Source organism: Tachypleus tridentatus, chromosome 2, assembly GCF_004210375.1.
Source record: "Tachypleus tridentatus isolate NWPU-2018 chromosome 2, ASM421037v1, whole genome shotgun sequence".
Classification (NCBI taxonomy): Eukaryota; Metazoa; Arthropoda; class Merostomata; order Xiphosura; family Limulidae; genus Tachypleus; species Tachypleus tridentatus.
The window spans coordinates 34,908,416-34,963,344 of NC_134826.1; the positions used below are offsets into that span (position 1 = coordinate 34,908,416).

Consider the following 54,929-nt stretch of genomic DNA (forward strand, 5'->3'; position numbering starts at 1 on the left):
ATAAAATAATATTGACAGTATAAAATTGGAAGGGGGGAATGTACATAGTATCCCCATGGCAAAAAAACTAGAAGGGTATGCCCCCCACTAAATGATGCCCATGATTATGCCAAGAAATTTGGGAGAGATGGTAATATTCTTTTAGGCTGCACAGTATATAGGCTGTTTCAAAATTCGTATAGGTAAAGACATCTGATGTAATTTATTCATAATATTTTGTGATATTTATTATCATGAGAAGTTTGGAGGTGAAACTAATTGCATTTATTTTTAAGAGGAGAGTGAAAGAGTTTATGATAGGTTTTTGCTGTTATCCTACCTCCCAAGCGTATGGTTTATGGGACTATACTTGTGACAGCCTCTTAATTAAATTACCATTTGAAAGAGGACATTGTCATTTATTTCTTTGGTGGCTGTTGAGACTTCCTTCAAGTTGAATCATTATTTTTACATTCATTCTGTTCCCTTATATAGATCTGTAGTAATGAAGTTTAGACTTGCTACATACAAAGAAGTTTTCAAATGGGTTGCATGGTTTTGAGCCAAATTTACTTTAGAAAATTGTGTTTTAATGATTATGTGAACTTACAAGTAAATACTATTAATTTTATATGCATTTTACAGATTTCAACTAGTTGCAAGTAAACATATGAACTACAAAATAACACACAACAAAACAAAGAACTTGGCTGAAGCAGACAACTGCAATGCATATTTTTTCAAGCAAAGCAACATTATATTATTTAATGTAGGTAGGCAACAGTGAGAAAATTTTCAACTCTATTACACTTATCACTCTTTGTTTGCAAGTTGTTTAAAATCATCTTATTACAGTATCACTTTTGTATGCAAATTGTTTAAAATCATCAGAAGTGTAATATTAATATTTTAAAACAAATTAATGATTTCTGTAAAATTGCATGGAAAAAATAAAGTGGTTACAGTCACAGGCCACCTGGATCTGTCATCTAGGAATGCTAACTATAACACCAGATGGTTAAGTGGGTGTATTTAATATAAGCATTTCATATTCTTAAAAAAATAACAGGCAAACATATTGTTCATATTGTTTCAAGCTTGTTGTAATGACTAAGATTTTAGTAAAATAGTAAGAATACATAAGCAGACAAATAAAATAATGCAGAATACAGCAAGCTTTCCTAGAGTTTGGCACACGCACCATTATAGGAGCGCATACTATTAGTCTACTTAGTTTCATTTATAAAATTTCAAGTCTATTAACATAATTTATGCATTCATGTCCCCAAAAAAATTTGAAGAAATCCAAATACGGTTTTTGAATGAGGTTCTTGATTGTAGGTTATAAAAATGCTAACATACTAAATTTGATTTCATAAACACTATTTGACACCTTGAATTTCAGTATGGTAATGCAATTTATGGGGTGCACACTGGTATTTTACCAAGACTGGAAGAAATCTGAAGTTTCCAGTAGTATAGCTTAACCATTAAAGGGTGGGAGTACATGACCTGTCATAGATTAACATTTGCCATGAGAACTCTTCCCACAATATTACATCATCTCCAACATCTTACAGGCCCCCTATTTTAGCTCAGTATGAAATACAAGGCTTGTCACAAACACATATAGTTACATTGTGAGTATAGTCTAATTGCCCCCATTATTTACTTAAGTTAGCAGTGTTCACAATTTGGTAGTTTGCAGAAGTTATAGCTTTCTGGTAGAATTAGAAATGCATACTTTCTTTCGTAATGTATGTAAGCTGTCTTCTCTGCTTTCTTGTACATGACTTTAGTATGAACATAACCTCCATTCAAAGAAAGAATGACCAAATATTCATTCATTTAATATATTCTGAGTTTTCAAGTTGAAGCATCTGCACCAGTTTTTATTAAATTGGACTTTTTGTAATAGTTACTATTAGTATATGCTTTGAAATAGCTACAAATGTTTCTCGGGTGGGGTGGCAAACTCTTGTAAAATTTCTCAAATCTTTACATTGTAGTAGTTAATGTTAGCACAATCATGTATAATTAGTTCATTTACTAAACGATGATTTTATTATTTATTTACTATTGCATTAAACTATGACTTAGTGGAATTCATAGAACTTTATGTCAATTTTGACATGTACAACAGAATCAATAATAATTACTTCAGAACTACCTTGTGTTTTTACATTTTTGCAAATATGTCCATGCCTTTATCAAATTTTATCAACTGCTTAGTGTTTGTTTTTCAATGCTGATCAAAGTCAACCCTGAAAGTCTTTCTTGTGATGTGCTTTATCTCAAATATAATTTGATCAGTTTCATTCTATTGAATATCTCTTGGGTAACACACTTTTAAGCAGGAATCTTCAAATATATATGTATTAGTATAACAAGGTTTGGGAATAATCAGTGATGTCGAGAAAACCCACTTGTAGAGATATATATATGTAAAAATGGCTCATTTGGGTTGAGAAAATATTTTACATAGAGGAGCGCTCCTCTACGTAAAATATTTTCTCAACCCAAACGAGCTGTTTTTACATATATAAAGTTTGGGAATGCATGCAGGTGTTGCTTTTTTAGACAGAAATTGCAACATATTCTGCACTGAATTTGGGAGGTCAACTCAAAGATCCTTTTCCCAAGTCTGCTACATGCTCTGTAATAGCTTGTAATCCTTAAATGTCCCTTCTTCATCACATATATCCTTTTCATATTTTTGCAGTATGAACCTTAATGTTTGTGCTTAACTCTCAGATGCAAAATGTGATGCAGTCAAGCATGAAAACGTAACAACATTTTCTTGAAAGTATTTAAATTCTTTCTGTAGCTCCAACTTGAGTGTCCAAAGTTTTGTTATAAACATCTGTTCTGAAGCTTTCGTTTCTAGGAATCTTATAGTTTCATCTTCTGCTTCTTCACCAGGAAGTTTGGATACATTATTAGTAGCATACTCAACAGCCAGATTATTGGAACATTCAGTGTTCTCAGATATTCCTCATCTTTCAGTTTTGATAAATTTTCTTTAGTGACTGTGATTAGTTCAGATGCTCTACAAAGGCCCATATCTGTAGATTGAAGATACTTAGACAGTATGTTAATCTTTTTTAGACTTTCCTGCAATAGATAAAGAATCAGCAGAAATTCAAAGTCAGTCATTGCTGAAGCTCATGACTTCCCATCTTCATATAATTTCTTGTATTGTATATAGCATCTGGAAAGGTTTTTAGAACCATTGTGATAGATTGCTGACAGCAGCTCCAGTGTACTGACTGTAATCTTTTGTAATTTCTTGTATTGTGTATAGCATGTGTAACAATGCTGGAAAAGTTTTTAGAACCATTGTGATATATTGCTGACAGCAGCTCCAGTGTACTGATTGTAATATTTTGAAAAATCTTTATCAATATTGTATTCTTCATGAACATCATAACAAGCTTGTAATCAAATGTTGCTTCATGTGAATCAGTTAAACACAGGCTGAGGTTATATACATAACAAAGTTCTTTTCTTTCTTGTATATTTTATTTACACAGCTGTCATAAAAGTATCTATGGTAAAGGTGCACTGAGATACCTCATTCTTGGAATTATTTAATTATGAGCCTGTGTGTGCAATCACTGACAGTACTTCTAAGAAAGAGAATCCTCTACTTGGCAGCCCTCTTTGAACAAAGTGCATTGAAAATGATGAATGTTCCAAATGATAAAGATATCTAGTTTCATCTGCTATCAAAGCACAATACTTTCATCAAACTGGAGTCAAGAACTTGGTTCGATATACATTTTATCAAGTCATTCTTTATTTCTGAGTTCAGTTAGAAACAAACCTCTTCTTGTTTGATGCCAACACGATTTATAAGGACAGTGTCATTTCACACCAACAGTTTACACAATTCCAAAAAAATTGTCCTCATTCATAGAGGTGTTTTACAAGCAAGTATATTATCTGTGTCCATGAAAGGCTTTTGTTGCAGTAAGAACAATATTATGTGGATGATACATTTCAAAACTAGTCTGTTGTTTTTAACAGTTTGTAAATGTGTACTGAGCTATTCTCAGTTATTGCATGTTCACTAACAATATGCTGTTGTGTGATAGCCATCACACATGCTACTTTAATATGCTTTTTAACATGTTGGGTGCCTTTCTTCCAGTCACAGAAACCCTTGGTCACATCACATAATGTTGGCTCATAATTTGGATTGTGTTGTTCAGCAAACAAAATGCAAGGAGAACAAAAGGCTTCACATTGTTTATTAGTTTACCAGTTGTGCTTGATTTTCAAACCATTAGGTTGACTTTTATGATACCACGATGAATGAACTGAATGTCTTGATTCCTCGTTTTTGAAAATGTAATTCCTCATAATCCCTGGTTGGCAGGATTCCACTCAAATTAACTCAGGTACCATATTTTTGTGTGGGAGCACTCAATTATTCAGTAGCCTCTTCAGCCTGTTTATTTGAATCATTTAGGCTTACTGCATTTGAAGATACTCATACATTTATATGTCATCCATATTAATTACATTTTCACTTGTATCATACTCATCTTTCATAGCGGGGTTGTTTTGACATAACAGTTTTGTAGATAAACAGGCCTGCAAAGAAACAGAAAAAAGGAATGAAGGGTTAAATCATGTTGTACATTAATCAAATTATGTTCACCTTATATTACTGAGTTATTTAGAAATCCATAGATCTGTTGGTCTTGTTAATATTATACATTAGAGATAATTCTAGATGATAGAAATTATCAGAGAATTATGAACATACTATTATAACTTCAGTATACTTTATATAATATCTCAAATGGATTATTTGGTACTTCAGGAACTTTGTTCTGAACAAGCCAGTTATCTTTCACCACCTCTTGATAACATATCAGGTTATATTTTTGTGTATAATCACTGTTGACAACTTTCTTACATGTCAAACACTTAAGATTGTGACATTTAGGTTTTGGAGGCATGTTGAGTTGCTAGATCAGAATTTTACTTATAATAACATAATAGGATTTTGTTACACCAGATCTTTAAGTTCAGTCTTGAAACAGTGTCCTATACCTATATTATAATATATGCAGCATGCTAGTAAACAGATTATATTCAAACACATGAAGCATGCGCCATCTGGAATGAATTATACCATACAAGATTGAAGTTATAATTGTATACCTTTCCTTGGAAGACTTCCATGACTTTGGGGATGAAGGAGTGCATTTGCTGAATATCTTGCTCAGTGCACACTTTTGTTGTGTAGGAATATGAATATAGTTTATGTAGTGTAATAATAACTAGTGTGTAAACCATTGCTCCCAACTTCATAGTACCCTAACCTAATATTTCATAACTAAGTGAAATAAAATTTTGTGAAACCAACAAAAAAATAGAAAAGTGCTTTCAAGGCAATCAAACATTGGTAAATTTCTATGCAAGCCAATCAAAATTATCATCAATTACGAAATTAATTCAAGATGTATTTGTAGAACAATTATATATTGGTAAAAATGAGTTAGGTTAATAGTTTATAGAAAAGTCAGTGTGTTTTACTAACACTGCCTTCCAACAACATCTTTTATGTCATGTTGCTTTGCAACAAAAGTATAATCTAATTTGTTGTTAGTCTGTGCACTGAAAGTATGAAATGAAATGTATAGACAACAAAACTGGAAAAAAAATATTTGTTGATTTCTTAATTTAGAATTGCCATTGATTAAAAAGTTTGCTTTTTATCCAAAAGTTGATTATGTAACAGAAGAGACCTTAATTTAAAAAAAATTTAAATTGAATCAATATTTTTATTTTCATGGTAAATTGTATGCACTTAGCTGTAGGGTAGGTAATACCACACTACATCTTTATGCTTATTATACCAACACATATAAGATTTCTCAACCCCATCACTGAAATCAGAATGGGCAGACAGTTTGCATGCTATTTTATCTGGATAAACGCATTTTGGATTTTATGACTTTCCTATTTTGAGAAATTCAGTGTGACATGACATACACTGGTTTTTATATAGGTTAGATATAATGCTAATATGAGATTGGATATTAAGAAAGGAAGGGAGAATAATTCAAATTATTTGATATTTTGTAGTATATCAATTTTCAGATGCTGAAAATTCCAATAATCAATAAATTTTGACAAGGGAGGCTGTTGCCTCCTTATAGCTACACCAATACATAAGATTTAAGTGCATGTTATTTGATGTTCACATACAAGAGTACTCATGTCTCAGTCATGTCCTGAAATAGCTGTTTTAAATACAATGTGTTCATGGTAATGCTGTTGAGAAAACCTCTTTAACCAATGTTACATTGTCAGGATAATGTAAAAATAAAAATTCTATACAGAGAAAACAGTGCCATCACCAGTGTATACAATAATGGCCATGAACATTCATGTAATGATTGATTACACTGTTTCTGTTGTATTTGTCAAAAGACAGTAGCTTGTGATAATGTGGCGAATGGCAACTCTTGAAACATAGACAGAGAGATAAACACAAAGAACCTACTTTTCCTGAAGAGCCTGCCTCTCTTATGAGAACATGTTGGATTAGGTAACTTATATGTTTTTCTTTCAACCTTTACTCCTAATTTTATGTACAGTGAGAATATTTCTACAACACTAACACCACTTCCAGTAGCTTATGTTATGGGAACAACACAAGCAGGGTTGAGTGACTTACAAGGCTTTAAATCTGTACTCTTAGTTCATCCACACTGAAATTAGACTACCCTATATGCTTCCAGTCATTCATTATTCACAGTTTCACTTTAATCAATACTGAGACCACGTGTGTGTTTTTAATAATATCCTTTTTACTTTGTATCTTAGTATGGCTGAAAATGGTCACATAAAACAAAGTGTGATGTGTGTCACATGTTTCCAGTCTAGCCAGCTGTCTTTTGATTTGCTTCTCAAGTTAGTAAATAGCATCTTAGTCTGCCACTTAACATTGTTTCAGAGTTTATAGCATTTCTTTCACAGTTCATCATATTTAGGGGATGTGTATTTACCTGACACTATTTTTATATCATATGAAGTACTTTTCCAGAGTTATGCAATACTTGTTAATCACTTTTACAAGTATACAGCTTAAGAGATTTTTGTTTTACTTGGTAATGCATGTTTACTACATTATACCACATACTATGTCAGAGATTTATTTTTATTCTTTTTTGCATGTACATTAGAAATATCCTATTTTGACACATGCCCTTCAATTATATGTATAATTGTAAATAAAAAAGTAAAACATTTACATTTAATAACATATGACCTTCTAGGTATCTTTGACATCTTATTTTTAAGCTTGTTCATACAATGTGAATGCTATCAGTTGATGCTGAAATTATCAACTTTTTATATTATTCATTACCAGCAATGTGAATATTTGCATCATTTTGAACAGTTTTATATCGTTTCTGGTACAGTTAGGTTCCAATGAGAACGATATTAAAAATCAACCTGGTTGGTAGTAAGTATAGATAATTAAATAACTTTTTGTATTTCATACAAAGATCAGAATGAATTGTTGCATCAATTAGGTACTGTTTCTGTTGATGGTATTCTTGGCCATAAGCAATATTAATTTTCTGTGCAAGACACACAGTGAAAGCCAACATATAAAGTGAGTTGAAAAAAAATGCCAGTATGCCCATCGAGGGGTCAAGGAATAATGTTTATGAAGTATGAGGGTAGGGACCCAAGTATATATATGCTCTTGGTATAATTGCAAAGACAGTAAAGAGTTATGGATAGGGATTTTCACAGGCAGTAGTATAACAGCTGTTTTACCAGCTTGCCCTACAAGTATGAAATGAATTCATGATGTATTTGTATTTTACCAAAACTAAGGAAAAACAATGCTAATGAGGAAATCAATTGTAGTATTGATGGCATTTTGTTTTTTAAAAAAAAGTATGAAATGTGTTAAGGATCCTTTAAGATGTCATTGACCTGCAACTAATTGGTGTATAAAAAAGTTTGAAGTCATCTAATTTTAAGGTTAAGTGGAATAAACAGAATAACTAAAACTTATGTTTTCTTAGAATTACAAACTTTTTCTGGAAAAAATGAAACATTTATTAGTTTCTAATGTCAGACATGGCTCACAATACAGTTTTATCAAATGAAAATTGTATATCTTAACTATGTTACGAAATTGACCAGGAAAGCTTCACTTTTGTTTATGAAAATACCAAGAACGTGCTTGTCACATCTCAATACAAGTTCAAGCAGTATTACAGTTTTTGTAAAACTTATTTTATTACTGGTTAAACGTAACATGGGTTATAATATATATATATATATACTTTTCTACAAAAGTAAAAGAATGGAAAGATTTAGAATTACACAAACATCATACATACACATATATGTATATGCATATATATAAATAACAGTCAATCCAAAAGGGTAACTGTTCTTAAAGCATCATCTTCCAGTATATCCAGTGTAGCTACAGCACCATCATTAAATAAAAATGATAAACCACCATCAATAACTAGACATGCATCGAACATCCTAGATTTCACCTCAATTCTGGAAAGAAAAACAAATAATGAAATAACTAAGTGATAACTAGACGTTAGAAAAATATTTATACTTAGTAACTATGATACTGCATCATCATGGATGAAAAACAATCTTTTGATGTGGTGGACAGAACAAAATCATCAAGACATCATCAAATAATGACATTTTTGCACAGTAAATAATGAAACAAAGGCCAGAAATGTATTCTCAAGACAGCTGGTATGGGTATTAGAAGTTTAACTGAAATAAAGTACACAACAATGGTGCAACCATTTTAGGTCATATTCAGGCTAATAAAAAGACTTTGTAACTGACTGTTGCTAGTGTAACTACTGTACTATCAGGTGGATATTTGTTTTGCCAATCTTTTAATAATAATTTGGTTTTTCTATTGATCACTTCAGGCAAGCAGAAAAATGACTTTTACTTTATCCTTGTTACTTCTTGTTGAACAGTTTGCTACCACACACTAGGTAGGCATTACAATATTCTTAATACTGGTCTCGACTGACACGTTCTACAAGCTATTACTTATTACCTAAAATGGCAGAGAGAAAATTTCTAACAATATGTAAAATCCTCTATCACATGCATTTTCATTGACTCATTAGTGTGTACTTAAACAGTGCAAAAATTAAACATCTTGACAAAATTGATAAAGTTTTAGAAACTGTCATGCAATTCCTACATTATTCTAATAAAATTAAGTTTTTTTTCATAAAAAAATGCTTAAATGTGAATAATCAGATTGTAACTTATAAATGCTCCTGAAGATATATATTCAGGTATTTATCTCCTTCTTGTACCTTCAATTTGTCTCAAATGTTAATCATATTTTAAGAGCTGCTTAAAATTGTTTAATATGAAGTTCATTTAACAGAGATACATGAAACTGTCACTAGACATAATAAAAAAACATAATAGCATAAATTATTTTAAAAATATACTGTTTAATTAGTTAGTTTTAACTATGCTGTCTTATAAATAAATATGTTGTAAGAAGAGCATTTATTAACAGATGGAAAGATAAATAGTGGTAGTTAATTAAAAACATGTAGGAAGTTGTTGTTTTGAATTAAGCACAAAGCTACAAATGGACTATCTGTGCTCTGCCCACCATGGGTATTGAAACCAAGATTTTAGTGTTGTAAGTCTGCAGATATACTGCTGAGCCACTAGTGGGCTCTATGAAGTCAAAATTTCAGTATACACTGTATATTGTTGAAAGTTCTTGTACACTGCAGTGTATGACAATTTTATCCAGAAGTTGTCTCCAACAGACTATTGTTCTACTATATATATATACTGCTGCCTAGAATTCCAACATAAAAGTATCATGGTCATTAGAGAGACATATAGAAATTTTATGGAATTCGAACAAAAACTTAAATATAGGCTCAGTGCATTATGAAGTGTTTTAAGAAGTATACCTTAGCAGATTATTGTGTATTTACTAACTCACTTTATCAAATCTTGGTGTTGTACATCTATCTAATTTTCTTGCGTGATTTTGATAAATTCAACAAGTCTTACCTTTTAGCAAATCCTCGAGGCTTACTGCTGAACCCTGTGCCTGTAATAAAACAAAAAAAAAGTGTCAACTTTTCAAGGTAGGTGTGCAGCAACATGAGTTGAATTTGGTACCAAAATGAGAGGAGGGGAAATCCTCACAGGAAGCATTGTGAGGGGGCATCTGCTCCATTTTATAAAAGAAAACTATCTTTGACTTATTTTTGTCATAAAGAAAAGGATAATGTATGCTGGTTTAATTTTTTTGAGATGTGCAATACATAGTTCATTAAATTATCCTTATTTGTTCTCCATTTCATGAAGACTCTCAAATGTTTTAAAGATTAACTGCTAACACATGATAGAGAAATATTGAATACCAAAAATCTAAATCTCTCAAACTGCAACTAGAGAAAAAGTTAAGACAGAAAACTGCAAATCAGTTTTTTAAAAACTGTCTACAAGTTACACATATGCAATGAATAAAGATAAAACACAATGTTAGATACTTGTATTCTACAAACAGGCCATTAAAGGATATTAGACACAAAAACTCCATAAATGAGTAAATTACTATATGTGTATACTTTACATATCTAAAATCTCATTTTTTACAAATAAATCAAGTTTAAATAAAACCATATTGGCATTATTTTGTGTAAGAGTTGTAGCATATTCAATGATTCTTACAACTTGCGATGATAAGAAACCCACTTGAAGTAAAAATGTATTCTCAAGATGGCTTGTATGGGTATTGAAACTTTAATTTATTAAAGTAGAGAACAATGTTTTGACCTCCTTAGGTCATCTTTGGGTCAACCTGCCAATAAGTCAAGATGTTTCCAGACCATAAACTTCTAGAACCTTTATAGAACTTTAAGAGTTGTAGGAATTCTCAAAATGACTGGTTTGGTGTCCTGGTGCTTCTTTATTTTTAAATTACAATTTACTGATTAGTTAAAAAGCAAAATATTAACTGGTTAACTTTACATAATCCAATTAAATATACAAAAGTTCAACAGAGGACAAACTGTTCAGTGTACTTTCAGATATTCAAATTCTCAAAAACCCTACAACCAAAGTACTTTTTTTTTCCTATGATTATTCCACTGCCTACAGTAGTCAGATGGTGAGGATAAAAAATTTAGGGGTGGTGCAGTGATGTCATATCAAAAAAATAACTGCATAATCTTTTACACATTAATTTACATATCATAAACTACAGCTGGGGAATTAGTGAAAATGGCTAATCAATTAATCATCAGGCTCATTAACTGATTACATTCAAGATTTAAATAGCTGGTGTAACAAGAAACACTAAGTTCCATTAGTTTATTATTTTAAAAACGTTAATAGATTTCACCATGATTTTAATTAACTTATTTTCCATGGGAACCATTCAGTGTAATTGCTTCTTGGAGGTAAAGAAGTTAACTGCCAAGCTCTTATTGGGTTATACTATTTCATGTAGTTAGCTAGGATTGGAGAGAGAGTGAGTGAGTGTGTGGCTAGATCAAACTTTGTAAGTGCAGTTGCATCCCTATTAATGACATTCTAGGATAGAATGTAAACAGTTATTTTCATTACATACTTGATGTGAGAATGTATAAGGAGGACAAAGTTTTGTATGTTCACAAGGCAAAACCCTGCCTTTATTCAAAATTTCATATTTAGCAAAATGAGAATGCAGTGCTTTGGAATCACATCTTGCAGCACTTTCCTCAGCAATTAAAAAACTTGTTTAACAAAGCAGTATATCTAAATGAGTACAGCAGAATTAGAGCTTAATAAAAAAAACTAAACTGCTACTGTTCCATACTTTTGTCAAACATTCTATGTGCTGAAAAACAGTAGGAAAAGACAATTATTCTTTCAGGAAAAACTGTGCATACCAAACACTACAGGATCACGAATTGTATAGGCCAGCAAAGTTTCAGATGGGTCGAAAATCAAGGAGTTGTTAAATCTGGTTGTGATTCGTTCAACTAATTTACTGTCTTCCAGTGGCAGTGCTGACCCTGTTTCTTCATTTACTGTGAAGAAATTGTAATGGTTAGATATTTTCTGGAATAAAAGTAAAGAACCTCAACTCCAAATAACAGTATTAGATAAATTATTGTTTTCACAATCAGTGTTTTAGCTCATGGTGATAATTCATTCACTACCAAGATTATATTTATTAACTAGAACAATTAGTGTAAAAAAGCTGTGAGTTAGCATTGTCTGGGAATATTACTTTACTTTAATATATCCTATGTCTACAAATAATGATAACTGACTATTTGCTGACCATTAACATTTACAGATAGGCATAGAACAAAAAATCTTGAAGTTTGACTGTAGCTCATTGACAATGTTTCTCATAGAGTTTGTACTGATGTTTAAACTTGACAATGTTTCTCAGAGTTTGTACTGATGTTTAAACTTGACAATGTTTCTCGTAGTTTGTACTGATGTTTAAACTTGACAATGTTTCTCATAGAGTTTGTACTGATGTTTAAACTTGACAATGTTTCTCATAGAGTTTGTACTGATGTTTGAACTTGACAATGTTTCTCATAGAGTTTGTACTGATGTTTAAACTTGACAATGTTTCTCATAGAGTTTGTACTGATGTTTAAACTTGACAATGTTTCTCATAGAGTTTGTACTGATGTTTGAACTTGACAATGTTTCTCATAGAGTTTGTACTGATGTTTAAACTTGACAATGTTTCTCATAGTTTGTACTGATGTTTAAACTTGACAATGTTTCTCATAGAGTTTGTAGTGATGTTTGAGCTTGACAATGTTTCTCATAGAGTTTGTACTGATGTTTAAACTTGACAATGTTTCTCATAGAGTTTGTACTGATGTTTAAACTTGACAATGTTTCTCATAGAGTTTGTACTGATGTTTAAACTTGACAATGTTTCTCATAGTTTGTACTGATGTTTAAACTTGACAATGTTTCTCATAGAGTTTGTACTGATGTTTAAACTTATAAACACCAACTTTTAATGCACTTTCTGTATGTGAAATTGTTTTACAATTAAGTTTTATATTTTTTATAAATAAAGTTAACTTTTATTATATAGTTCTGATCCATATTGGGAGTTGATTTTGACCAGAATTTCTCAACAGTAATCATTTTAGAATTGTATTGTTTTGCCAGATTCAAAAAATAAAGCTAATAGTAAACTTTTATGCACAAGTTGTTTTTAACTTTTAGGCAATCACTGCATTTTTATACATTTTACCCATTTTATTTTTCTTGTTCCAAAAGAACTGTAAACATTTAATTTTTACTAATACAGTCAGAGCATATACACAGACCTGAATTTAACATCCCATGTTTCAAGTGAAATGTAAAAAAAATATAAATTCCATTATGTAATTCTAGTTTTATAACCATACTTTATTTTGAACTGATAATATATTTTCCTTTCCCTCATCTGTGAAATTCTATGAAACCACACTGTTAATGAAGCTTTGTGTTAACTAGTACATATAAATGTTTACTCACATCTTAATTGAGGTCTAATACACTATAGCCAATTTTATTAATGTGGCAACATATTTTTGTTTTGCTTTTATAATGCAATAAGCAGTGTATCATGATTGTTGTAGGTCAATAGAAGCAGTCAGTAATCAACCTTGGTAGAATTGGGACCACAAAGCAATTCTTGATGACGAGAAACCCACTTAAAATAAAAATGTATCTCAGAACAGCTGGTATGGGTATTAACACTTATTGATAAGCAGAGAAGAGCCATTCTGAGATACACTGGGACTACAAACATTTGATTTCAAGTTAAATTAACTGCTTTTGGTGTGAAAAGATAAAAATAAAATAAAAAGAACACATTAATTTAGTGTAGTTATTTCAAGTCAATTGTGATGGGTCAGCCAGGAGTAATTACATAATAAGGCTTCAAATAGAACAGGACTGATTAAAGGAAAAGAATGTTTGGTGTTTTATGGCACAAAGCAGCTAGGCTATCTGTGCCAAACATCCAGTACAAAGTTAAAATTAAAGTAAATTAAAAAAATTCATAAAAGGAAATTAAGGTAAAACAAAACAAAGTTAAAAAACCCACATAAATAGCATTAAAACCAATGTTTACATCTAGTCTACAGCAGTAAGAGAAAAATTACAGTAATACAGGTTGTAAATGACTTTCTGTAGCATAACTGTAATTATCATAACTCGCCAGGAAGACTAACAGGTAAGTTCAAAAACCACCACAAGTCACATGATGTTGGCCTTTCCAGTCCTGGTTCCAAGTTATTTGATGTTATGGCCATTTTCAGAAAGTAAAGTAATAAAAGTTTTAAAAGACTTGCAGCAAAATTTTAATTATAGCTCGCTAGGATGACTAATGGGTAGTTCAAACAGCAGCATTAGTCACCTGTAGTTGGCCTTTCTAGTCCTGGTTTTGAGTTATTTGATGTTACATCCATTTTATAATCGAACTAGATGGACTGTGATTCTTAAAAGGGAATCACATTAAGAAAGATCTAATGTATAAATTAAAAAACTTAAATGGCATTAAAAAGATTAATGTTCTTTAAAAAACTAAAAATATTTCCAAGGTGGACAGTGCCACCCATCACCAATAACACTAACGTTATGGACAAACCTTGGGACAGAACATGTTTAAGATGGTGCTGTTGTCGAGTCATAACGACGGCAATAAAGTAAAATGTGGCTTATTGTGACCCGAGTGTTACACAGACTACACATTGGTGCATCAGATCCAGATAAAAGAAAACAATGAGTTAAGAAATTGTGACCAATGTGTAGTCTAGTTAGAACAACTTCCTCTTTCCGATCCTTATGGAAGCAAGATGAGCAAAGTCCAGTATATGGTTTTATTTGGAAAAGCTTGTTTTAACGTTGCTCACTCTAAGTCAATTGCAAGCTGACATGGAGCCGAACCTTGAATACAGGACCATAGTCCATGTATGGAACAGGCACAGTGGTGATAGTGGCAGAGCAGATAGATTTAGCTGCAGTGTCAGCAAGCTCATTCCCATGAATACCAATGTGGCCCAGTATCCAGAAAAACTGGATAGAAGTAGGTGTGAACTAACATGAAGCGATTCTAGGGACAGTAGAGAACTAAGCGAGTCAGTATAAATAGTGAAGTTTGAGTACTGCTTAGCTTCTATGTGATCTAGGGCAAGATGATGTACAGTTCAGCAGTGAGCACAGAAACTATAGAAAAAATTATCTGCACAACCACCAAACCACAACAAACCATGGCAGAGCACACACAGTCACCTGATTTTGAATCATATGTATAAATAGTAATGGAAGAATGGTTCAAAAGATGTTCAATAAATAACAGATGGTATTTCCAATCAGGAGTGTCTGCCTTTCTTAGATAACTTAAAGATAGGTCACATTTTTGGACTGTAAGAAGCCATGGTGGGATGGGCTGACCAGTGGATACAGCAATGTTATCCAAGGACAGACCCAATTCATCCAACTGCACCTGGATACAAAGGCAAAAAGGAGCAATGGTAGGTCATCTGTTCTGAAAAAATATGGCCCACCGAGGAAGGAAAACAGAACCCCAGGTGGGATGCTTTGGTAAGGAAATGGCAGAAGTGCAAAGAAGGTTCATGAGACTCTGTGTACAAACTCTGAACTGGGAAAATGCAGAGCCAAAGTCCTTGATGATGAATGGGGTCCAGTATCTTTAAGGCCAAGGTCCTGGCAGAGCCACAGATCAGTGATCCATAGCCATGTTTCGATCAAATAAGAGCATGATATATCTTTAGCATAGAACAACGATCCACTTCCCAAGTGGTGGAAGAGAGGACATAGAGGATGTTCAGTGCTCTTGTACATTTGACCCATAGCTGCTTGATGTATGGTATAAAGATCAGCTTATGGTCAAAGATAAGCCCCAAGAACTTTGTCTTAGGGATCACAGGCAATGCAACTTCACCGATACAGAGTTCATGATCAGGGTGAATACCCCGTTGGCAGCAAAAGTGCATGCAAACAGTTTTAGAGAGAGAAGTTAAAACCGTTTGCTGTGGTCCACTTCAGTAAACGATTGAGAGCAGTCTGTAGCTGCTGCTCAATATACCTTATGTTCGACGACTGACATGTGATGTGAAAGTTGTTGACATAGAGTCTGTTTGCAACAGTAAGTAGGAGTTGTTCAGTGATGGCATTAATCTTTATACTGAAAAGTATGACACTCAAAACACAGCTCTAAAGGACTCCAAGTTCCTGTAGAAAAGAACAGGAAAGTGTCAAACCCACATGAACTTGGAATCTCCTGTCCATTAAAAAATTTTAATAAAAATGGGCAAATGGCCATGTGACCCATATATATGGAAGTCTTACAAATTGCCATACCTCCATGCTGTATCATAAGCCTTTTCAATGTGAAAGAATATTAATACAAGATGCCTAAGGCTTCTCTGATTGACATTTCAAGTCAAATCAGGTGGTCCACAGTGGAGAGCTGTCATCGGAACCCACACAGGGTGGGCAAGAGGAAGTTGTTTTATTCAAGGACCCAAACAAGATGAGCATTAGCCATCCTCTCTAAGGTCTTACAGACAGCTCGTCAAAGCAATTGGATGGTAGTTTGAAGGAATCTTAGGATCCTTCCCAGGCTTTGAGAAAGGTGGGACAATAGCCTAGTACCAGGCATCAGGATAAACATTCTCCTGCCAGATGTAGTTAAAAGCAATCAGAAGAATAGCAAGAGAAGCAGGAGATAGATGGCACAGTATTTCATAGTATACATCACCAGGTCCAACCGATGTATTGCCAGACTGATGAAGGGCCAACTTGAGTTCCACTAGTGTAAAGGGACCATTATAGTCATAGAGACAATCAGCTCAAAAGGAAAGAGGTGATTGCTCTGCCCAAGTCTTGATGGCTAAGAAGGTGAAGGAATAAGCAGAAGTGCTAGATACCTGGCAAATACTTTTACCTAATATCGGCAATGCTCCGGATATTAGCTACTTCCTAGCCAGAGAGCAAGTTAGAGAGGGGGACAGAATTATATTTCCCACTAACCTTTCGAATCTTATCCCTTATGATTTTGGAACTAGTGGTAGAAGATATGCTGGTTGTGAACTTAATCCAAGATTTCTTCTGGCTTTGATGTCTTTCCCACTGAGCATGTGCACAGGCCTATAGGAAAGTGATGCAGTGAGAGAGTGTGGAATACCTACGAAAAGTATCCCAGGCCTGTTTTTGAGTCTTCCGTGCCATGTGGCAAGCAGGATTCCACCACAGACGAGGATATTGTGGAAAAAATGTCAAGGTTTTAGGAATACATTGAGCAGCTGCTTGTATAATACAGTCAGTTACTACTGCCACCCAGTCGTCTATTGACAGCTTACAGAAGATGTCAGGATCAAGTTCTGTTTCACTTCTTTCAAGCAGTGAAAGAGGGCCAGTTTGCTTGATCCAACTTCCACTGGGGCATACTGGTCGGGTGGCATCGACCATATCCAGTCTCTCTCAAAATGATAGGAAAATGATCACTGCCTCGTGAATTATAGTCAACTCTTCATGAAAAATGGTATAATAGTGAAGGGGAGAAAATTGAGAGATCAATAGCAGTAAAGGACTGACTAGGTGCATGGAAATAAGTAGAAGAACCAGTATCAAAAAAGAGAAAGGTTGTGATCAGAGAACATATGCTCAATGGAGCAACCTCTCCAATCAATATCAGCACTTCCCCAGAGAAGATGATGTCCATTAAAGTCCCCCAGGATTAAAAAGGGAGATGGAAACTGTTCAATGAGAGCATTAAGGCCTGATTGATCATATGTCTCTCGAAGCAACAGGTAGAGAGAACAAACAGTGATGGTATGACCTGAGAAAACACGAATGGCTACGGCCTCCAAGGGTGTGTTGAGTGGTAAAGACAGGGTGGCCACATGCTGATCAACTAACAGTGCCACCCCTCCATGCACTCATCCATCACACAGCCTGTGATTTCTGTGTGAAGAAAACTGCCGAGAGGTGACTGTATTGGCAGGTTTCAGAAATGTTTCCTGTAAGGAAAGACAAACAGGATGGTAGGAAGCAATTAGTTTTGATGCCATCCAGATTAGAACGTAAACCTCAATAGTTCCATTGTATCAGGGTGGCCATTTTTATTTACGTGCAGGTGAATTGGGTAGAGAACCCTTCTGTTTATGACCATGTTTTTTTTTCTTTACTGTCCTTATTTGAGGGAGATCTATCAACCTTCATGGGTACCCTGGGTAGATTGGGCAGGTCTTTGCTGTTGGAAGGGGATTCTGGAGACTGAAGACATGAAAGAATGATTGTTTTGCATCTTGGGGTGAGAGAAGAAGATGTGCCTGAGGAAATGCCAGTACCTGGAACCAAAGGAAATGGATCTTGGTATATGCTGGAATGTATGTTAGGGACAGAGATGGGTGTTGAAGTTGATTCTTCAACTTTTTTAACCATGGATGTCAAAAGACTTTTCATTTGGTTTGAGGACAATTCTTTTGGAGGCACAGAGAAATCCATCTGCACTCCCACTGTAGTAGTGGAATGAAGTGCAGTAGCAACATCTGAGATGAAGTGGTGGACAGCAACTTTTGAGCCTCAGGGTAAGTAATGTTATGAATTGTTTTCAAATGCTGCACCTCTTTTGCTTCCAACCATTTAGTGCAAGAACAAAAGTAGGATGGGTGAGAGCCATTGCAAGAGGTGCAATGAGGGAATGTTTCACACTCATAGGCATCGTGGTCCTTGCCACTGTAATGAGCACACATCAATGAACCATGACATGTTGCCTTCAAGTGACCAAACTGCTGACACTGGAAACATATGAGAGGGTTTGGAATGTATGGCTGTATCCTGCAATTAAGATAACCTGCCTTGATGGTGGCAGGTGGACATGGTGATGTATATGTCAGAATGAGGACATTGGTCAGCATCATATTTCCATCTTTGCAAGTGGAGATATGCCTCACTGCAGAAACTTCTTGGGTAGAGAAACCAGTGAGAATCTCTGACTCTGGGATGTTCTTCAAATCTCTCTCAACAATGACTCCTCATGATTAATTCAAGGTAGCATGAAGTGCAACTTCAATAGGTATATCCCCAATTGCCTTTGAATGCAAGAGGAGTTCACTGTGTTGAGATGTTGATGTTTCCATCACTATGTCACCAGACTGAAGCTTCTTTACTGACTTTGGAGAGCCAGCAAGTCCCTCTAGTCCCTTCTGAATGAAAAAGGGAGACATTTGCCCTAAAGGTTTGTCTGAAAGAGAATGCAGTTTAAGAAAATGAGGTACAACAGGTGTTACAGATGTTGAAGAACGCTGGTCAGAATCTTCAAGATGTGGTCGTTTACTTATGAACTGTGTTTTCACTATTTAAATTTTTTGGAGGATCCATAAAAAAGGAATATTTCAGTGCCCACTGACCCCACCCACCATGGAGTCCTATGAGGGGATGCACTACAATGCCAAACAAGGACACTTATAAAAGAAGTTAAAGATACACTGGTAGATTGGATAAGAACTGAAGATAATCTTCAATCATCATCCAGTTTATGAGATTAGAAAATGTACAGCAGCAAAAGTAAATGTGTATAAAAAAAATAGCAGTTATTTTGATAGAAAAATAGAAAATAAACATGTATTAAAAGCGAAAATAACTGAATGATATTAGATGGTAATAATTTGGAAGATTAACTAGCAAAGTTGAGTACAATAAGAAAAGAGACAGCAGAAGAAGCTTGAATGAAGAGAATGGAGCACAACAGAGAAACATAAGGATAGTTTGTTAAGGAATGTAAGTTGGAAAATGAAAAGACTCCTTGTACAGTAGAAGAAAACAGTAAGTAAGGTGAAAGAAACTACTGTGTAGAAACATGTATAAAAGCATACATGTATTATATACAATGGAGGACTGCAAGAATTATAGAGGAGTGTCACTACTCAAGGTACTTATAAAATTCTAGAAATAATAATGATGAGAAGTGCTTAGAAAAAATAGTAATTTGAGAGAAAGCCAAACCAGATATAGAAAACTACATGGAACAAAGAGCAATGTTTATTTATAATTAACTGAACATATGTCAAAATAAAGGAGAAACTTATTAACATTTATTGTTGATTTGAAAGTGACATTTGGTGAAGTAAACAAGGAGAATATATGTAAAACTGAAAGAACTTGAACTGTGGAGAAGAACACTGTCAATGATACAAGCAATTTAAGAGAAAAATGGAATAAGGTTAAGAGAAAGACTGGGTGAACATTTCTGAAAACAAGTACATTCTTTAACTCCAATTATATTAATAACTTGTACACATGGAAAGGAAGAGAAAAGGTAAGAGGTGCAAATTAGAAAGATACACGTTTTGAATATGCAGATGATGCATTATTGAAGCAGATGATAAAAAAAAGATATGTGTGTGTGTATTCAGAAGAATGGAAGGACCCACATTATAAGTATACTACAATTGGTGTAAAATAAGCAAGAAATTAGCATTGGACTTGAAAAGGAAATGCAATTCAAGTTATAAATAAGGGTGCTGGCTTACTATTGTAAACATGACACAAGAGTTAACCCAACAGCACTGGGCAAAGGCAAAGAGAATGCAGCAAAAACCATTTGTTTGTTACATTTCAGGTTTCAGTTGTCATGTGCATATTTGAAATCTGGGGATGGTATGAAATGGCAACTACAGAAAAACTTCAATGAAAATATGATGTTCAGATAACAAAATCTGTCCCAAGGAAAATACTACATCATTCAATAAAACAAAATTATTCAAAATAAACTTTTAGTCAGTCCTCTAACTTTTTTTTTTAACCCAATACTTTCAAGTATAATTTTATTCAATAAAATGCTTTATTTGATTTTATGCATAAATTTATCCAAAAGCCACAAATTTTATAAATACAGTAGTGTTTGTGAATTTCCTCAATGTTTTCCAAGCATAACATGGTACTCATAACCCTCTAGGATGAAATATGAAATATATTTTAATAAATATTGCTAATTTGAAACTTAACTTCAGTACAAGTTCAGTTTTTAAAATTATGCCAGTGTATGATATATGAAAGTTTCACATTAATCACTAAATTAAAATCTGCACAAAAGCCACACATTTTTAATTGTTTCTTAAAAATTAAATATCACAATGAAATATTTTTGAATTTCAAAGTAACTATCAATTCCTATATGTATGTCATATAAAAATATTTTATATAGAGAAGCTAAATAATTTGTAGAAATATCACTTTAAGTTTCAAATAATTTCGTTCAGTATAATTCTAAACTTTGTTTATAAAATGGAGTAAACTACTTGACATTTCTAATAATGTAAGTGAAATAACCTACGTCTGCAGAATGTATCTTTAATAGCTCAGTATTTTGCTGTGATAGTTATAGTTTTAGTATTGATAAACTCAAATTCATTAACCCAGTTTCAATTAACTTGCATAGTCTAATGTGTTGTTTTTTTCTCACATCTTTAAAAGAATAAATAAGGTATCCAAAGTATTATTCATAATAATATTTAACACTCCATGACTTATTATTTTGAACAGAAAATAGAAGGGTTATTTCAGAACTATTTTACTGCTGTTTACTCTTTTGACAGATAAAAAAAAAAAAAAAGTGGTTACTATTTCCAAGCCTAAAACTGTATCATATCTACAAAGAATATTATCATAATGTACATATTTTGATTCGATCAAAGCACAGATTTTATTTTTAAAAAAATTTCTTTCTTTTTTGTAACTAAGATCACATATTTCCTTTTATGATTTTAAATTCATAAAGTTAATACAATTTCCAAAATGAAAGGTCACAGCACTTGCATCTTTGAGATACCAAAAGAGCTTTTCATTAAATGGAATGTTTTAAAATGTTATCAATATTATAAACTCACCAATTTTGAGCAACTGTTCCACACACTGTGGGGTCAACTTATTAATATTAAATGACCAAGAGGTTGATCCTGTTCCAGTACAGACAGTTAAGCCAGAACTTTTAATTTTGACTTTGGGTGATCCATCAACAGACAATTCATAATAGGATACCCTGTTAAAAAGGTAGATAAACTTGTATGAAATTATGTGGAGAAAACACACCCATAGTGTGTAAGCATTGTTTTGTGTATCAATACTAGAACTTACTTTGCGCTAGTTACAAGTATATCGGAAACTATAAATTGATAAAGAATCCTCAACCTTAAACAGAATAAAGATATTTGTTCACATCATTTGCCAATATTCTGAATTAGTCTTTAAGGCCCTAGAAACATATAAATGTCTTTACACCATCAAATCAACCTAACAGTTTCATTGCAGTAGAACTACTCCTTAAAAATTACTGAAATTACATACATTTCTGACATGATGTTTTCAATTTTCAGATTGTTATTATAGCTTTACCTAGGAACAATCATAAAGCTTTTATAAATATATTTTAGTGTAATGTTCTGTACATATTTTGAATGGTCATAATACATATAACTACTATCTATGTAGCTTATAGTGTTTTGACTCCTAGACTTGAATTTGAAGCATCTTATAGATACATAGCTTGAGTTCTTTATGGCAGATTACTCTCACTTCACAAGAGTATTTGTACTTTTTGAGAGATAATTATCAGAACTGCTAAATTTTCTTCAATAAACAGAATTTGTTGATCAGTTCAAGCATAAGGCTTCAATCAAACTTTAATCTATACAGCTCTGTTTTCAACTTTTCTATTCACTCTCATTTCCAATACTACTCAATATCTAAGAGCCTTCTTAATTTCATTAAGGAAATTTAACCTTGTAATGTACTATTTTGTTGATAAGAAACACTGCAGTATCATATAGAAACCACCAGTATGTTGGACCTTAAGTATAGCACAGGTGATTGCATGATTGTGGATTTCATGCATAATAATTCAAACACAGGTAAAGATATGACCACGTAGTATGATATCGTTTCTATAATTCTTAAGTCCCATCTTTTCTTTACAAGTGCTTGAAGTTTGAAACCAGAACTATGTGAAAACGAACAATTTTAACATGTACCACACTTTCCACAATCAAATTTAACAATTAAATGATATAATTAGCATCTAGCAAAATGCAAACTGTACAAATGTTTAAACCTTCAAAAACAGGTTATTGCAAATTCCCTGGTGATTTAAATCATTTATTTTGGTTCACTATAAACCATTTATGCAAGGTTACCAGCTTGAGAGAAACTTTATAGGATTCTGTTGCTCTTTCCTAGTGTTTTTTAAAATTGTTACCTAGAAGAAAGAGATTCACCAATAAACACTTCGTTCAAAGCCATGACTGGAAGTTTGTGAACAAAATTGGAGCATCCATCAGGTGTGACAACAGATCCTTTTTGACAGTTATGCTGCTCTTGGTAACAATCTATAAACCTGTATTCTGGATACTGAAGTTGCTGGTTATGAAGTTCTACAGGGGGTGTATAAGCTTGTTCTCCTTTTAAGGTCACTCTAATCCGTTGCCTCTGAGTCCACCTGATCAAATACCACAGGGTTAAAAGTGTGTTACAAATCACCTACACAATTACATAAATTATGAGCTTTTTCCAAATTAAGAAAGTTTATTAGAATTTTTTTCAAAACATAACTAAGATCACTAAATCTTTCCATGCTGAATAAGCAAGAATTACTGATTATTAGAAATACAAATTTATTTTAGTTCAGGATTATGCAAGTGTCATAATTTAGATAATTTGTGGTGATTTTAAAGTGAAGTTATTATTGACTGCATTGAATAACACGTAAAAAAAAAGGAATAATTAGTGTTGTCAAATTGCGTTCTAAAGTAACTGAACCAGCCTGTGTGGATTTAACAAAGGAAAAAGAGACAATTATTTAAAGCTCTAGATACAACTGTGATAACCAACAGTGTAATTAACACTTGACTTGTTTTAATATATATTACTTTGAAACAAATATAATGTGGACCAATAAGTCATAAACACCTACTATAAATAATTCAGATCATACATAAAACTTGATTGATGTATAAAGAACTAACATTTATATAATCTTTATACAAAATAAAGAATAATTTTTTTAATTATTTAAATTAATATATAAATAATTCATTAGTGACAACTACTTAAATTTACTTTTTTTTGTATTTGTATCACATTAACTTTCTTATAACATTTTAAAACATGATAAATTATTCTGAAGAAAAATTATACTACTCAATGTTTAAAATAGTTTTGTTGAATAATAACAAAACAACCAGTTCTTGTATATTTGAAATTGAGTATGGGTGCCAACTTTGAAAAATATATAATAAATTTTAAATAAAAAAGATTTGCACTTTCATACATATAGAAGCACTATAATCTACTTTACTTGAAGATAAACTAAAGTTCTCATTTTTTATCAATATGAAGTAAATTCCTTAAAATAAAATATTTTTATTTCAAGTACAAAATACATTCTTACAATTCTATGCTTTACAACTAAAATTTGAGAACTTCCTGGCATATTATGGGTAGAATTATGGAGAAATATTAAGAAATGTCAAGTTTACAAAGTGTATAGACATATTAAGCAATTTAATTAGTTTTATCATAAGGTGAAAGTACATCAATAAAAGTTAGAGTTAAATTAATTTTTGACAAGTTTCATGTGTCTAATGGTATAATCATATACATCCAATCAAATTTTTTCTTTGTTCCCTATGATGCTACAATAACTGTAAAACCAAGATCAAACTAAAGATGACCATTTCCTTGTAAGCTGCAAAATAACTTTCCATCATCTATTAAAAAAACTACAGAAGAAAAAAAGACAGATGATGTTACACTGAATAAGAAATTAAAAATAAAACGGGTAGTTTAATAATAAAATATGACCACAGATTGTATGATTAGCAAGTACAACTGATACTTGTTTGTACGGGTAGTTTAATAATAAAATATGACCACAGATTGTATGATTAGCAAGTACAACTGATACTTGTTTGTTTACAGTGATGGATAACTTTTACATAGTTATTACTCTTAACTCCAACAATAAATAATTTCATTTTGTTGACTGTTAAAGTTATAAAAACTCTGCCAAAACCTAAATCTTCCTGCTTCAGGCAATGTGGCTTCAGTGCCAGGTTTCAACAAAGGGCAAATAACTGCCTGGGATCTTGTACTGGTCAGTGAAAAATTAAAATGCTATATTTTTTTCTCAATAAAGTAAAACAAAATCTGTAATGTTTAATCTCTTAAAATGGCAATTAAGTACCTAACACGAGCCTTAATTTCACAATTTCTTCTGGTGGTGGTGGTGGTGTATAAAGTACTACTTATTAGTAGATTGGTAACCTGACTGTTTTTTTAAGGACTGGAGCTTGTTTAAAATGAACACCAACACACACAAATTCTGAATTATTCATCACAAATTTAAAAATGTTTATCATCATACAAGATAAATGCCAACATTAATTTTTTTCTAGATTAAGGTGTCAACTACAGTATCTATCAAATACATGACTAAGCATTTGAAGGTTATATGTACCATCTACATTAAAACCAAAATTCCTACAAGCTTTTCTACCCATAAAAAAAATTATATTAATTTGTTTCACCAATGATGCTTACTCTCAGAGAACTGATGTAGTTTGTAATAAAAAAATTATGTGGCTCTATTTTGTTCATTTCAGGTACTCTAAAATGTCTGATAGTTAAAATGTCATCATGAAAGTGGAACATTCAAAGGCTAATAAAACTATGAAAGGAAAAAACAGTAAAAGAGGTATGAGAAGCTTAATTCTCACTTTTGTGAAAAGGTCTTCAGAAACATGAAGCTAAGCCTAAACAAGAATTACCTGAGTACCTATATAACTGAAGGTAGAAAGTCAGAATAAATGTAATCCAGAAAACTATCACTTAAACAATTTGAGCAAAAACAATCTGTCATTTGAACTATTGATCAGAATGTGTTTAGTTGAGACCCTGTTGAATGGACATTGTCTACAGAACTGATACATCATCTCATTGAGAACCCTCCTCAGTGAAATTTGAACAATGACTTAAAGTTAGTATGTTATTCTATAAAAAAAAAAATTGCATGACAAGAGCTTTTTCACTTAGAACACTTGCAAAAACAAGACAATTACTAGGGATTCATTGATATGTTCACCATCAACTGGAATGGTTTTTTGCTACTTATCCAACCTTTTTCAAAACAACAGTAGTGATTTCCTTTATCAAAATGGTTCTGATTGGAAAACAGAATTGCTAGATTAACAGTACACAAATGTAGTAACTACCATACGGCCACTTTTAAAATAGTTCATAAATATACATATTCACACAGAATTGATTTTATCATTGCAAATCATTTGCTAAAATTACAGCAATACTGGAGAGACATATTAAAGTTGTTTGTCACTGTAATTCTTTTTTCTAGCGAAAGATGGTTTCCATTTTGAAGAGATTCTGATGCATTTTGGTCCCCTAACAATGGTAGTTACATTGGATGTCTGCAGTTGTTTGCTCAATTTGATACTTTTTTGTTAATACATTTACAAAAATAATGAAGTATCAGAAACGGAAACACTTCCAATCTATCCTCAACACAATCTATGACAAGTTCATATAGATACTGGATGACAAAGTCAAATCAGCAACAATGGCAAAACTAAAACTGGCAAAGTATTATGCCATTAGTGTCAACTCCACACCAGATGTTGCTCACATCAATCAACTGGCACTATTTCTGCAATATGCAAAGTGAGATGGTACTCCTGTTGAAAGTTTTCTTGGATCTGTACCAATCAAAAGACATAATACTGAATATCTGTTCAATAAAATAAAGGAAAGGTTGAATGATTAACTTATTGTTCTAACAGACTGCTGTGGAAAGTCTTATGATTTTATGACAATGCCAGCAATGTGGCTGTTGTGTATTCAGGTGTCCAAGCTCGATTTCGTGTAGTCAATCTTCTTGTTGAATGAATATCCTGTACTGTGTATAGCTTGAACTCAGTTAGTGCAGAGGTAGCTAAGTGCTGTCTAAATGAGGTCTTTTTTTTTTTTAATTTTACAGTCAATAAACAACTTATCAGCATCTATTCAGAAGTGGACAAATTAATGGATAATTTCACAAAGAAGGTTCATGTGGTTTAAAACCTGTCACAAACCAGGTGGTCTGCATGTACTAATGCAACCAAAGCACTGACTTTAACTCTCTCAACATGGGCTTGGTCAATATGATCAACCACTTGACTTCTTTGTATTTGTTTAAATGTCTTTCTAGATTTAATATTACTAGCTTTTAATATGGTACACATATTTTCATAAAATTTAGCAGTCTTTCAGTTAACAATATAAATCTTTCAAATAAAAAAAATCAACTTTTTTAATGAAGTATTTTAATAAGCTAAAATAAATACTACCAAAAGAAAAGAAATAAATCAATGTTATCCCTTTTCACTTTCTAGAATGACTTCAAATGATATTTTATGTTACACATAAAAACAAACAAATGTAAGACACTAAAACCATGTGTCATGCACAGTAAAGGATGCCCATGGCAATAGGGTTAAAATACACAGAAATAAAAAGTGCACTCACAGACACAGCTCAGTCAGTCAGACAACAAGCTGATACAGTTGTTGAGACTGAATCTTTCAGAGAAAAATTAGATGTGTTTGATATTGCCTTGATATTTTGATATTTTGGGGACCATCAACCAAATGAACAAATCTCTGCAAAAACCAGGAACTGATATTTGCTCCATAGTGCAGCATTCTGATGCCCTGTATGCTTACCTACAGTAATTGAGAGAAGATGAACAATTCATTTTATTGGAAGAAAAACAAAATCTATGGTTTTCTCTGCTGAATATGCTGACACTGGTGCAAGTAAAAGAGTTAGGAAAAAAGCAGATGGATGATAAGGGAACTTCTGAAAGTGTGGTGGGAACTGGGAGAGAAGTTTTGCGATGATACATACTTGTTGATCATCAATAAACATTTTCTCAAAATTAACGAGCCAATATCAAAAATAAACTTGGAGTCCTTATGTAGTATAATCAACTGACTGAAGGTGAACAATGTCACAAAGCACAAGAACTGATTACAACATACCAAGTTGATTTGGAAGATGAATTCACAGTATTTATGAAGCACAATGATGATTCTACATGTTTCAAAAACTGCTATAAATATGACTAAGTTCTTGTTGGAGCATAAAATTACTAGCATATTTCTAAATGTTTACATCAACTGTGCATGTATCTAAGCACTTTGGGTACATATTGTGCGAGAGATCATTTTCAAAATCAGCCAAATTTACTTGTTTTCACTAGCTCTACTTGCTATTCAAGCAGATATGGCACACTCTCTCAACTCCAGTTGTGCAATATCAAAATTTGCTTACCAGAAATCACAAAGAGTTCAAATGTGAAAGAAAACATTTGTTTTTATATTACTTGTAATTATATGCATATGGTACTAAAAATAACTGAATTCAAGTATAGCTGTAATTCGTTTGAATATATTTTATAAAACACGCTTCTTTCTCATGCTCTACAGTTTATAATAAGATCATACAATTGTAAATATGTACTTGTTTTGTTTTTTTAACAAAGAGTTTTGAAATGAAATATATGATAGTGTAGAAATAGTACAAATAATTCAATCTATCTCACAGTGGAACTTCTATTACTATATTACATACATGTAGAAACACATGTAACCCTATGATTACAGCCACCCCTGCATTTCCCATGTCACAATATTTTGCTTTGTTACCTCTAGAATTTAATTAAGCAATCTTACTATCAATGTATACTAACAAAGTTGGTATTAAAAGTTACAATTTATATTATCTATGTTTAATTCTTTTATTTTAAAAGAAACATTAAAAAATAATTCTCAAACTTCAATCTGATGCACAACTTCACAAATATAATGTTTGGACTTTGTAACTTGAAAATAACTTGACCAGACCAAAACTTCCATACACAGAAAAACCCAAGTTAATTGTTGTGTTTACACATTATTCTTTAAAGCTCCTTATGGAACATTTGTAGGAAAGAAAAACAAGTTACTTGACAGATGCCATGCTTACTTTCTACACACTTAGTTATGCTTTCTCAGCCAATTATACTTAGTTGAATTAGATGATTGTAACCAATAAAAAGACCACATTTCAAAATACTATCTCCCAACAGTTTGTTTAAAATTGGCATTGAAGAATTTCATAGTAAACTTGTCAAATACTCTTAACATTGTTTCTGCTTTTGTCCTCATTAGTATTTTACTAGTGAATGTTAGTTAACTATGTGTTAGTAATTTTTTAATATGTATATTAAAAAGGTTTAACTTCTTTTTTTTAAATATGAGTCAAGAATGCCTGTGACACGTGTTGTAATTAAATAAAAATGCTAAAGGATAGCAAAGAAAAATAAAATATCAAAAATAAATTATGTGTGAAAAGGTAAAAACCAACAATTAAGAACATAACAGAAAATGATTTTCAATGTTATTCAACAAAAAATTAAACGATACATACTTTTTTTTTTTCTATTTCTAATTTTAAACATTTCACTGCACAATACACTGATGATAATACTTGCAATATTCAGTGTTTGAGTGCAGATAACTAGAATACAAAAGAAAAGACAAATCTTTATTTACTTGAACTGGCCATTCATGAGCTTTTCAACAGCTTCTGGTATACAATCAGTAAACTTCACTGGAAGACAAAGGTGTCCTACAGACCTAAAAGTCAATAATAATAGAAAAAAGTGTTTCATAAGCTGCTGTAAAACACACTGAAAATAACAATTTGTCATGTAAATCTTTAACACTACTGATATTAGTTAATATCCTATAATAACTTTTATAACACAATTAGATCAAACAATATAACAGATGTTACGTAGTTACAACAGCTTGAAATTATCTTTTTAAACAGATTTATAAATAATACAGTGCAGGTGAAGCCCGTAATTAATAGGTAGCAACAATCGTCTGTTACCACCAATAAACATATAGGAAATTCTACTATTTGTATAAATAGTTTTCACTGCACTTACTAAATGACACTAGTATTCAACTGATCCACAGTAAATACCTGAAGACATTTTAGATCATTTCTTATACTATTAAAATGAGGTGTTGTGTCTGTGTTTACTAAAAAATAAAGAACTTGTATATCAAATTGAAGTTTTTGTTCTGTGAATCTTGGAAACTATCTGAGTAGTAACACACACATCTCTAGTGGAGGATTTGTGTTCATATTTTGAAAGTTAACATGTTCTAATATATTACAGGAAAAAACTATATAATTTTATATTCATTTAATGTAAGAAAACATTATTATTAGTTTGGCTTAATGAAGATTGTCTATACAAACATACCGTGAAGGGTCACTATTGATGCCTATAACAGGTTTGTCTTGTCTATGAATCTTGCTTGCAGCCATAAGAAATGTTCCATCTCCACCAGTTGTGAAAATAATGTCAGCCCATTCAATATTGGCATCTGTATAACCAAACCTGTTTACTACACTTGTTTCTATTCCATGTTGTCTGCAGTGAAAAGAAATTAATGTTACCAACATTTCTTCAACATGAAGTTAAAATCAAAAGCTCATGAAATTTTTATTTTCATCTCAAATTTTTCTAATTATGGTTTAAACAAATTGTATACCCAATCCAGATTGTATTTTGAAATTAACCTTTCTTGTTTGGTTCAAATATCACTATTAAAAACTATAAAGAAACTCTTAAAACTAAGTTAATCAAATTGAACTAGATTTAAACTTTATTAAATGAAATAATAATTAACATTATAAATAGAAAAGATTTTAAGTGGCTGTTTTACTGCTTCATTTAAATTTACAAGTGTTTTTCACCTATTTGTAAGTAATATGGTTGCAACAGTTTACAAAGGTAATTTTGAAAATTGAAAATGAAGAAAACTAAACTGGTAGTATACTACAACTTTAAATATAAAATAGCTTTTTACACTTTCTCACAATTTGAAACCAGTGAGAAAACATACTGGTATTTATTTCAACAACTGTAAAAAAAAACAAACAGAAACAGAAATTTTACACAGATACCAGACAACTGTGAAAAATGTTCAGTTCAGAACACAAGTGACATCAACTATGCTGAAGTGATTTATAAATGGTCAAAGTGATTTTACAATACTGAATTATACTTACTAATTGGGAATAAACCTACACACCACCACTAATGTGTTTTGTGTACATTAAAATGATGTGTGTGTGTGTGTGTGTGTGTGTGTGTATATTAAATTCCAAAATATAGATCATTCTGATTTATTACATAACAAAAAAGCCACCAACTTAAATATGCATTTTTAACTGAGAAGTATTTGGGTCAGAATGATGCTAACTTTAATAGCAACAATGACCTATTTTCTTTCACCAAAGTTACTATAATACTAAAAATGTTCATGCCTTCTGACAGTAATAACAAATTATATACATATATATACATCAACATTTTTCACCAGTCAAATATGCAAACACTTATGATACAAACAAAATCCAGTATGAAAAAACACATTTTAATATTTAATAAAGTATAGAACTTAAAAATCACAGAATTCTGAATGTTCAAAAACAATGAATTAATGGACTGAACTCACCTAAGGGTTTCCACAACTAAGTCTTTGTTTTTTGTGTGAATATGATGATGATGAAGAAGACTTTGATAATCTGATCCTCTTTCTTCCAACTATACAAACGAAATAAAATGACAAGACAAATATGTATTACATAAAACTAAGTGAAAATCATTATATATCAAAACTAAACAAGTAACCCAATAGTAACAAAGAAATGTCTGTAGAATCCCTAAACCCTCTAGTGACAGCTGTTTCACTCTCTCTCTCTCTTTCCCTCTTTTTGGTATTAGTTTCAAATTTTAACTGCTTGATGTCTTATTGCATTATTTAAGCTTTTAATTCTTGAAAACATAATTCTGATATAAAATATTACCAAATTAACAATAAATCAAAATATAACTCTCATGTCATCCCATAAGTAATGTCAAAATTTGAATATAGAAAGTGCATCATCATCTCTGTCTTTGTAGAAGGCTTTAATGACTAAAATATGTAGTAGGACACATATAAAAATGTTCACACAAATAAAAGAAACTAACCTAACTCCACTTTTTCAGATCATTAATAAAAAAAAAAACCTTATGAAAATGGATGTGTCTGAGGAGCACATTAGGCATATAGTGCTTTACGAGTTTAAAAAAGGCAACAGTGTAGCAGAAACCACATGAAACATTCAAGATGTTTAGGGTGTGGAGTCTTTCAACAAAAGAAAATGTCGAAGGTGATTTCAGATGTTCAGATCAGGTGAGTACAGCTTAAGTTATGCACCACATTCAGGTAGTCCTGTTGAATTTAATGATAACTTGCTACTGGCTCCACCTGATGCAGATTGTGCTGAACCAGTTGAAAAACTACCACAAAAGCTTAATTCAACCCATTCAACAGTTCACTTTAATCTGCAACAGCTTAAAAAGGTGTCAAAACTTGGAAAATGTGTCCATCATGATTTGACAAAAGCCAACCTTAAAAGCAAGAGTACACATTTGTACTTCTCTGCACTCTTGTGAATGTAACTCACCTTTTTTGTACAGGTTAGTGACTGGAGATGAAAAATGGATATCTTATAAAAATGTTAGGTGCCATAAACAATAGCTCAGTGCAAGTAAACTGGCCAAAGGATAGCTCAAAATGTACCTCCACCCTAGGAAAGTCTTGTTAAGTATTTGGTAGGATATTGTTGGTGTGATCCACTTTGTTGCTGCCACTCAATGTCACTATTACATCAGACTTCTATTGGTAACAGTTAGAGCATTTGAATGTTGCACTGAAAGAAAAGAGGCCTGCTTTGATCAATTGTAAAGATGTTGTGTTACACCAGGATAATGCATGGCCTCATACAGCAAGGATCACATCTGCAAAGATTGAAGAGCTAGACTGGGAAACTTCCACATCCTCCTTATTGTTCAGAATGTGCCCCATCTGATTATCAAATATTCCAAAGTTTGCAGAAATATCTTAATGGGAAAGAACTTGGAACACATGAAGATGTCAAAACTACCTTCTCTTCATTCTTTTCCTACAAACCCCAAGAATATTATAGAAGTGGCATTAAGAACCTTGAGAATCATTGGTAAAAAGTAATTAATAATAATGGAACATATATTATTGATTAAGTAACATTAAAAGCATTTGAAATCCTTTCTCTTTTTCTGAATCTTGAATTGGACATTACTTAAGGGATGACCTAAAACGTTTAAGGGTCTTCAGGCTTGTAATTCATAACTAGTTATTGACAAATGGCTTCACTTTCTGCTGAGATTCTGTGAACTTTTTACCTTAGTTAATTTTATTGAAAATTATAAAAAATACTCATGTTTAAAAATAGAACTGCATGATTAACTCAATCCAAATCACTGTTTAGCTATGAATCATCAATTACATTGTTAAGGATGACACAAAATAATAAACAAAATTATGACTAAACTGATTAATGTCACAAAAAATAATCAACTGATGTTTGATGCTACTAAAATGTTCAACTAATCAAAGCAGCATTTCTGATTATTCAACTATCTAGTAATTGAAATGCAGCCACCATGATTTTTGTTTATAAGTACTGTTGATAAATTTATGTTTGTTCAAATTAATCAGTTAGAATTGATTATTTTCATGAGTCATGATACATCAAAATCATTGTTGCCACTGCTAGTACTTTAGATTACTCTAACTATTCAAGTAATCAAAATGTGTCAGTGAGTTTGTTTGTTATTTAAAACACAGCTACAGAATGGGCTACAGTACACTGTGGATATCAAAACTCAAAATTTAGCTTCATAAGTTACTTTGGCGTTTCCTTGCTGTCTCATTTAAGAAAACCGATTTGTTGCATGTACCTGCTTAACGAATCCAATGATTAGTCAATTAGTAAATTCTACTAATTTTCCAAATCTGTTTATTAACAATATGCTGTTTTCACTGTTATCATTAGCAACAGTTGTAGTACAAATACAATTACAACTATTTTTTTTAAAAAAGGGTACATCAAGTAAGTTACAAGTGATTTAACAAAACAGCTAAACTGTGTAACATATTACTATACTCTTATGTTTCAGTATGCAAGTAATATATTCAAAGCTCAACATAATATTTATATGCAAAAAAGATGTTTGTTTATAAGCTTTCAGTAAACTGACACACAATTAGATAGCCAGGGTTTAAGATATGGTTAATTTGTGGCTGAAATAAATCCTGACTTTACATTATTTTAGACCTAACAACCTCATAAAAGTTATAATTTTGTACTTTTCCTCATTTGTAAAGACTGACTTAAGTTTATTTGTAGGAATACCTTGTTTTGATATTTCATAGTGTAGTTTCACAATTACAATAGATATTCAATAAATATATGTTAAACATCGTACCAGTTTTACATGAGATAAATTTATTTCAAAATCCTATTATGAATCAATGAAAGGAAACTTTCAAATTTTTTTTTTATTTCATAAAAATGCCAAATATTGAAAAGAGTCTTCAGGACTAGACCTGAACCTGTGTCTTCTGACTAAGAGATGAGGAAGACGTACTCTTGAATAGCTCAGATGTTGCTATGTAAGCAAACAAATCTGGAATCTTGTTTTTGGTTTTCAGTTTTATTTCACATACAAAGAAAGTTAATGGAAGATAAACATGCAATACAATTTCCAAAAAAAAAGTTTAATTTAGAAATAAGGTCAGAAATACTTCATTAATTTTCTTAATTTGTCATGCCCCCTTCTACAGTTTTCAACATTACAGTAATTAAAAACTCTAACTGCAGGAAAGTGTTTTTACCACAAAAGATTAGTAAGGACTAGAAACAATTTGTTACCATATATTTCAGAAGGAAGCTTCAAAAAACAAGTTACTGTTGAGTATCAATACATCAGTGTCTTTTCTGCAATTCAGTTATTTACATTTCAAGATTCTGAGTACAGAAGGTCAGTGTGATTGCAATTAATGAATATGTTTCACTTACTTGTACAATTTTAATTTTACCACTTCCATTTGAATTACATGGCATATCAAAGCTAATTATTAAACAATTCATTTGAATAGATTCCTTGGCAACAAAAACAAAGCTCAGCTAACTTTACTCATACCATTCAATATCCACAGAGCAGTTTTGGCAACAGTAAAATTATAAATAGTGTGCCCAAACGATTGTTCATTGGAGGTAATAAAATAAAAATCATGTAAACTGTAGATTCTTTTTTCCATATTTCTCTTAATTCGTCCATAATTAACACAAATGTCAGATCTACTGACTTATAATGCTTTATCAGCTTTAAGTATTTAATTCCTAACATTTAATATAAATACACTTATTTTTGGTATAAGATGACCATCTGTAGTAAGGAACTATAGATTTTATAAAACCATGTACTTATGGCTTAGAAACACCAGTTTGTTTTGCCCAAATAGAGCATCTTTAAACTGTTGTGAAACAAGCAAAATAAAGACAATGTTACAAAATAAAATTGAATTTGGATAACAACTGAACAGAAAATACTTATAAAAATTTAATACATTAATTAATTAAATGTAGCACAATTACAATTAAAATGTACCTCAAGATGGCTAGTATGGTTATTAAAACCTTTATTAAAATAGAAAACATTTTGACCTTCTTAGGTCATCTCCAGGTTAATCTACAGATGACCTAAGAAGGTCGAAATGTTGTTCTGTACTTTATTTAGAAATTTAATACCCATATCAGCCATCTTGAGGTACATTTTAACTTCAACTGGTTTTCTTGTCATCACGTACAGTTAATTTTACATAAAAATAATTTTGTTGCTAGTAGCTGTTCTAAATATGCTACTGGGAAAATACACCTAGCAACAAATTCATAATGCTTTCAAAATGTCAAGATCCAACATGTACTTATAACTCAAAGTACTGTAAGTTGTGTGTTTATTACATATATATATATAACTTACAGTGAGAAGACATTAATGTGATGCATAGAATACAAAAGAAAATATTAGTATTACAGGTAAATCTTTCACTTAAGCAAATTATTTATTTACATATATCTATTTCAAATTTATAGAGAATAAAAGCTAAATTTTATTTTTAATTATTGATGAAATTATAATATTTTACTTTTTAATTTTATACAGACTAACAAACTATTTTACCTGTTTTTTCCATCAAACAAGTTAAAATATGATAAATCTAGAAATATAAAACCAGTTTAGTGTCCTAAGTACATAAAGCAGTTATTTTGTTCAATAATAATGCACTATAAAGCCTCTGTAATTTCTTTTGAGTATCTAAACAGGTATTAATATTTTTAAAGACATACACTAGTTAACAATATTGCTACAGAAAGGTCACACAAGTGATCATGACCCAATTTTAAAAATGGAATGATGACCTAGTTCTGAACATTAATGTTGTATAACACAGATTAGTTTAGTATACATCATACATATATTAGTGATAACTGATCTCTAGTTTGTTATTACATTCATGTAAAATATCATGCAAATCTTGGTCAGTTCTGCTTTAAAATGTAAATACTTTTTTACTTTACTTAAAATAGGTTTCAGAAAGTACAAAACACATTTTAGTAGAATATATAAACAAGAAAAACATAAATTAGTTATCACTAATATATGTATGATGTATACTAAATTAATCTGTGTTGTAATTTATCAACTATAATGTATTACCAAATTTTTTAAATATCATTAAATTGTATTCAAAATATGAAAAATATTTATCACTTGAAGTTACTGTTAAAGAAAGGCAAACAGCAACAGCTATTACATATAAAATTAAGTTATAAATATACTTGAACAACAATCACATTTATATAATGATACACATATTTATGTTACTACATACTGTAAAATAAACAGTCAAGCAAGCATTTTATTATACTATGCCTTACATTAATATAGTCTTTTTTTTTTTCAGTGTTAGGTAATGAAGTTGAATAGCCTTAATAAAACAAAACAAAAATAAAAAACTCAAGAGCAACAACTTTAGTAAGCTGGTACAAAGTATAACAAACCACAAAACTGATTACATCAAGTAATGCAATAATTAACTAATTTTGAAATTAAAGCCCTCAAAACTGAAGGATACATCTAATGAAACTTCTGACAGATAAACATTGGACTCACATTTTTTATAAGCTCTTCCTCTGACAAATCTGGATGTCTTCTTTTTTCATACTCATAACGTGAAAACTTAGTCAGTATTAAAGCTTTTTTAGGTCTAAAGTGATGTATATCCCGGTTTAACTGATAATGAGAAGTGCTCATGTTCCTGTAAGATACCGTATTATACATGTACTTAAGCGTACCGTTTGTCAGACGCTGAAAGATATTTGAGTTCTGTACATAGTATTTGCTACTTGAATTGTAGTGAAAAAATATCGCAGACAAGTTGTAATTTACAAAATTCTGCATTTTAGTCGACAGAGGGCACCATGATCTCAATATAAGGCCCAAGTTTATAGTACTTTGGAGGTGTCCATTCCAGTTAAAATATTTTCTCAGAAATGAACGTCCACAACTTATTGATTCATATTTGAATAAACTAAGTCCGGAAACAGGCAAACAACGAAGTAACTGTATCATGGTTTCAAAACCTAAAAGTTGGTAGTTTGCACTCTATAAAACTCACAGTAACCACATCTCCGTTAACCGAAATTATAATATTCCTCGTGGCGTAACGTGTGCAGACTGTTACTCCAGTTATCCTAATTTATGTTTTTAAAAATCAATATATAATAATTATAAATGAAGCAAAAATATATTTTAGTTAAAATAAATAATTCAATGAGACGTTTTTATATAATAAAAATGATAACATTAAGAAATTAAATGCGAAACTAAAACTTTGTTTCTGTATCTCTTAAACTTGAGATAATAATTGGTACCAAGGTAATTTTTTTAACACACGAGTAAAAAATTAATTTGTCTTCGTATAAAACCAGTTCTGAGAGAAGCCATAACAACACAACTTTAGACACATATCTACGAAATATCAGAAACATATTCAGAGGTTTTGTCGTTATTATACTTCATTTAATGTGCTTATACTTTGGAGTAGTTAAATTTTAAATTTTATATTGCGAATAATTTATTTAAAAAAAAAACGTTAACGAGATCACACTGAAATTTTCATTTTTTTGTTTCCAATAAGTAAACAATTGTACTTTTAAGTTTTAGTGTGTGTGTGTTTTCTGATAGCAAAGCCACATCGGGCTATCTACTGAGTCCACAAGTTTTGATTTTATGCTTGTTGTAAGACATTAGTATTAGCCCTATTATATTTTTATTTTGAGCTACATTCTCTTTCTTGTCCCTCAGGAATTTTCAAGCATTAAGAAAAATGTATAATAACAATTGTTATGGTATGGGTGCCGTTTGCAAGCTGGTGAAACATGATTATAATTAATGTTACTTTTCATATAACAGTATATTAATCCAATAACTTTTTAGCATTAAGAAAGTAGAAGAAGAATAGCGGCTTGGCATGGTCAGGTGGATTAAGGCGTTTGACTCGTAATTCGAGGGTCGCGGGTGCGAATCTCGGTCGCACCAAACATACTCGCTCTTTCAGCCGTGGGGGCTTTATAATTTTACAGTCGATCTCACTATTCATTGCTAAAAGAGTAGCCCAAGAGTTGGCGGTGGGTGGTGATGACTAGCTGCCTTCCCTCTAGTCTTACACTGATAAATTAGGGACGGCTAGCGCAGATAGCCCTCGAGTAGCTTTACGCAAAATTCAAAAAACAAACAAGAAGAGTATTTCAACCACATTATATTCGTTATGTTTGCTGCCATCGACACGTTTCGTTTAATCCAGAACTATTTAGGGGAGTTAGGATGTTCTATGTAACAAACTACCGATCTAAACGGTTTTCGGACCGTTACGATTGTAGGGCCTAGGCACCTTCTGTTCATGGGCACTACTAACCGTATAAGATGAACTTTTAGGGAAGGTTTTGATGAACATAAAGGTTTCGTAGGCCCTAGGCACGCAATGGCTTCTGTTGACACTTTTCTATTGGAATACCGAAGCCGTATTATTTTTGTCAAGATTTATAGGACTACGATTTTTACAGTAGGTTTATGTGACTTGTTGGCAATAAATTTCAACAATAAACAAACAGCAACACATTTCATTTGCTTTAAAATTGCATACTCAAACAAGTCAAACATATATACAGAGGTTGTTAACTTTTCATTTGATGTTTGTGGATTTTATGTGAACAGCCATACAGTTATTTAAACTTCTCGTAGCACCTTTTTTTTTTTTTACAAACTTTCTACATATCCACTGTGCATAGGCAACTAATCAAGGTTCGGAGTTTCATGGTCCAGTCCAGTCCTCATGGTAAGGATTTAGGTTTAATTTTAAATTTTACTATGGATGCGCGGTCAATTGCTGTAAAAACGCGTTTTGTACTTTTGAACAATGTGTGTGCTATACGTGACAGTCAAAACCCACTATTTGGTAGCACTTAGCACTGGGTACTATTGACTATAAGTTCAAAATTAAGAACGACTGTACTAATATAACCATTGTGTAGATTTGCTAAAAAATTCCAAAACAAGCAAATACATAAGATAGTTGTTTGTCGTTTGGTGTATAAAAGAGACTCACAACTCAAAAGTTTTTGAATAGTTTAATAGTGAACCATACGAAATTGCTCAAGTTTTGGGCCTCTTTTAAAAATCATTGTAACTTTAGTGTTCAGGCATACTAATTGGAGATGTTACTTGAAGAAGGTATATTGACTCTCGTGATAGTGGTATGGGCTGTACTTCAGGTTTTGTGGTTTAATCTTACTGAAAAAAGATTGTGTTGACTCTCGTGATGGTGGTATGAGCTGTACTTTAAGTTTTTAGGTTTGATCTTACTCACATAAGCTTGTGTTGACACTCGCGATGGTGGTGTGGGGGTGTACTCTTAAGTTTTATTGTTTAATCTTACTAAAAGAAGGTTGTGTTGACTCTCATGATGGTGGATGGGGCTGTTTTTTAAGTTTTGAGGTTTAAGCTTTCTTAAAGAAGAGTGTATACTTCAAGAAACCTCAATCACTACAAAGAGCTTTGAATAAAGGAGATCCAGAATTCATAAATAAAACGGCTCTTGTGGAACATACTGTTTTTTAATTTAGTAGTGATTTGTAAATCTGAAGCAAGAGAGTTTTGCTATGAAGGAAAATTGGAGTATTCCGAAAAACTCAATTTCAAGTTGCATTCGTGACGTTACAGGCTTGGAAATAGAACGACGGTGTTTCATGTAGTCGTTGTAATCATTAAAGTTGGTTGAATAGAAAGGGGAGAAGCCGTCACCATTGGTAGGGGTGGAGGATATAGATGTGCGGGACCGGAATCTTTGACGAAGATCTCAGGAAGGTTGTTCGTCGAAAGTGGATGATAGTGGTGATTGATTCTGTGTGCATTTTTTTCTCTAGGTGTGAGGCTTAGCCTGAGAGAACATGGTGGTAAAATTTGTAGTGTCTGCTGATGTAATGGAATCTTTGTTTTTCGGAAGTTTGATATAGATGGCTTGAAGTAGCGGAAACGTTTCTATTTGTTTGGTTGAATTGGTTGATAAAAGGCGAAGTGCTTTGTGGTGGCAGTTGGGTTGGTAGCTTGAAGTATTTACAATTATTTGAGTGAGGACAAGATAAAAGTAATGGTAAAAGCAACCTTGGCTGATAATGCCTGCTGTCAAATTGGATTGTGCGGTAATTCTGGTTTTGGGTTCAAGTGGGCTAATGTACCAGTGTAGTAAGTAACACTGTATTGTTTAGAACGACTATCTGAATTACCAGGACAATAATGTAAGCCTTTTATTGTTGTTTGGGATGATTATAGGAATTAACAATCGAAACATTGTACAGTAAAGCGTCGGGTGTTAGTATGGGTGACCACGTGAGCTAACAAACCAGTGCAACAACTTACACAGTGTCGTTTAGAATTATTTTATAAACTATCAATAATATGCAATAATTTTACCAATGTTGTTTGAAATTATCATTGGATTACTTTTTTTTTTTTTTTTTTTCAAATATAACATACATGTACCGTGGTTCCCGGGGATGACCACGTGAATTAATATTCAAAACGTAGTGGTATAAATAAAACAACGTTAAGTAAATACAAGATCAAAACTAACCTAAAATACTTAATATGCTTATTATATTTTACTAAGTTTCATTTAAATAAATTATCAACAATTTAATATTAGCTAAAGATAGTATTTTCAGATCAAAACGTTGAATTTCCAGCAACCAAGTAAAATAGGGAAATATGAAAAAATATCAAAATTTTTATATTTGATTCATTCATTATACATTATATTCAAGTATGCCCTACAATATATACACTATTAGATAAGTAAGAACAACACTTATCAAAATATGCCTATAAGGTCCATATAAATTGTAGTAACGAACACATTAAGTAAACTCCTGTTGTGAGACAAGAGTTAAAATGATAATAATTTTTATGTTACCACATTCATCCTCTACTGATATATTTTACTGGGCACTTATATGGTCCTTCAGAAGCACTGAAATTGTATTTTAAATTGTTCACTTTCCTTATGTATATCGGAAAGTTGTTATCTGAGTATTTTAAGAACATCTTCTGTTTCTTTGTTTTGAATTTCACTTAAATCTACACGAAGGCTATCTGCGCTTCCCGCCCCTAATTGAGCAGTGAAAGACTAGAAGGAAGACAACTATTCATCACCACCCACTGCCAACTCCTAAGCTACTCTTTACCAACGAATAGTGGGATTGACCGTCTCATAACGCCCTCACGCTGATAGGGAGATCATGTTTGGTGGAACGAGGATTCGAGCCAGCGACTCTCAAATTTTAAAAAACATACAACAGAATAAATCTACTTTACGATTTTCATTTTCGGACTAATTTTTAGCTAGAAAATCAACGTTATAAATACATATTGTATCTCAAAATATCAATGTATTTATCTTCCTGTTTTCTCTCGTGGTTAAAGTTGTCTATCGATTTCCAATTGTTTCATTTTTCTCTCATGAAAAACAACTAATTAGAACTGGTTTATCTCACCATCGTCAGGGGTGCTCCTTTACCTTTCAAACTGTTTTCACATCTCTGTCGTTCATTTCAGCTGATTACATAGTACCGTTGTTACTTCACCAACGGTGCAGAGCGATGGGTCAGAAGAAAAGTGAGGATTTACAATTCTAAAATTCATGGTTCGATTCTTTGGGGTTGACAGACCGTATATAACATACTGTATGTTTGTATCTCAGAACGGCTGGTATGGGTATTAACACTTTTATTCATAAGGAGAGAACAACGTTTCGACCTTCCTAGGTCATCTTCAGGTTAAGAAAGAGAGAGTTTGAATGTGACCGATTACGGGCATATATCTTAGGGACGAGAATATAAACGGGTACCGGAATGTATGGAGCGTTGCAGGTGGATGTTAGGTTATTAATTAGTATAGGTATAAAGGTGTTCCTTTATATTGGTTTAATTTTGGTTTTAGTTGTTGTATAAGTTGGGCTTCTTTGATTTTGTGTTTGTTTATATTTGTTTTCCTACTTAGTATCTGGGTGTTTTCTATGGTTATGTTTATGTTTATTCGATTTGCAGTGTTCGAAAACGTTTGAAAGTGTTTTCTTTTGTGTTCTATGAATCAAGTTTCCGTTTTTATGCTTGTTTCTTTAATATAGAAATCGTGGCAGTTGTTGCATTGTATTTTATAAATTATGTTGGTGTTGTATTTGTCAGTGTAGTTTTTACATAGTATGGACTTCAGTTTTGTACCTGGTTTTTTAATACATTTGGTGTTTACCGGAATGTTGTGTTTTAATATAAGTTTTTCTAAATGTTGGTTATTTTTTCGCTGATGTCGGGAACATATGGTACACAGCAGTGTAAGGTTTTGTAGTTTGTTGTATCTTGGGATTTATTGCTGTTTGTTTGTTGTTGGTCGAGGTGTGTACGGACAATTTTTTCCACGGTTTTTGAGGTAATTTGTTGATGTTGATGAAATGTTTTTTTATTTTATTTCAAATAGGTTTTTCGTCATCAAAAAACTACTGTGTGTCTCCATGACAACAAGAAATAAACAAACAACTGGTACCGTTTTCCCCTCAACGTTGTTAAAGTTTTATACTTATTTGTAACTGTTCTTAGTTTAACAAAGTTAAAGTAAGTTCCTTAATGTCCCCAAGTTGCATAGCGGTGTATCTGCTGACTTATACTGAAACAGGGTTTCGATACCCGTGATGGTCAGAGCATAGATAACCCTTTGTGTAGCGTTATGCCTGAATATAAAACAAACTACCTTAGAACTGTTGCTACATAATCAGTGTTAAAGACACCTGGCATGATTGAATTGCAGAAAAAAGACGGAACAAAAGACTTACATTAAAAGTACTCCGACCACTTTTGTGTTTGTTGTTTCCAAGCCGATTTGATGAGGTCTGGATTGAGCAGACTGCGTCGTTGGCAATAAATGTGGCGAACATTTTATTGTATTTATTTTCTTCGTTTAGGTCTGACTCACTTCAGTACTCGTAGGTTCGAATCCCCGTCACATGCTCGTCCCTTGTGCCGTGGGGACGTTACAAAGTGACGGTCAATCCCACTATTCTTTGGCAAAAGAGTAGCTCAAGAGTTGGCGGTGGGTAGTGATGACTAGCTGCTTTTCCTCCAGTCTTACACTGCTAAATTAGGGACGGCTAGCGCAGATAGCCCTTGAGTAGCTTTGCGCAAAATTCAAAAAACAAACAAACAAACAAACAAGAATGTAAACAAAAATATGCACGTGTTTGTTTGTTTCGGATTTTCACTCGAAGCTAAACAAGGAATATCTGCACTAACTGTCCTTAATTTCGAATTAATAGGCTACAGATAAGGCAGCTATTCAATAGCTCACCGCCAATCTTCTCTTGTTCGAATTCATATTGCAGAAAGGATAAATCTTCGTCAAATTCTTCAAGGCCAGTCTGACATTTTTGTAAAAACTTGGTCATGTTATGTCTGATTTTGGTGTTTGAAAAAAAAAAGAAAGAAAAGGAGACAACATCTAGTGTGTCTCTGTCCACATTTGGGCGTAGTTTCCAGTTCACCTGAATTTGTTTATTTGGCCACTGATGAAAAGGCTGATCTAGTTAGGTAGGAATTTGAACCTTTTGTGACAGTTGTTTTAGTGTCTTTAAAAATGACACTGCAAATCCCATATGCACAAATATTCTACACATTTCTGGAGCGACTCAATTATTGTTGTTAGAAGGTATATTGCCTTCAAATTCGAATTCTGACATTGATGAGTATATTATTGCTCAGAATTTTAAGGGTGGCTTTGTTAATGTTTCTCTTCATGACATTTATTTAGCATTAGACCTAGTTTCAGGTATAGTTGTGGTTGTGGTAACACCTATTCTGCCAATTATTGTTGGGAAACGATTTGGCTGGAGTGGAAGTTGTTGCCGAACATAAAATGGTTAGTGAACCAATTACTGTTTCATCTACCTTTTAAATGAACTTTACCGATATCAATTCGAAATTAATTCGCTCATCATGAACAGTCAAAAAATATTCAGTGTAGAAAAGACAGAGGACTCAGTATTGTTTGCAAGTTTGTAAAACTGTTGTAAGTTAATCATAATTTGTAACAACTATCACTATACATTGTATTATTGCGTGTACATTAAAAGATATTTGTGTTAAGAAATAAATTTCTGTGTATCAATCCTGTTGACGAATAACATAATAAATCAGAGACTCCTTTGAGATAAATTACAATACGTAACAAGTAAACTCTCACATACTTCACATGCTTAAATAGAACTGAATACGGCTTTAATTTTAAAAAGTAATTCGAAGCTAACTTAAACATTCAGAAAGTATTTTGGGCACAGTATTTATAATTGTGTTTTAATTCTTTGTTTGGAAATTCGCGCAAAGCTACTCAATGGCTATCTGCGCTAGCCGTCTCTAATTTAGTAGAGTAAGACAGGAGGGAAGGCAGCTACTCATCACCACCCACCGCCAACTCTTGGGCTACTCTTTTACCAACGAATAGTGGGATTGATCGTACATTATAACGCCCCAGGGTTGAAAGGGCAAGCATGTTTGGTGCGACGGGGATTCGAACAAGTGACCCTCGAATTACAAGTCGCTTGTATTTTAAATGAGTAATAAAATAATAATTTACTGTTTTGTAACTCTACGTAAAGAACTGTTTGGTGACTTTTAAATATCAGTAACATACAAAAATAGTAAGTAATGTATGGTGAATATAATTTGTATGTAGAGTTTACTTTCAATATTAAATATATAATGTATGTAAATATTAGGATTATAGTAACTGATGTTTTGTTATAAAGCATGTTATAAAACAAATACTATACTGTCAGGTTCATGTTGTTAAAACTTTAAATAATCAGCTGGTTTATAACTTAAGAAATTCACATACATTTGAAAAATTGAGTCTAAATGAAAGATACTGATATTAAAGAGTTACTCAGAGTAGACAAACACAAGGCCACTTTTGCCTTTAACTTCTGTTTGTCAGTGACTACTTGGCGAAATTTTTCGTTCCAAAAATTCAAGTTTAGCTAACACTAAAAGTTAAAAAAGGTTTTATAAACTTGACGTTATGTCCTTTATAATAAAAGCCAAGCTAGCTAGTTGCCTTGAATATCACACACATTGAACCTATATGACTCACTCCTTTTTTCTTAGGTTGGTTGAAGCGTAAATGAAAATGATGTCAGTATTTTCATGATGGTTTTGGGTACTGCAGGATCACTGTCTGTATGCGTAACCACATTGTGACCTTGGTAATGCTTGGAAGTCTGTGTCCAGATTGTATTGATAGACAGTTTCAAAGTTTTACGCAGTTTGGTATTTTAAATAACATACCATTTACCTCTGTAAATGAATTATTTTGACAATTTATATTAATAACTAAAAATAAAATTAGTTAAAGTGCAATTAACTAATAAATTAGTGTTTAGTATAATTTTTAGTATGATTTATATCTTTAGGAAATGTAATTATCTAATAATTCAGTGTTTTAAACTGACTGGATTAAATATAGTCATGTTGAGACATAAAATAACAAGTTTTAATTATTTCTTGACACTGCTGTACTCTTAGGACAATTTAAATGGTTAGAAAATATAATAAACTAATAAATTAGTATTTTATACTGACTATTTTAACTAGAGTCATGACATGTTATGGTGATTCAATAGAACTATGACGTCATGACAGTCAAGAAGCATTTTCTTTCCTTCTTAGGAGTGGCATGGCCAAGCGTGTTAAGGCTTTCGACTCGTAATCCGAGGGTCGCGGGTTTGAATCCCGGTCGCACCAAACATGCTCGCCCTTTCAGCTGTGGGGGTGTTATAATGTGACGGTCAATACCACTATTCGTTGGTAAAAGAGTAGCCTAAGAGTTGGCGGTGGGTGGTGATGACTAGCTGCCTTCCCTCTAGTCTTACATTGCTAAATTAGGGACGGCTAGCACAGGTAGCTCTGGAGTAGCTTTGCGCGAAATTCAAAACAAACAAACAAACAAACTTTCCTTCTTGGAAGTATAATATAATCATCTATCATAACTGCCACTCTCGGTAGCCTAGAAACGATCTATAACAAGAAGCCCTGTCATGACAAAATATGGAACTCTAGGGTCATCATCTTTATGGAATGAATTGCCTTGCTCCTTCCTGAAGCGGCCAATCAGCACGAGATGACATCCTGTGGAAACGGAAGTGAAGGTATAACTACTGTTACTTTAGGGTAACGTTCACAAATCTGTTTCCGGTACACTGTGATATACTTTCATTATTTGTGGGATTGAATGAACTATACAGCAAGGTGCAGGAAGTATGAAATCTAATGCTAATCTTATTAACAATAAGAAAGTTGAATTATATAGAAATTCAGAAAACTCATAATACTAGTAAATATCAATTAAAAGTACTAGCAGAAACGCTGTCCTATTGGCGATTGTTTGTTCTATCGTAGTATTCATACTTCATTTAAAACAACTTAATAGATGAGTACTTTCTAAAAAAAAGGTTGTTTATTTTTTCTGATAAGTGGGCCTGGCATGGCCTAGCGCGTTAAGGCGTGCGCTTCGTAATCTGAGGGTCGCGGGTTCGCGCCCGAGTCGCGCCAAACATGCTCGCCCCCCCCCCAGCCGTGGGGGTGTTAAAATGTGACGGTCAATCCCACTTTTCGTTGGTAAAAGAGTAGCCCAAGAGTTGGCGGTGGGTGGTGATGACTAGCTGCCTTCCCTCTAGTCTTACACTGCTAAATTAGGGACGGCTAGCACAGATAGCCCTCGAGTAGCTTTGTGCGAAATTCCAAAAACCAAAAAAACCAACCAACCAAAACCTGATAAGTGTTGCGCAGGAAAAGCGTAAAGTGTCCTCTTCAGTCATGTGCAGCTCATTGCATGAAAATGATTCAATGTTTGTTTTATTATTGAAGTCAATCACCAATTACACGTTGGGTTATCTCAGATGTGCTTACCACGTGAAGCAAAACCAGTTTTTTAGTTTTGTGTAAGTCTACAGACATACCGCTGTGCCACTGAGGTCACGATTCAAAGTACAGGTATCAAGATTTTCATAAATTTTATTAATATAAAGGGTAATGTTTTCATATATTAAATAAATACATGTATATGGTGCCGTTTATTGAAGGAAATATTACTTTTTAAGAACTACGCTTTCTTAGTACTGCACTTGAACCTGACTTTAATAAAGGTATAACCAAACACTCATGTACAATCCCACTGAAAGTCTTGTCCTTGTTGTGAGGTAAGTACTTTAATTTTAAAATTTTTCTGTTGTAAAGAAATGGATGTTGTACATACAAGAGGTATTCCTGTACTGTGCCCATTTTTATGTGTTCTTGTTGTTGGTGTTATTCAGTTGATGACGCAAGAGATTTCGTCACATATACAGATAGTGACATACACGCTATATCTATTATAGTAAGAAGATATAATATATATTTAAAACAGCAGGAGAAGAAATAAGAGTATGAATAAATATTGATTCGTTAATGGTTAATACCAAAAATACGAATGGCGTACTCTTATAACAATAATATAAAAAAAAAATATTGACTCTTAAAAAAAAAGAATGAATACCAATTATATGTTGAAAGATATTTTTTATTTAATTTTTTACGACAAAGTGTATTCTGACCGAAACAAAATTTCATCTTCTTAAGATATATTTGGTTTAGTGGAAAATCACAGGTACAAAAACAAGTTAAAATTATGTAAAAGTTAAATAATTAATAGTGAGGATATTTATTTGTCAAAACTTGTGAAAATTGCTAAATAAAATTCCACGGATAAATGGATTGCTATTGAGATGTACAAAAGTTCCAGAAATACATTGGGTTATTATCTTATTTTCCAAAGGTAAGTTATACTAAGTGTTAGTAAAATTGGGTTTTAGTTACATTATTGCCAATTTTACTTAAATTGATTTCATATCATAGTTCTTAGTAAACAGCTGTTACATGCCTTCATTGTTGGAGAAACGAATGTATTGAGAATTGAAAGATATTGTTTGCTTCGCGAAATTTTAAAATATATATTTTATTCCTTATATTGTATAGTTACATTATCATTCATATGTTTACTGCTCAGTAGATTTGATAGAATAAATAAATGTGTAAATTTTAAAATTATGTTACAATTTTAAGAAGTTGATATAAATGATATCCTTTACTTCTTATGGTTTAGTGAAATAGTTAGGTAGCATACCTATTCTTCTAGGTTGTTTTGATATGTAAAAGTTAAAGTAAAAGCAAGCCTTGAAATGACAAAATAATTTCTATACTATAGACTATGGTTTTTTCAAAGTATGCTCCGCGGAGCCGTTGAGCTTCGTCATAGTTTTCTGGAGCTGCGCGAAGGAATTTTAGAATGCTAATATTTTTTCCTAAAACTATAAAACTGAAATAGAATACACTATACAAAAAAGTAAAATACATATATCTTTAATACAACACATTTATCGCGTATTAGGCCTTTTAATATTTTATTCTGCCAAACGCCAGACGATTTTATTTAACTTTGGGGAAGTTCTCGAGGTGAAAGTGTCAGTACAATCTCAATTAATTCCTGCAGTGGCCTCACTAGTTGCAAGTAGAAGTGGCACCCTCTCAAGGTCGCATGCGTCATTGAAGATGCAAGATAGCTTAGTATAGTGATTTTCATATGAAACATCGGTCAACCCTAGAAGCTGATGCCAATTGTATTTTAAAAGCCAGATCTGGATTAGCGGCTAAATTTTGAACGAAATGAAACATTGAAACAAAATGAAACATGACGTCACAGCTGAAACTTGTCCAAATTTAAAACATTTTGATGCAATTAGATGCAGTATCAATTGTTTCAATTTCAAAGTATATTTATATGAAGCATAATTATATTTATGACAATTATAATTGGTAATTGTTAGATTCGTTGCAGTTTAATTAGACAAACTTGGTACCAATGAGCTCCATGACGTCACGTTTCATTTCGTTCGAGATTCAGACGCACATCAGATCTGGCTTAATAATTTGTTATTTGACTTGAAAAATTTCTGTTAAAAAACAAAGAAAAATTGTAAAAATAATGAATTACGCTTTTCCTTTAATGTGCATATGTTTTCTTATAGCAAAGCCACATTGGGCAATCTCCTGAGTCCACCGGGAGGAATGGAAGCGCTGATTTTAGCGTTGTAAATGGGTCCCTTTTACCATAGAAAAATGCATTATTCCAGCGGCCTTTTTTCCATAAATCTTTATTTCCGACTTCGTTATGGCAACACTGATCTCAGGTCAGCATTTCATTGTATGATGATAAAACTCAAGTACTTGAACGAGTTTTCATTAAGAAGCTACATGTATTTTGTGTCCGTGAAAATGCTTTTGAAGTGCCAAAGATATAAGAATACATTTTTAGACAAATTGATAATTAGTTGTCACCCTTATAATGGGTAAGTGGCCGAATATCAGTAATAAATTTGATACGAGTAAGAATTTTTCTAAGCCTAATACAAATTCATTGGCGTTATCGTCGTGTGCAAGCACTTCAACGTAGGATGATGTAAGAAGTACCGAAACAAGAAAGAAAATAAAGTATGATAAAAGTTTTATTGAACATTGTTTTACATGGACAGGTAATGAAGATGATCCTAGTGGTTTGTATCTTGAATGTGGATCAGTGTTGAGTAACAGTAATTTGCATCCAGCAGTTAAAACGGTATCTATAAGCCAAGCACTCCCAATTAAAAAATCCAACTTCCGAGTATTTCAAAAGAAAGTGTTTTAAAGTAAATGCAAGGAAAGCTACATTTCGTTCGTTTGTCCATCAGGACAACAAAGGTGCTCTTATTGCTTCATATTGTGTTAGTTACTATATTGCAAAAGCAGCTGAAGCTCATACAATTGCAGAATATTTGATAAAACCATGCGCAAAAGATTTGTGAGAGTGCACAATTGATGAGAAATTTCCTTAAAACATTAACTCAGTGTCTCTTTCTGGCAACTCGGTTTCTCGAAAAATCAAGTATATGCCAGTAAATTGCTTAACGGAGTTAATAAGGAGAATAAAAACGAGTCCAACTTTTTCGCTTCAGAAGGATAAATCAACAGGTGTCGCAGTTAATGCGATGTTTCTTATGTTTGTTCGTTATACTCACGAAGCTAGTTTTGAAGAAGACATGCTAATTTGTAAACCTTTGCCTACTTAAACAACAGGCGAAGAAATATTCAAACTGATCGATTTATTTATGGAAAAAACATGAGATCCAATGGTAGCTTTGCTCAAGTATTTGCACTGATGAGGCTGCAGCTATGATTGGAAAAATTTCAGGCGCAGTGGTACGTATAAAAAAGAAAAAACCCTGACATCGAGAGTATCTACTGGTGTCTTAATCGATATGCACTTGCAATGAAATGAATACCAGAAGACTTAAAAGAGATATTCGGTGATGTCATAAAAATAGTTAATTTTACAAAATCAAGACCACGCAATGCAAGGATCTTCAGTTTACTCTGTGAAAATATGGAAAGTTTGCATAAAAATTTGCTGCTTCATACTGAAGTCCGATGTCTTTCTCGGGAAAAAGTACTTGGTTGGTTTTACGAAGCGCGAGAGAAGATAGGTTTCTTTTTATCTAAATGCTATTTTGAACTTGCATACAATGCTGGATGAAAAGAAGTGGCTTATCTTTCAGACGTATTTACCTGTTTAAGTTAAGTGAATACTTCAATGCAGGGTAATGTACTTCAAAGCTCAGACTAAAGTGGAAGTGCTTCAACGTGAGCTAAAACTTTGGGGTGAATGTATACTTATGGAAGATCTTGATTGTTTCGTAAATCTCAGTGGTTTTTTTACTTACAAATGAAATTTCTTTAAGTGAAGATGCAACAGTTTCAGTCTCGCATCACATATCTGATTTTTGTACAACTACTGGGGAGAACTTCCCTCCTCATTTAGAAAAAAATACTATGGTTTCAAAATCCCTTTGTTGACTCTGCAAGTACCAAAGATTTTTCTTTGAAAGAGAAAAAACAGCTAATAAAAATTTCAACTGATTACTCCCTAAAAACAAAATTTTAGGAGGAAAAAATTACACAATTTTGGATTAAAATGGCCATGGAATAACCTGAGAAAAGTAACATAACTTTAAAAAATTTGATGCATTTTCCAACAACATATCTTTGTAATCAAACATTTTTACTGTTTTCAGCTACAAAGACCAAATTTGAAAACAGGCTAAATACTGAAGATGATTTGCACTTACAGATAACAACCATAACTCCAAATATTAAACTACTTGGTGAACAAAAGCAAGCCCACCGAACCACTAATAGATAAGTACACTGTACTTTTACTTATAAAAATTTTTCAAGCATAAATTTTTGAACAAGTAAGTAGAAGTAAAACTTTTCTTTAAATATTAATATCTTTAATAAATTTGTATTCTAAAAGCTTGAAGAAAACTTTATTCGGTGCTAGTGACCGATTGTTTCTATTTTTAGTGTATATTTTTTTATTGAGGCTCCGGAATATCTTTTCTTTCTGATGTGAAGCTCCGCAAGTCTAATAGGTTTGAGAACCCTTGATGTAGACTACTGCATTGCTACTAAACAAGCATACGATGGCTAAGAAGGTTGGAAGCTCCATTTGAAATTCCACTAATGTAATATTAGATCTTCTTCATTCTAAAAACAATAGACATAAACCTAAATATCTTAGGTTCACTGTGCTGTTCTTATAGGTATTTCACAATTACGTGAGCTGAAATGCTTGCTACCTTAGATATAAAATATCTACCTATCACATCTAGTGGTTTGCTTTAGTCATTCGTTTTAATTCATATCTTGTTTTATTAACTGTACTTCAGTGGCACAATGGTAATTCTGAAGGCTTATAACGATAAAAACCGAGATTCCGTGCAAACGGTGGACATCGCAGATATAATCTGTCGCAAAGATTCGCCCTCAACAACAGTTGTTGCGTGTTTATTGTTAAGCGAATAGTTACACAACGTTGGTATCTCGCGATACATATCCGCAGTTGTACTATTCTGCCACTGAGTGGCTTTAACAACAAATATATATATTATTTTATCTGTTTCACAAACGAAAATTTAATATGATAAACTTCATGAAAAACTACATATTGAATATAAAATTCTTTACAGCTATTTTTTTTCTGTTTCCTTGATGTTTCTGAAATTATATGAAAGTGTTTGGATGTGTTAGAATTTTTTATATAACATTAAATCAATTAAGGTGATGTTGGCACACAAATATTTATTCAGATACTAATATTAAAAAGTTCAACACTTCTAAAAGTATGTGAAAGTGACACACAAGATAAATTAGGAAATTTAAGGTAAAGATCTTTGTAAAAACTTTATTTTTTCGCTTCTAAACGCTCCACGCTAGTACAGCGGTATGTCTTCGGACTTACAACGCTCAAAGCAGGGGTTCGATTACCCCTCGGTGGGCTCAGCAGATAGCCCTATGTGGCTATGTTATAAGAAACACACACACACACACGCTTCTATGTATATATATATTTTTTCAGAAACGTGCAAAACACAAACAGGACACTTGACTCACAATCTGTTGGTCCGGCATGGCCAAGCGTGTTAAAGAGTTCCACTCGTAATCCGAGAGTCGCGGGTTCGAATCCCGGTCGCACAAATATGCTCGCCCTTTCAGCCGTGGGGGCGTTATAATGTGACGGTCAATCCCACTATTCGTTGGTAAAAGAGTAGCCCAAGAGTTGGCGGTGGGTGGTGATGATTAGCTGCCTTCCCTCTAGTCTTACACTGCTAAATTAGGGACGGCTAGCACAGATAGCCCTCGAGTAGCTTTGTGCGAAATTCCAATAACCAAACCAAACCATGATTACTTCAAATAGACGTCACGATTCGACTGATTCGTGGACAGTGACAGTCAACTGTTAAACAATTTGTTTTTGCGACAATTGGTCAGAAATGCTAAAATATTGCAATAAAAACTCTCCATTAACAAAAGAAATAAATAGTTCAATAAAAACGTTGTGGCAGTCTAACACTGATGAATGACCTTAGTCAGTCAGGTGATATTATAACTTTAAATTTATAAACTGGAGGAAACTTCGCTATATTCATTTTATCACATGAATAACGTCACGTCAAATGTAGCATAATATACGAAGGAATAACAACCCTTGGTATATTCATCAAAACGTTCGGTATAACTCAACCCGATACTTTTATTATATAAACTGGATACTATAATGTTGTTTTCAAACAATGAACGGATTATTAAGCATTGAATTTAGCTATGACAAAATTCTGAATTAGAAGCAGCTAGAAATCATCTTGTAACTACAGGGGTGTATGGCGAAAAACTTAAAAGTGCGTGCGGTACGAACACGAGATCAGGAAGCCAACGAATGTGAAAGTAGTCATCTTAGAAGACAGGAGTGCGAGACAGCCATCTGCTTACTCCGGTTAACCTAAAAACACAGATATTAGTAGCTTGTCATTAAAAGCACAGGTGATGCTACGAGTTACTGCTACTATGGTGTATAGGTACCAAAAGAAAGTGAATTCACTTACAGGGTAAATGTGGACTATACTTACTGTTGTGTGTATATTTAATTGGCTTTGATCAGGTAGAGGTAATTAATACCGCCTTTTAAAAGTTATTTTACCATCTTATGTAAAAAAAAAAATAGTCTTAACAAAGTTTGCAACATTTCTCAGGGATTTTCGACATGAATATATTAAAATAAAATATTTGTTTAATTTTTACAAATAATTGAATTTGCTTCGATAGGAGAATGTTTTATACACACACGTGTTTAAAGAGCAAGATGTACAAAAAATATTTATTTGGACTTTTTTATCCGAGATGTGTGTAAAAGTCTGTTCCAATATGAAAGTGAGAGAGCATTCAATAACTTATGTGAAAATAAAGATATTTTAATTATCGCGTTTGTAAACTGCAAAAATTTAGAAGGTGGTTAACTTATAAGTTGTTTACGTGCAGGAAGCTAAAGAAGGTTTCAAAGACAATAAAAGAAAAACTATTAAAGTTATGTGTTTCTTTGTTATTACTAACTGTATGGCTTCATTACAACCAGTATAATCAATATTAATTCTATAAGTTTACTCAGACTTTCTGGGTAATCAGCGGATTATAGTTGCTCTGATAAAAGATAAGACGTAAATGATCTTAAGAATGACTTGTTAAAGCTTATTTGATTTTATTACTATTTAGAACTGCATAAGATTCAT

At 32.4% G+C, this 54,929-nt stretch overlaps 1 protein-coding gene across 4 annotated transcripts; it reads right to left on the reverse strand.

Annotated features, from left to right (window-relative positions):
* Positions 1-533: 533 nt before the first annotated feature.
* On the reverse strand, positions 534-37,812 carry LOC143240805 (NAD kinase 2, mitochondrial-like). Of its 4 annotated transcripts, XM_076483909.1 has the most exons (10): positions 37,256-37,812; positions 31,665-31,753; positions 30,404-30,574; positions 29,679-29,762; positions 23,291-23,530; positions 21,927-22,078; positions 11,931-12,071; positions 10,063-10,102; positions 8,364-8,535; positions 534-4,578 (listed from the first exon to the last, which is right to left on the reverse strand). In XM_076483909.1, exons 1-9 carry the CDS (start codon positions 37,712-37,714, stop codon positions 8,397-8,399), a joined length of 1,515 nt encoding a protein of 504 aa, XP_076340024.1. In that variant the 5' UTR covers positions 37,715-37,812; the 3' UTR covers positions 534-4,578; positions 8,364-8,396. The 4 variants fall into 4 exon arrangements, with proteins under 4 accessions (XP_076340024.1, XP_076340033.1, XP_076340048.1 ...); XM_076483918.1 differs by lacking the exon at positions 8,364-8,535; XM_076483933.1 differs by lacking the exons at positions 534-4,578; positions 37,256-37,812 and adding an exon at positions 36,263-36,371 and having other exon boundaries at positions 8,235-8,535.
* Positions 37,813-54,929: the final 17,117 nt, after the last annotated feature.

Bases quoted from the DNA above. Each gene is read 5' to 3' on its own strand.
- LOC143240805 (XM_076483909.1), bottom strand. From the start codon at position 37,714: ATGATACAGTTACTTCGTTGTTTGCCTGTTTCCGGACTTAGTTTATTC. The intron at 23,531-29,678 runs GTAAATAAAGAT...GTATTTGATCAG, and splicing joins CTCATGAATGGCCAGTTCAA to GTGGACTCAGAGGCAACGGA. The intron at 10,103-11,930 runs GTATGCACAGTT...GTTTTATTACAG, and splicing joins TCGTGATCCTGTAGTGTTTG to GCACAGGGTTCAGCAGTAAG.